Source organism: Euleptes europaea, chromosome 2 (genome assembly GCF_029931775.1).
Source record: "Euleptes europaea isolate rEulEur1 chromosome 2, rEulEur1.hap1, whole genome shotgun sequence".
NCBI lineage: Eukaryota > Metazoa > Chordata > Lepidosauria > Squamata > Sphaerodactylidae > Euleptes > Euleptes europaea.
Window position 1 is genome coordinate 102,878,876 of NC_079313.1, and position 72,089 is coordinate 102,950,964.

Genomic DNA, 72,089 nt, shown 5'->3' on the forward strand with positions numbered 1-72,089 from the left:
TGCACACAACTGCTTTTTATTTAGCACTTTTTCATCCCACCCTTTCTCCAAAGAACTGAGAGCAGCATACTGTTCTCTTTCTCATGAATCCTCACAACAACCCTGTCAAGTATGTTAGGCAGAGAGAGTGAGAGAAAGTGACCAGACCACAGACACCAAGCTAGCTTCATGGCAGAGCAGAGATTTAAACCTGGGTGTCCCAGATCTTACTCTAACAGTCTAGCCACTTCACACGCTGGCTTAAATAGACTTTTTAATTAACTGTTATTTGAAAGTGTGAATAAAAAGCAGCCCCTTTCTCCATTAAGAACATAAGAAAAGCCATGCTGGATCAGACCAAGGCCCATCAAGCCCAGCAGTCTGTTCACACAGTGGCCAACCATTCATTTATTTTGATGAAAAGATGGTATTGGATAACCATCCAGAGGAGAACCAGCAACACCCAATGCTCATTTACTTTGAAAGGAAGGGCAGATCATGTATTAAAACAAATGGAAAGTAAAAACCGCAAGCATGCTGTGCTCTCCCATATTTCATTGCCAAATAGAGCAGAGAGCTGTTAATTACATGGGTGCTGAATGCCAGACAAACTTTTTCAACGTGATGTGGACCCAGCAAATATACTAGAAACACTTTGGATGCATTTGCTGTCAGAACTTCAAGCAACTTCTAGACACACCCTGTAAACGTTTGTTTTGCTTTCTGAATCTAGGACTTTGCCTGCATGTTCTTGGGTTTTGTTTGGTTTGGGTTTTTGCATGTTTTCTCTCCCATTGCTGTTAAAAAGCTAAATGTTCAGGACTAAATTTGGTCATGAAGCTCTTCAAGATTCCCTGGAATGTCCTCAGGTTTCAAACTCCTCAGATAGGCAGCAGCTCCACCTCCCACCACGTCTGATTGGTCTAGCTGAGAAAGGATTTGCAGCTGTGTCTTTCATTGGCCAGCTGTTCCCCTTCTGTATAACTATTATATTCCAGGCTGTAGGGAAGCTGCAGTTGCTTACATTTAACATTTCAACACCTCCGAAGTGAAGCAAAGAAGAACCTGATTTCACTGGACTGTTTTCACAGAAATCTTGTTGAACTGCTACTTTTATTTTACTTTTTTTTCCCCTATACACATAACACACAGTCCCATCTGAGTTGTACTTCACCAGCAAATTGCCAAGATGTCCAAGGTAGCCAAATACAGAAGGCAAGTCAGTGAAGATCCAGACATTGACAACTTATTGTCGACTCTGTCTCCGGAGGAGATGGAAGAGCTAGAAAAAGAGCTGGATGCATCTGACACGGACGGAAGCCTTCCTTTGGGGCTCGGGCAGAAAGACCAAACTGACAAGCAAACGAGTGGGAAGTACAACCGGGAAAAAGAGCCCAAGAAGTCTTTTCAGAAGGAAAAGACAGCAGATGTAAGTTATTTCTATTGCCACGGGAAAAGGGATGGGGTATTTGTGCAGCAGAAAAACAGGGTCACATCCTTGATCAGCTACAAAGCCCAAGGGACAGAAGTGGGAAAGTCTATGTGAAAAGATGACAATTGTTCCTCCTAAACAGAGGCTCTTACCATGCTAAGGTGCAGCAGCACACTAAAATTCAGCATTAAATGCAACAGTGTGAAATGTAAACTCTTCGAAAATGATCAAAGCATTGGGTTGCAAGCATTAGACTGGTAACTTACTGCCTTGCATTGTCACAAATTCCTTCTTACATTCCTCGTAGCTATGAAATATAAAACACTAGCTGGTGTAGACACAATAGTACAATTTCCTAGCTTCGCCCACTTGGAGGTCTTACACTCGCTGCATCCTCCTGCCCAGCAGGGGGCGCTTCCCTCTCAGGACCGGCTGGAGCTCCAGGTTTGGGCATTCCCATGTACCACCCCCCTCCATTGTCTTGGCCTCCACCTTGACTCTGGAAATCCAGCCTCACTTCTTCAGCAGCTGCACTTGGGAGATGGCGTAGTTGCTGCAAGTCAGTGAGAGAGCCCATGATAAGATTGCCAACATTTTTTAGCTGGTCTTTTTTCTTTAACAGCAGCTCGACATGCATAAATTTAATGGTAAAGCTTTTTCCAGTATCAGTCTCCATGCGGAGAATAGTTTCTTGTGCAAAATGTATGTGTTAAACATTCAGAAACAGGGCCAGCCAAAAATAGCAGCCTTGCAAGCAGTGGTGGAAGGGATGCGGTATTCTTGCAGTTTCTTCATGGAAGAGGGGTCAGGCCATCAAGTGAGTCATTCAGTGGCAGGAGCAGTTGCCTGGGGCTGTATGATTTAAACATGATTCAGGCCACTAGGAAGGTCTGTGCAGCCTTTCAATATCCCAATATCTAATTTAAACTGGGCTCTCAGTGGCTCTGAGTGCCTTTGTATCATGCAGAGATTCATAGCCCAGGTGGGCATTGTGCTAACCCTGCATGCTAAGCAATAATCCATGCAGAGCAGTGCAGGTCAAATAAGATGTTAGGCATGTGCAAGATTATATGGGCAAGTTGTTCTTGCCTGCCAGAGTAATGTTTAAATCAGCCCTGAGAAGACTTGTGGGTCTAAACCTGCCCATTACTTCAGGCCTAGGACTCATCTGTACAGTTTCATGAACATTTGAGACACCTAGGTAGAGCCAAATCCTACCTCCAAATACTGGGGGGGGGGGGGCTTGTGTCTGTATCAGAGACTGAGCAAGATATGCTTTGTTCACTGAACACACAAGGCTTCCTTATACCGTCAGAATTTGGGTCTATTTCAACACAATATCATCTACCTGAACTGGCAGCAGGACTCCAGGGTCTCAGACAGAGAAAGGATTTCCCCAAGGCTTGCTCCCTGAGATCCTTTAACTCAAAACACTTAGGACTGAACCAGGACCTCCTGCATGCAAAGCTTATGCTCTGTCATTTGGCCATGCTCCTCATTGACCCACCGTGCTCTGATAGGGTTGCCAACCTCCAGGTACTAGCTAGAGATCTCCTGCTATTACAACTGATCTCCAGCCAATAGAGATCAGTTCACCTGGAGAAAATGGCTGCGTTGGCAATTGGACTCTATGGCATTGAAGTCCATCCCCTCCCCAAACCCTGCCCTGCTCAGGCTCCGCCCCCAAAACCTCCCGCCAGGGCGAAGAGGGACCTGGCAACCCTATGCCCCAACTGTTGGGGGCCTACAGTATGTGGGTCTTTCTCCTTCCTCCACCCATCAATACGAACAGCACATCTCAGGTTTAGAGAGCTATACAAGCTATTAAGTGGTATAAAATATATGTAATGCCTTAATCTTTCTTGGTGGGTATGATAAAACTAGAAGCATTTGCATATGTGGCAATAGAATTATCATCCTTTATTGGCAGCCTGACCGTAAACTTTGCCAGGCATCTCCTCCACATCCACCAATATCTAAATCAATCAATCCAGAGGCATTAACCAAGAGAACACCAGTGCTAGGAGGCAAAACCAGGAGAAGTCCTCAGCCTCTACGTTCTGTTTGCTGGCCCTGCAGGACAACTGGTTGGCCACTGTTTGACGCAGCTGCCGGTCTGATGCAGGAGGGCTCTTCTCACATGCCTCCAGCTTTGTTGCTGGAAAGAGTCCTGAGCAAGCGCAGCCATTGGCAGGGAGAGGGGAAACTTCATTACCTACCATAGTGGTCAGAGTGATGATAGCCTCTTCACACTTGTGCAACAGACCAATCGCCCTGATCTGGATGGCCCAGGCTAGCCTGATCTCATCAGATATTGGAAGTTAAGCAGGGTTGGCTCTGGTTAGTATCTGGATGAGAGACCACCAGGGTCATCACAGAGGCAGGCAATGGCAAACCACCTCTGCACGCATGTTGCCTTGAAAACCCAACGGGTTCACCATAAGTTAGTAGCGACCTGATGGCACTTTCTTCCACCACCACCACCAACAGAGCAATAAGGTGGCTTGGAGGGGTGTTGCCATCTTCTCGCTGCACTTATGTCTTTAACGTGACAGGGAGGGAGGACTCACAGATAGAGCAATTTCCATCACTGAGGCTGCAGACCTAAGCCCTCTCATTAAGGAGTAAGCCCCACTGAACTCAGTGTGGCTTTCTTCTGAGTAAACGTGCTTAAGATGCTGGGCAAAGGAGAGCTTCATAAATGTCTGCCTAACATGAAGCTGTTACCAATGCACAAAGCCCAACCAGAAAACAAATACGGCAACGTAAGTTTTTAGAACCACATGATGGTTAAGTAGGGTTACCAGGTCCCTCTTCACTACCGGCAGGAGGTTTTTGGGGTGGAGCCTGAGGAGGGCGGGGTTTGGGGAGGGGAGGGATTTCAATGCCATAGAGTCCAATTGCCAAAGTGGCCATTTTCTCCAGGTGAACTGATCTCTATCAGCTGGAGATCAGTTGTAATAGCAGGAGATCTCCAGCTAGTACCTGGAGGTTGGCAATCTTATGACTAAGATAGACAACGCCCTGCTTGCCTTGCAGAAGATGCAGCAGTTGCAGTGTAAGCCTCTTGAGTCACAGCCTCTGTAGTGGAGGAGAGAAATGGGCTCTTAGGCCTTTTATGCAGGGACATTTCCCTGCAGTCACCCCTGCCGACTGCTTCGGGGCTTCCTTCTGATTCCTTTTCCGACCGTCTTCCCATGTGTTTTGCCCCTGTTTTCCAGATGCTGTTTTAGCCAGAATCTGGAAAATGTGGGCAAAACACTCAGGGAGAGCAAGACGGAAAAGGCATGCATAATCAAAAGGAAGCCCTGTAGCGGTGTGGGGGTGACAGCAGGGAAACGTCCCTGCATAAACGGCCTGAGTGAACTGTAGAAGGGGTGGGGTGCACTGTTTTCTTCCTATAGATATGATAAATGGAACTGGTTAGAAAGAAAGATCAGTCTGTTTTGGACAGGAAGTATATTAGAATCTCAACCTGTATCAGAAGCAGCTGTTTCTCTCTCTCTCTCTCTCTCTCCGCCTCTAAAATCAAGCATAAGATGAGTATCTCTTTTGCAAAGCTCTCCCAATATCATTTTGATTTACTTTGCAGTGAGTGTTCTGGCTGAACATGCAAACTTGCTATGTTCTGAGTCAAACCACGGGTCCACCCAGACTAGTATTGTATACATGGACTGACAGACGCTCTCTGGTATCTCATGCAGAGGTCTTTCCCAGACCTGCTTCCTGACAGCGTTTTAGCTGGAGATGCAAGGAATCAAACCTGGGATCTTCTGCATGCAGATCAGGGGTAGATTGGGCATTCAGACCACTGGGGGAAATTCGGGAGGGGGGAGCCCCCTGCCTGGGGCTACTCTGACCCCAACCAAAGGGCAGCCTCCACAAGCTGGAGGCACTCGACTTGCATGGGGCAGGGAAGGACATGCCCAGCCAGCCTCACCCTGCCCAGAGCAGAGTAAGGTGCTCCTGACCAAGGCCCATGTAACTGGCTGGGCAGATTCTCTCTCGCGCGCGCTTGCTCCCTCCTGGTGCCGGGCACCCAGGGCCAGGACACAGCCTTTTTTTTCTCCCAGTCCACCCCTGATGGAGATCATAGGTTCCCCCACTGCACACTTCACTTGCCTTAGCCTTCCTTGGTAAAACAGACGCAAAAACCCTTCACTCTAGCTCCTTTCACTTTCTTAGATATGCAGACTGTTTTTAATGCAACCATTCTAAGCCCTGATCCTGGTAGCAAAGGGGTATCCATCTCATTCACATCTTCTTAGCAATCTTTGGAAATATGTATTAATTTCTGGCAGTTAAATATAAAGATATGTAGATGGAAGCTTGGATTGTTTCTGTGCATTCACTGTTCTCTTTGCATACATCATGTGGAACAAGCCCCTTAAATGATGACTTTTAAACTGTAGGTTCTTTATTTGTCTTCACTTAGCCTTCTAAGCCTGCCTCAGTCCATGGGTCCAGGGCACACACACACAAAAGTGTGTGATTCTGTCACAGGCTGCAGCTGAAAGAAGGCCAGGATGGAAAAGCACTGGGGTATTTCAAATGAAATGATCATTTTGTATAGCTCATTTTTCTGCCCCACTTCAGATAAACAGGAAGCATCCTAAACTTCAAAGGGGAGAAACTGGAAGGAAAGCAGACTGCAGATCAAGCCTTGAACAATATCTGTTCCACCAAGCTATCTACCAGCCATATATTATTGTCTGCTATGTGGTTAACTACCACTATGATCCTGCACTACGGTTGCCATTCTCTAGGAGGTAGCTGGAGATCTCCCAGAATCACAAATGGTCTCCAGGTTATAGATATCAGTTCACCTGGAGAAAATGGCTGCTTTGGACTCTATGGCATTATACCCCACTGAAGTCCCCCCTCCCCAAACCTCACCCTCTTCTGGCTGTTCCCCCCAAATCTCCTGGTCTTTCCCAACCCGGGGCTGGCAACCCTCGTGCAATCTCAGGTGAAAGCGAAAACAAAGTCTATTAACCCCATGGGAGCCACTGTTAACGTTTTGGTTGGTTTTAGTTCGAACTGGCCTGCCGTTAATGTTGCCAGCTGGCCAGGGAATAAACAGCTTGTCCTTTTAATAGTGGCTTAATATGCAGAAATGGGTAGTAGAAGCTTTTCAGGGCTGGGAGTCAAAATAACATCACCTGATAATTGCTGCAGATCAAACTGATATTAAAGGACAGCTGGACGGACCACTTTAAAAGCTGGCAGCTGTACCTGGCATAGACTTTGTAAGGCATGCATAGAATGCTTCTTTGTAGCTCTAATCCTGCAAATAATTATGCAGAGCTTCCTTCCCACCAGCTAGAGTTAAACATACTGGCTCTATGTGGAGCTGCCTATAAAGATCATCCAGATGCTTCGTGTGTGTGTGTGCGCGTGCATGCGCATGCGCCATCACGTCACAGCTGACTTGTGACCCCGTAAGGTTTTCAAGGCAAGAGATGTTCAGAGGTGGTTTGCCATTGCCTGCCTCTGTGTGGGCTGAAAGAGTTCTGAGAGAACTGTGACTGGCCCAAGGTCCCCCAGCAGCCTTCATGTGGAAGAGTGTGGAATCGAACCCGGTTCTCCAGATTAGAGTCCGCCACTCTTAACCTCTACACTATGCTGGTTCTCTCAGATGCTTCAACTGGTATAAAATGTACACATTTGTACCCAAAAAAATGGTAAAAATTGCAGCAGATACATTACCCCTTAGTACTTTACATAGAGAACAGATCTTGCCTATCTTGAGAGAACTGCCCTCATGATGCTGCTTGGCATTTTGTTTTTCTGTACATGATTGCTGCCCTGTTTTTATTGAGTTTTATTGTTCTAGGGCTTTTTATCTTTTTATGCTTTTGTTCAGCACAAGTATAATCAATGCTTTATGCTGCTATTGATGACATTTTCAGTGTTGTGGTGCTTTTAGAGAATTATGTTTTTATATTGTGGTTTTAAGTTTATAAGCTGCCTCTGCACTCTTGAATGAGAGGAGGTGTAAAATGATTTTTCCTCTCAAAAATAAGTCTTTGCAAACAGAGTCTCTGGATCTACAGAATAAATAACAATGTTGGCTATGTTTTTACTGGAATACAAGTATTTGTGGAATGATAAATAGCAACATAATGCAGAAGTAGCTCGTTTTAAGAAGAGGAACACAGAACAAACTTTTTCTCATGTGACTCAGGATGGTTTGAACGCTATGGAGGATTTATGTCTTCTCCAGAGAAAGCAGGAAAGTGGCCTCTTCAGCAGAAGTCTTCATAAATGTGGCCAAGCTCTGTGCACATTTCGGTCCCTGGGTTGGGTCAGCAGATGTGTTCTGGGAGTCTGTGCTTCCCAGGCATATACAGGTCCAATTCAGACTGGGACTGCTGTGCATGGAAGGAAGAGACTTCAGTCTCCTCCCTGCACTGTTTTCCTGACCTCAAGAAGAAGAAGACTTGGTTTTTATATGCTGACTTTCTCTATCATTTAAGGAAGACTCAAACCGGCTTACAATCACCTTCCCTTCCCCTCCCCACAACAGACACCCTGTGAGGTAGGTGAGGCTGAGAGAGCTCTGAGAGAGCTGTGACTAGCCCAAGGACACCCAGCTGGCTTCATGTGTAGGAGCGGGGAAACAAATCCAGTTCACCAGATTAGCGTCCACTGCTCATGTGGAGGAGCTGGGAATCAAACCCGGTTCTCCAGGTCAGAATCCACCACTCCAACCTACTGCTCTTAACCACTACACCATTGCTCAAATGTTGGGGGGATGCTATTTGCCTGTTGTTCCAGGGGAGGTTTGTTTTGTTTGTATGTGTGTGTGTGTGTGTGTGCGCGCACACACATGGATCCTCCTCTTCTGGCACTAGAAATCCTGAGCATAGTTTAATGATGTTCTGCTTCTGAGAAGATGCACCAGCTTATTAAGGACGACTATTATGGAAGAGATGGGCGACCACGTCAAAAGTAAAACTTCTCCTGCTCTTTATCTAAGTTATTATAGTAGTTTTGTGAGAATTCAGTTTCTTTGGATCAAGAGATCAACGTATTTAATGGTGAATGTGAACCTGTGCCTCTCAAAGGGTGAAGGAAACATGGGAAGATTTCCATGAAGGCATGAGCATTTTCCTTATACAACAAAGATGTGTCAAGTCAATGGATGAAGGCATGAGCAAGATCACACGGTCCAGACTTTGTTCCCCGTCTGCTCCAAGCACTGATCCAAAAAGGCTGAATCTAACATACTTTATGCTCACAGGCTGTTTTCGATGGGTGGAGGACAGGGACTATAGAAATTATAATTTTGCTGCCCCCCCCCCATACACACATACACATAATAGAGTCTACACACGTTTGTTATATGAACAGAGCTTCTTTCTTGCATGTAAGCTGTCCCCCCACCCCACCCCATCTCCCAGTTAGTATGACAGGATGATTATCCTCATATGGATTATCAATACTGGAGATTAGGGGATAACTTTTTTTTACTTTCAATAACGTTTTTGCTTTCTTGGGGCCTTCTCAAAAATATATAATGTGCTGTGGGGTCAAATAGCCTTTATATTCTTTATGAACAATATACCCCAGGTCAAAGTAAAGAAGGTAGCTTGTGCTAAGCACACTAATCGTCTGTGTTTGTTTTGCTGCTCGTAGGGAGACTTAAATGATTTCGAAAAGTTTGAGAACATTTGACTTCAGGTGCAGTCTGCAAGAGGCAGAATTTTTCAAATGATGCCTTAAAACATGCCAGTAGTGCAATGTCTTCCTGATTTTGCTTTAAATCAGTTTTGAAATTGGATCTGAAATAATGCACACTGCAGAATAACGTTATGTCGTTTCATTGATTTTGCCTTCAGGTTAGCAGCAAAGGTTAAAGTGTAGTTACGATGACAAAAGATGTACATCAGATGCATGAGTGTATTCTCAGTTGGCATATGGGCCCAGAGGAAAAATAGTAGTCAGCATTGGGGTCAGAAGCCAATGGATTGCAAGAGGTACAGGCTGTGACATTTCTATGCAAAGCTCAAAGCTCAGACTTGTGTGGTACTAAACTAGAGAAGACAAAGCACACTGGCTGGCCATCCAACTGTTTGGTAAATCTAGCTCTTTAGATCATATTGCAGTAACAAGATCTTGCAAGCTGACTCTTTTTTCTTTCTATCCCTGGGGAGGGTGGGGGGGGGGAATCCCATCCATTCCCTTCCTATTCCAAGAACTTGTTGGTAATGAGGAGATTAGCACTTTTGAAGCACCAGCTCTGAGCTGCAACAGGGGCCAAATTTGTTATAACATGCAACTTTCTCACACATGGGGAGAAAATTCACCTGTTGAGAAATATCTGGTGCCTCTTTCATTCTTCCCTGTCAGAGGGCTTACCATCAGGACTGGTTCCAGGTTGGGGGGGGCTGGGCAGAGAGTGCCCAAGGGCCCCCTCTCCTCCGCTGACCACCACCAGGACTCCCCCACTCATGCTTTCCTTCCAGCCCACCCACATTCCCACCTGCCTGTGTGTCCTTCCCGCCCACATCCATTTATGAGCCTTCCTACTGACTAGTTGTCCTTTCCCCAATAGTGCTCGGCAATGTGTGCAGATAGGAACCCCACCACTGTGCCCTCCAGAGGTGCCCCCACTGCACATCACTTGCAGGTCCTTCCCTAGCAGCATGTGGTCGGGGGGCTCTGTGACACTGGGCCCTGCCAGAAACCCTGGGCCCAGCCCTGTAGGATTGCCAGGTCCCTCTTCGCCATCGACGGGAGGTTTTTGGGGCAGAGCCTGAGGAGGGTGTGGTGAGGGGAGGGGAGGGACTTCAATGCCATAGAGTCCAATTGCCAAACCTGCCATTATTTCCTCCAGATGAACTGATCTCTATCGACTGAAGATCACTTGTAATAGCAGGAGGTCTCCAGGTAGTACCTGGAGGTTGGCAACCCTGCAGCCCTGGCAGCTGCCACACCCCATGGTATGCTTGATGCCGGCTCCATTTACCATAATCTTAAAGTTCTGTATTTTTAATTTGTACTTTCTTAGGAGTGAAATGACTTCTAGAGAATATGGCTTTGGCCACAGCTGAGGTCCTACCATTTTTGCACACTGCTTGCCCCCACCTCCTTCCAGTTACTTTTTGTGGGTTGTGCAGAGGGGTATGTGATTCAGCTGTTGTTAATGCTTTGGGAAATTAGGGTTTCTGCCATGATGAGATTGCAGTTAGAGTTTTATCCTGCTTCAAGGAAATGCACTACTGCAAGATCACACAGTTTGTAGTACTTTGCCTCATGGATTGTTCTTTGTGGCTGATAAAGTAAATTAATGCAGTGGTGAAATTGATTTTTAAGCCCAAGATGAAAGGGTGATATGAGAATTTGCCTGAGTAGTGGCAAGTAGCTTCTTTGGCTGCAGTTCGCAGAACCTTGCATCGAAGTGTGGGCCAGTGCATAAGGCTGCTCTTAGCTCGTGGTGGCTGTTTTGCTATCAAGGGCCATACCCTGCTTATGGCAAATATGTTGGTTCACTTGGCTTCATAATCAGAGAAAGGATATTTCTGTGTATCAGATGCTGGAGACAAACAGTGGATGTGAGGGCGATCTGGCTGCAACATCTGTCACCCCATTGATCACCAGGGTTGATTCGGCTGGTCTGGCTGGCTAGGCGGGTGTCCCCTACCTCCCTCACCGCTCCAGGTGCGTCCCTCCCAAAGCTGCACGCTCGGTGGAAGAGGACGACCATCCCAGATAGAAGGAGACAAACAGCAGGGATGACTAATTCCATAATGCTATTTGTGAGCTCCCTGTGACATGTGGTTGGTCACAGTTGTCCATAGAGGGCAGGATTTGCTGAATCTTTGGTCTGATCCAGCAAGGCGAGTCCTAAATTTTTAGCATAAGTCTGGCATGCCACCACTTAGCCCACATTGAATGGTTTGCAGTGGTGTTCAAAACGTCAGCTTCTGTTTCAGGTGAATGAATCAAATTGGTTCATTCCATGCAGAGAGCTGCTATAGGTGGAGGTTTAAGCAACTGCCATTAGTAATTATTGCTGGGGAGGGCGGGCTATAAGTCTAATAAAACACATCAATAAAGTCCAATTAAAATAAATAAATAAACAAACAAATAAGGGCAGCTATGTGCTTCATTGATATTAGTGGGACTTACAACCACATACACATGTCTAGATCTAGACCACTCTTCAGGTTGCGAAATTTTGTATAGCAGCAATGAAAATTCATCGCCTTAGAACAGTGCAATTGACAGATGTGTCCCAACTGAAATTCTTTTTTTTAATAAATTTTTTATTAAATTTTAAATAAAACATACAAAAAAGAAAAAAAACATAAAATACAAACAAAACAACCAAACAGAAATACAAAGAGCACTAATTATCTAATAATTAAAAGATACATTCTCTTAATATATATCTCCATAGTGCCCTGAGTCCCAACCTCCACCTCAGTGCCCATCACCATTGGACTTCCGTTGGGGTGTTATGACACTACATTAAAAAAAAAAAAAATCTCATCTTATAGTTAATTAAGAATCACATAATACTACAATTCGTTAAGTACAGTTTCAAAATCCGTTTTTGCCGATTTATCCCAATATGCGGCGGCCTTTGACCATATAGATTTAAAATCCTCCATATCTTTATCATGTAGAAAAGCTGTAAGTTTGGCCATCCGCATATACAACCATAGTTTTTCTCTCCACTTTTTAATTGAAGGTTTATTTATTTGCTTCCATTTTTTAGCAATTGTGATTCTTGCTGCAGCAAAACTATATTGACATATGACTCTGTCACCTAGATCTAAATCTTGTTTTGAAATACCCAATAAACAAAAAGCGGGATCTCTCTTAATTTTGGACTTAATCAAATTATTTGTTTCATTCAAAACTAATCTCCAAAACCTCCTAATTTTTTTACAAAACCACCAAACATGCATAAATGTACCTACCGTATATACTCGCGTATAAGCCGAGTTTTTCAGCCCAAAAAAAGGGCTGAAAAAAGCCAACTCGGCTTATACGTGGGTCAATACGGTAGGGGAGGGGAGGGGGGAGGAGGGAGGAGGGAGGAGGAAAACCTACCATTGCCGCCATCCTTCGCTGCCGGCCCGCTCGCGTTCCCGCGGCCTGGGAGCGGCCAGCGGGGCCTGCCTGCTCCCAGGCAGGCCTCGCCGCCGCCGCCGCCTCCCCGCTCGCCTTCCCGCGGCCTGGGAGCGGCCAGCGGGGCCTGCCTGGGAGCAGGCAGGCCTCGCCGCCGCCCCCGCCCCCCCCGCCGGCCCCCCCGCCGCCGGCCCGCTCGCCTGGGAGCGGCCAGCGGGGCCTGCCTGCTCCCAGGCAGGCCTCGCCGCCGCCCCCGCCGCCTCCCCGCTCGCCTTCCCGCGGCCTGGGAGCGGCCAGCGGGGCCTGCCTGGGAGCAGGCAGGCCTCGCCGCCGCCCCCCCCCCCCGCCGCCGGGCCCGCGAGGGTTCCTCCGGCCGGCAGGGGCCGGCAGGGGCCTCCTGCAGGGCCGGCAAGGCCGCGCCGCCGCCCCTGCCGGGCCCGCGAGGGTTCTTCCGGCCGGCAGCGGCCTCCTGCAGGGCCGGGAAGGCTGCGCCGCTGCTGCCGCCGCCGCCTCTCCTGGTGAGTAGGGGGTTCAGGGGCTCTCCCCCCTCCCCCCCTTGAATGGCACTGGGGTCGGGGTGGGTTGGGGTGGGTTGGGAGGTCCCGGGAGGCCGGTGGGAGGGCGACCTGGGGCAGGGGCAAGATCTTCCCTGCGCTCTAAAATGGCGGCCGCCATTTTAGAGCGCAGCTTTACCAGAAAAGGGAATTTCTTATTGACCCTCGGCTTATATGCGGGTCAATAAGAAATTCCCTTTTCTGGCCTCAAGTTTGGGGGGGTCGGCTTATACTCGGGTCGGCTTATACCCGAGTATATACGGTATATCCGTACCACACTTCCAACAAGAAGTCTTACCATCTTTTTTCATTTTGCTTAATAATACTGGAGTTATATACCATCTATAAAACATTTTATATAAATTTTCTCTTATTTCATTTGAGATGGTAAACTTAAACTCTTTTTTCCATAACTTTTCCCATATTTCCAGATCTATATTATGCCCCAAATATCGCATCCATTTCAACATCACTGGTTTAATCCTTTCCTGTTCTAAGTTTATTTCTATGTAATTTATAAACCCTACCTATCAATCCCTTGTTGCCCTTGGCTAATATAATCTCAAAGTTAGATTTAGTTTGATTATAACCCAACCTGTTGTCCTTATTAAAAACATCCTTTAATTTATAATACATAAACCAGTCTTTAATTTGAAGTTCTTCTCTCGATTTCAGTAACCACTTCCCATCTTTAAATTCTATCATTTCCCTATAAACCTTACCATCCAAATTTAAGTGTGCACCTCTTCTCAAAAATGCTTCTATAGGATTAATCCAACCAGGAGTTTTACTTTCAAAAGCTAATTTGTATTTATTCCATATTTTTAATAATTTTTTTCTAATAATATGAAAATTAAAATCTTTATTTACTTTCTCCTTCTCATACCATAAATAGGCGTGCCACCCGAATCGCAAATTGAATCCTTCTAATTCTAATAACTTCGGATTCTCTAAGAAGATCCAGTTTTTGATCCAGGTGAAACACGCCGCTTGGTAATACATTCTCAAATCTGGTAATCCCAATCCTCCTGTTTCCTTTAATTCTATTAAATTATTGTATGCAATCCTATGTCTCTCTTTACCCCACAAAAATCTAATACTATCTTTTTTCCAATCTTCAAATATCTGTACACCTTTCAATATTGGTAGGTTTTGAAACAGAAAAAGCATTTTGGGTAGTAACATCATTTTGATTACCGAAATTCTTCCCCACAATGATAATGGCAATTTTTCCCAATTTATCAAGTCTTTCTTTATCTTTTGCCATTGATTTACATAATTGTCTTGAAATAAATTGAGATTGTTATTCGATATCCATATACCTAAATATTTAATTTTGTTTTCAATATTAAACCCCGTCTTTTTGATTAATAATCGTTGTTGTGAGAGAGTCATATTTTTGGTTAAAATCTTTGTTTTAGTTTTATTAATTTTAAAACCTGAAAGCTTTCCATAAACCTCCAAAATTTCCTTCCATCTGTCAATTTGTTCAATTGGATCAGTCAAAAAACATACTAAATCATCTGCATATGCCTTAAGTTTATAATGATTACTACCTATTCGTATTCCAACTACATCCTCAACTTTTCTAAGATTATTCAATAATAATTCTAATACTAAAATGAACAATAAAGGGGAAAGAGGACACCCCTGTCTCGTTCCCCTTTGAATTTCAATCTTTGGTGATAATGATCCATTTATAATCAAATTAGCAGTTTGTTGTGTGTAAATTCCATTTATAGCAGTTTTAAACTTTTCGCCAAAATCCATATAATTCAATACCTTAATCAAAAACTGCCAATTAACATTATCAAAAGCTTTTTCAGCATCTAAAAATATCAAGGCATTGGTGTAGTATCTTGTTCTGCATACTCCAAAAGATCTATTACCACCCTTACATTCTGACTAATCAATCTTCCTGGTAAAAAGCCGGCCTGATCCTCATGTATTATTTGATTCAGTACCCTTTTTAATCTAGTAGCTAAAATTGCTACAAATAATTTATAATCAGTATTTAACAATGAAATAGGCCTATAGTTCTTGACTTCCAGTATATCAGAATTTGCCTTTGGTATCAATGCTATATTTGCCTGTTTCCAGGTTTGGGGGATAATACCTTTTGTCATTCCTAGGTTCATCACATCCAGTAGATAAGGGGTTAACTGTTCCTTGAAAATTTTATAATAATACGCATTAAAACCATCCGGTCCGGGAGATTTATTCACTTTACTCTTATTTATTACTTCTTCCAATTCCTCCTTAGTTATTGGGGAATCCAAAAAATCTTTATTCTCCTGTGTTATTTTCACCCAGTCCCATTTGGCAAAATATTTATCTATTTCTACCTCTGAGATTACGTTTTCCCTGTATAAGTTTGTATAAAATTCAACAAATGTTTCTAATATCTCCTCTTTAATTCTTGTTACCTTACCCTTCCTTTTAATTTGAAGTATTGGTACTCTTTTGTCTTTTTGCTTAAGTTGCCATGCTAGCATTTTACCCGGTTTATTTGCATGTTCAAAAAATCTTTGTTTGTTATACATAACTTTTCTTTCAATTTCTTCTGCAATTATGAATTCATATTGCTGTTGGCAATTTCTGATCTTATCCTGCTGTTCCTGTTTGACTGCTTTATCTTGTACTCCACTTAAACAACGTTCCCCTTGTTTTATTTCATCTAGTATATATTTTATCTTTTTCTCCCTTTCTCTATACCATCTTGTATTTTGTTGAATCAATAATCCTCTAATTACTGCTTTACCAGCATCCCAAACTATATCTTCACGAGTACCCTTATCTGCATTTTCTTTAAAGTAATTCTGAATCTGCAACTTCATTTTGGTAACTATTTTAGTATTTTTTAATGTAAAATCTGGAGGATTAATGATTTTCTATCCTCTATCTCCCAATTTAATTTTAACTAATATCGGATTGTGGTCTGACAAAACCCTTGGCAGGATCTCTGCAGCTTCTGATTTTTCTATTAAACCCTTCGATAACCATAACATATCTATCCTGGAATATGTAAGGTGTCTCTGTGAAAAAAAAGTATAACCCTTCTTATTACCATGTGCCAATCTCCAGACATCAAACATATCCCATTGATCTGTAAGAGCATTAAAAACCCTTGGCAATTTTCCTTCATTGGATGCTTTTTTCTTTTTCCCTGATCTGTCTAATTTAGGTGCCATAACACCATTAAAATCCCCCATCCATATCATTTTCTCTGTAGCATATTCAGCTAACAATGTTGACAATTTGTCAAAAAATATTTTTTGGTTTACATTAGGCGCATATAGACCCACACGCATTATCTTCTGGAAGCCACATATTATTTCCACCATTAAAATTCTTCCCTCAATATCTTGATAGATAACTTTCGGTTCTAACAAAGCAGGTACAAACATAGCTATTCCATTAGTTTTTCTGCTTTCATTACATGCTGTAAAAAGTGTACCCAACCTTGCTTGTTTCAATCTAAATATATCTTTTGGAAGTATGTGCGTTTCCTGTAAGCAAATAACATTAGCTTTAACCTTTTGTAGTTGGTGAAATATTTTGCTTCTTTTGTTAGGCGAATTCAATCCATTAACATTCCAAGATAAAACCTGTAACATATCAAAATTCAGTTAGATCCCATATTCTTCCATTAAACAAATTAAAAATCCCTATTTCCCACTGCCTCCCTTCCCCCCCTTGTTAATTAGTTCAGCCTTCAGGATCATCACTTAGAGAGTCCTCTGGTGGATCTATAGGTAATTCTCCACCTCCTGATGCTTCAGATGCCTTTTCTTCCTCTGTAAATTCTCTGGTTTGATCTTGTTTGGTTGGTTTAATAGGTTTAACCAATTCCGCATCATATCTGCGTAGAAACTGTGCAGCCTTATCCACATCTGTGAACTTGAACCTCTTTGATTTAAAGATGAAAGAGATTCCGTGCGGAAATTCCCATCTAAACTGGTTGCCACTAAGTCTCAAACGTTGAGCAATCTCCCTATAATCTTTCCTTTTCATCAGTAACCTTGCAGGTATTTCCTTCATCAATCTCAAAGGCTCTTCTCCAACTTTGAGCGGTGTCTTGAAGTGTTGATTAAGTATCAAATCTCGGCGACTTCTTGAAAACAGTTGAAGCAGGCAATCCCTTGGTACTTTGTTCCTGGTTGCATATGCAGAGTTTATCCTGTATGCTGTCACAATCATTCCTTCAATCACTTCTCCAGATTCTTGTAAAAAATCAGCCAAAAGAACTGTCAGATACCCACGTAGATCCCGGTCTTCCGCTTTTTCTCTCAAACCACGAATGCGTATCGAGGATTCTTTTATCTTAAGCTCCATCATCGCCATTTGGTCTAAATGTGTTTGTTCTCTGTCAGTTGAAGCTGCTATTGACATCTCAAGGGTATACACCTTCTTCTTAATTTCTTTGGTTTCCTGTGCATTTTTCTTAAGCTTGGTTTCAACCTTATCTTGCCTGACAGTCAGCGATGTGATTGTATCCTGCAAAGAAGCAATTGCAGCCGAATTTTGAGATGTAGTAATTGTGTTCTGGGATAACTCCTGCTTCATTTCTGTAACATCTTGATGAGTCTTAGTAAGCAATTCAAATACAGAGGTCAATGTCACTTCTGGTTTAGACTTTGGAAGCATCTTAGCAGTGACAGATGTTGATGCCACTGGAGAAGTTGTTTTAGTTGTAATTTGAGTTACAGAGGCCCTTCGAAGAGAAGACTGCACAACCAGCTTTGTATCTTTAAGAATGTCTTTTGCATGCTTCTCTTTGTCTCCCATCAGTAGGCTAAAAAAAGCTGAAAGCAAAACCTCCAGCAATTGTATTCCACAAGGGGGAAGTGGGGGGGGGCAGAAGGTTTCTTTTAAATCATTACGTTTCAGATGATTTCAATTTGGGGAATACAATCACTATGACATCTCATATATTTTGAGTCATGTCACTTAATTGATTCCCAAGTCTTTCATTTGTTTTGAAGATCTCACTCTTGCCAAAAACTTTTTAAAATGCGTCACACAACTGGCAAAAAGCCAAAAGTCAGAAAAATAAAACGTAACAGAATTGTAGATGGTTCAGAGTTTTTATTTAGAAACCAACAATGCCACACACCCCAATTTGTAACTTTAAAAATCCAAGTGAAGTTTTTCAAAAAAAATTATAAAGAAAATCGGCTCCCACCTCGCTTTCTCCTGCTGTCTCTTTAAGATGGCGCCGGCTCTTCAGCGGAGCCCCGTCAGAGCGACCGCCGCTGGTTTCTAGGCGGCTATCGCTCATATGACGGGTCCGCCACCGGCTCCCGACTCCGCATCCCCTCTTACTTACTTCTTTTTTTAAATGTTTTAAAAATGTTTTAAGACTCGGACTGTAATTCTTTGATTGTAAGAATCCATTAGTCCATGCTTTCCATTTTATCATGTTTTGACTGGCTAAGTGCCGCAAATAAATTATCTATCTATCTATCTAGATCTAGGATTTGAATTTGTGTATATCTATGGGATGTAAAAGCATATTGAGAATGTATTACATTGAGCATCTTTTCTGCAGCCAGATATGTCATTCCTTAACTCAGAGGAGGCAAAATGATCAGAAGGCATAATACTCTGAATGACCATAAAGCATTCTGGAGCTTTCTTAAATCCTTTCGGTTGTCCTTTCAGAACCAAACTATACAAGCAGGAAGCAATGCCCTACAAAGAAGGTACCACATTCGATGGTGTTTTTGTTGAGCATTAGGTAATGAGCTTTGTTTCATTTCAGACAGGCAAGGGTTAATATTGAGGTTAACCAGTTCAAAGGTATGATGTAACCTGTAATATGCTAATCTAGCATTTGGTCAGTGAAGAGCATCCGTTGGAGACATGCAGCTTGTCATGTACACAAGAAATCTGCATTTTACTGTACTTTTCTTATATCCTTTGTTTAGTAGAGAAAGCACAGTCCTAGTTATCTTTTGACCATCAACCTGGAAGGATGGAGGGGCGATTCTTATATCTAGAAATGCCTCGTGTTTAAGCTTAGTGCTTGCCAGAAGCATCTGGCAGTATAGGTAACTGTAGAGATGTAGAAAGAATTTATTTGTTTTACCTCCCGTGAACCTTTTCCCTGATTTAGTGAGTAAAGGTTGTTTGACTAAGACAAAAGGACTTTGTCTATTTTTGTGCATGTGTGTGACTTATTCTATTTTCATTAGGCCATAACCAAATGATCCAATCCCTCTGAATCGGTAGCAGATACTAAGAAGTAAGGCTCAATTCTAACAGTTTTGTATATCATTCCTCTATATGAACTGCACCAGGGTTCCCCAACGTGGCGCCAGTGGACACCAGGGCTTCCCCTGGTGCCCACTGGGCTTGTCAGAAAGTAGGCGGGGCCACTGTAATGCACAGCTTGTTATTGGCTACCCTCATTAAAACGAAAGGATTTTCCTCTGGAAGATCAGAGGACTGGTAAGTACATGGACTTTTTTCAGTCAGCGTGTTGTTCCATTCCTTCTATTCAGACTTCCCTTCTTTCGAGGAGATGTGAAGAGGGAGGTATTCTGTTTGGCTCTGCCTCCTGCAACAGTCATTTTGTGGTGTTTCTCACGACCCCCATTTAAAAATCCATAGAATCATAGAGTTGGAAGGGACCACCAGGGTCATCTAGTCCAACCTGCACAATGCAGGAAATTCACAACTACCTCCCCCCACACCCCCAGTGACCCATACTCCATGCCCAGAAGATGGGCAAGATGCCCTCCCTCTCATGAACTGCCTAAGGTCATAGAATCAGCATTGCTGACAGATGGCCATCTAGCCTCTGTTTAAAAACCTCCAGGGAAGGAGAGCTTACCACCTCCTGAGGAAGCATGTTCTACTAAGGAACCGCTCTGACTGTTAGAAAAATCTTCCTAATGTCTAGACGGAAAGGTGGCTTTAAAATGTTGGGGATCCCTGGATTACACAGTATGTCTTTACCCCACAATTCTATCATCTGTACAGATGTGTAGAATTGCCACATTGCAGCCTCCCCCCTCCACAGGCACCTATGCATCAGGTTTCCAGCTCCTTGTTGGGATATCAGACGGCTGGTTCTTTCCACATCATAGTTGTATGAATTGGAGGATCCATGAATGCCGTTGCAACATTTTCAAATCTCGTCTGGTTTCAGTTAACATTCCATTGACTTGAAAGCAGGTTGCTGACCTAACCTTCTTCACTGTAAACTCATTCAGCGGAGGTTTACTGGTATCTAAAATATGTACCTTCTAAAAGAGATACGGGCCAAGACAGACATCCCCAAGTAAATACTTGCCAGCTGTGCTGGAGGTTGCAAACCCTCTTTGTCCACGCTTTGCAGCCAGATTTGCTTCCTCTGCTTTGGAGTTGGCTGAGGCATAAGTGGTTTTGCATCTGTTGAATCCCTTGTATGGTAAATATTGATCAGTTTCCTGGAACAAATGGAGCCCAATCAGCCCTGGTGGTTAAAATTCACTTGGAATTCAATATGCAGTGAGAGAGAAGGGAGAGGGTCTTTATGATCTCGATTCCCTATTGACTCTCAAATGAGTGTGTTATATCTGGAAGTATTTTAACTATATAATGATACATCTTCTTTTTCTGTGGCAAGCAGGACAACCAAGGGTAACCAGGAAGCTGTTTATAAACAACTCAAAATAGAAACGAGTGTCTCTCTGATTTCTTCACGCTCAAGTAGCCAGGCTTGAGGGGCATCATTTAACCTTTATTTCCTATTGCTCGGGAAAGGACAGCTCACCTTTAGCGAAGTATAAAAGGATCATGACAAATCTCAGACTTGCAAAGAAAGTTCTGACTCAAGGGAAACCTGCAGGCTGAACTACAAGTTACATCGCAGTTCTGATAATAACTCTGGTAGCTGCTGCTTTCTGCAAAACAGCATTGGATAGGAGCAGTTTGCATCAGGGAAATGGGAGGATGGGGTGCTTAACCCATTTCCTGCCACCACCATTCCCAGCTCATCCCCAGTCATGTTTTCCTCGTTTGCATGATCAACTGTCTTGGCACAACTTAATCTTTTAGATAGGCTGTTCACATTCACTTTTTGTCCCACAAGATTTCTAGAAGTTTGTTCCAATGCTGTAACTTGAGAATGGATTCCTGTCTTATTCCGATACTCTTGTCCACTTCCTTCACATTTATTGCCCTTGAGGTGCAAAAGTACCACGTACGTGCACTTATAACATGTGCAGGTTAGCAAAGCTATGAGTTGGGAAATTCAACTTGCCCTCCCACCTTCCCCTGGGCCATCTGGGCTCACTACTTTCAGGCAAGCTCTTTGCAGCATCTGTGGTTAGAGCTGGGTTAGGGGCATCCCTTGATTTTGCAAGACTGCCAGCACACTCCTGTGGAATGCAACCCTCCGATTGTTTCCTTACCATGCACTCTCCCAGATGACCTTTATCTTCATGGATCAGACTAAAGTGGGAGCTAAGGTTCTGTAGCATTAGGGATTACGCTTTAGACTTTCTCATGGCTTAAGGACTTGGTTTCTCTTCTGAAGTGACTGTTTGCTCCTTGCAACTGTGCATCAGTAGCAACCAGAGATGCCTTTAACCATTGCACATTTTGACTCCTCTCACCAGTCCAGAGTGAAGGCTGTCCAAATATGAGACCCCATTTGGCTCATATGTTGCTGTGAATCTCATAAAAGGAAACATGCAAGGCAAGCTGTGGATTTTGGGGTGGCTACATGTTAGCTTTTCTTGCATTAAGTTAATTTGTATAGGACAATGTGCAGCTGATACAGCATACCCTTGTCTCCCTACATGGGGATTATGGCTGCTTCCACACAGAGTTTTTCCCTAAATTGGTATCCATGGGGTATTGGGTGTGGGGGGGGTGTAATCCTGCTCCATCCTCATCCTCACTGTGCTCTTTCCCACCCCTGCTTTGGAAAGACCACAGTCCAACTGCACATCTAGAGAGGAAGTGTGCATTTTCAGTGGTTCCACATTGGTGCCATTTTGCCCCAGTCAGCCCCCAATAGATGCCACTTCCTGCTTTTAAAAAAATCAGTAATTGCTATAGCATTATAACACTACAGCACGGTATCAATTTCCTTTTTTTAAAGCCCTGTTTTGGCATAGTAGGGAAGAATGCAGGAAAGTGGGAGTTGACAGCACACAAAACTTCCATGTGGAAGATCTGCTGTTAATGCAAATACTTCTGCATTCACAGCAGCAATGAATGCAAAACAGAGAATCCTCACCATGGGAAGCACCTTATCTTCAAAATTTAAAAAGTCATGTTTGCAGCAGGCTTTATGATAACTGTGTTGGTTTTGTGGCTTGTTCTTATATTGATAGCTCACAATTAAAATAATACATTATCTTGAGCAGGACTCTGGAAAGGGGGCTTAGAAATCTCCTAAATAAATCATATTCACAAACACTAACAAATGTGTCAGCTGCCAGCCGTCAGCTGCCAGTGACAGCAAGTGATTATGTCATGCTACATGCAGATCAGGATGGAATCCTGTGTTCCCACGGCAATCCCCTCCCTATAGACAGTTTGTTCCAATTTATGCATGGCCTTTGACTGCTTCTCGGCTGCCAAAATAACCTTGAGTTTGAAAGGCCCCAAGCACTTCTAGTGACTACAGCCAGTAGACGTTACCCCATTTGTTGTCCAAGCAAGTCTATATCTTTTTTTTCCCCTTTCAAACACAGTTTTAATTTATACATGTTTGGCTTGCTGGGGTCTCTGCACAGACTTGCTCTCCGTTCTTTTTAGTTTCTTTTTCAGGACATTCTTTTCCCAGACAACAAGGTACTTGGGCTGCAGTCAGCTGCTGTTGCTTTATTGCGTTAATTATGATTGTGATGCAATATATGGCTTCTTAGGCTCATCAGGTTATCAGTGAGAATGTTGATAATTGTATTGGGTCCTGTTAACTTCACACTCTCTGGCAATGTTAATCTAGTTGACCCTTGTTCTGGAGAACCTGATTGTACCACCATGGTAAGAAATATGGCAAGTATACCTAACAAGTGAGGTAGGTTAGACTGAAAGTATGTGACTAGTCCAAAAATCACCCAGTGAGCTTCCACAAGAAGATGGGGATTTGAAGCTGGGTCTCGCAGACCCTGCTCTGAAGCTCTAACCGCAACAGCACACTGGCTTTCATAGGATGGCTGCTGTTGAACAAGCAGGCAGGCCTAGTTGAGTCATGCAAGTTGGGTGGTGTCAAGTCAGTCCAGAGGCTGTGTCTAGGTTTAGGGTTGCTAATCTCCAGGAGGGATTACAGCTGAAATCCAGACAACAGAGATCTGTCCCCCTGGAAAAAAATGGCTGCTTTGGGGGGTAGAACCTATGGCATTATACCCTGCTGAGGCCTCTTCCCTCCCCAAACCTTGCCTTCCTCAGAGTTCACCACAAAATCTTCAGGAATTTCCCATCCTGGAGCTGAAAGACCTAGCCAGGCCTGGCCCCAGTGAGTCCTCCCTTAAAGGCCAAAATAGGCCTGGAAAGGGCCCTCCCCCTCCCCCTGCCTTTTACTTACAGAAACTGAAGCCTGGAATGTGGTGGTTGCCGAGCAACAGCCACTGAGGGAATCAGTTGCTTAAAGTTACAGGCACTCCTTTTATCCTTTTCAGGTTTTAAAAAAACTCAGTGTGTGTGTGTGTTTAAGATTTCACATTTTCTGCAAACCTGGGGCCCTTTCCAGGTTTGTAGCAAGATCTGTCTTGCCCATTCACAGCTCCAGTAACTTGATTTAAGTATCCTCTGATTTGTCTGGCTTGGCTATTAGTATATAGATACACTGATTTCTAAATCATAGGAGCAAGAAAGTACTCAGTAAGATTATGGCAAAGTGCTTTCTAGCCCCACATGGGCAATGTCATTTTTGGCCTTAGGATGGAGATCTGCTATAATGCCCTCTCCAAGGACTGGTGCCTTTAATGCATCCCCAAATATATGCTTTGATGAAAACAAGCATTGCTTAATAAGTGTTACATTCACATTTATTTTCTCTGCTAAGGGGCAATCCCACAGGTTGCACGACAGAGATGAAAGTCTGCAGCCTTACAGTGCCATCCTGGGAGTAAACACCACTGAATAACATGGGACTTACTTCTGAGTAGACCTGCTTAGGATTGCTCCCATAATAGGGATACCAGCAGCTGAGCAAAGCACATTTCTGCCTTTAGAAAAAACTTGCATGAAGATGCCAGTGTAAGCCTCAGTCTGTATGTATCATTTTAAGGAGTGGCCTTGTGAAGCAGACACAGAGAGAGAGAGAAACATGTAAAAGGCATTTTCTTGCTGAAGAATGCATTTCTAGTTTTTAAGCATTTAATCTACTGATGGAATCCTAGAGCACAGAATGACATGCAACCATTTCAACATGAGATTTTTTTAAAGGGTTCTAATAACCTCCTATCATCCTTCTCTTAAAAGTTCGATTATTGGATAGAATTAAGTCTAGAAAAGCCCAAACCTCTGCAGCAATCAAGAGGCTGCAGCATTTGAGCTTAGAGAGGACATGGGGGCCTCTAATTCTTTAATCTTGGCTAGAAGCAAAATAAAAAATCAAGAAGCGGTACCAGGACAGGCTGTTCCCGATATTCAGGACTTCTTATGGATAGATCCTGGAGAGGAGGAGGAGTACAGCCGATCAGCCTTGTTGGGATCTCTGGCTGTTGCTGGCAGCCAGTGTCAATTTGCCATTGCCAGCGTCGCATCATGTCTTGCCAGAAAGTCCAAAGATATGAGTCACCTGCTGCTTGGGAATTGCCTTGCTGGAACAGAGGCCTTAAAAGGCGACTTCCCAAATGAACAAACAAAGTTGGGGACAACTGAACAGCTAGCATGTATAGAGTCTGCAGCAGTGAACAGTAACTTCTCCAGTAGGTCCACCCCCCAAGGCTTCAAAATGTCCGGAAATCTTACCTCTGTATACCACCCTTGCATCGTCTCTGCCAGATTATTTTCACAAGCCTAGCAGGTAGGCAGTATTCCCAGTCCTCAGTCTGAAGTCAGGCTGTGGATCCGTTCTGGGAGATGTATTCAGTGGGTTGGATCCAGTGGAAGAGTTCACAGAAAGAGGTGAAGTAGCAGATCTTTCTCCACCTTCACTCATCAAAACTCCTCTCTGAGGATCAGGAGAACCTTGCAAGCAAAATGCACCACAGGATGGTGTGTGTGCCTATGCACTTGCAACAATAAGGGGGATTTGGATAAAAGTGCCTCTTTGGGGGTTTTTTCACGGAGGTTTGCTGCGGTTTCACTTTTGTTTTGGCCTGGTTCAAATTTTTGATTTCTCATGACTGATCCGAATTGAAGAATAAAAACCGCATCATGCCAGCGTTAAGTCAAACCTGTTTTGCTCCGTTCTTTGCTGTTGCTGCGCGGTTTTTGGTTCAGATCTCCATGAAAAAAAAATGCCTTTGTTCCTTGGTTCGGATCAATTGTCCCTGTCCATGCCGGCTAATTTCTCCTCCCCTAAGAACGGCGATTGGCTGGGGGAGTTTCACGCTCAGACAAGAATACTGCCCCTTTTGCTGCCTGCCTGCCTGCCTAGAGTCCTGGCACTTCTCTCCCTCCATCCCCGAGGCTGGCAGGCAGGCAGGCGGCATGGCTTCCCCGCCTCTCGCCTAGGATGGGCCTTTGAGCTGGGCCCACACCTCCAAGCCCAGGGGGACGCCGGACGGACAGCTCCAGGGGGAGACTGGCGGGGCCACGCCATGTGCACCTCGAGCGCTGGGGGTGGTGGTGGCGGCAGTTTGGTCTAGGGCAGCTGGACCCGCAGGGGGGATGTTTAAGGGAAGGGGCTGTTGGCCCCCCTACCCCAGTGGGGAGGGGGGATTTTTGAGAATTCGGATGGGAAAAAATGTGCATCCTGAGAGCGGAAAACCCAAGGCAAAACTCCTTCCCATCACTCTTCTGAAGAGGAGCGGCCAGTCTGCTCTGGGTCTCCCTCCTCTCTCTCGATGCACTAGGGCCGGATCAGGGCCGGCGCGCAAGCCAGGGGCCTTCTTTCCTCTCTCTCCCCCCCCCCGCCATGCACACTGGCTGGATCGGGACCGGCACGCTAGCCAGGAGCCCTTGTCTCTCTCACTATGCACTGGGGCTGGATCGGGGCCAGCGCGCAAGCCAGGATCCTTCTTTCCTCTCCCCCCCCCCACCATGCACACTGGCTGGATCACGACCAGCACCGCAGCCAGGAGCCCTCCTCTCTCTCACGATGCACTGGGGCCAGATCAGGGCCGGCGAGCAAGCCAGGGGCCTTCTGGGGGGGGGGGGACATACTCTGGGAAATTGCTTTAATGCAAGAGGTTTACAGTGGCCATTTATGCACGGGAGGTTTTTCCTTGGATTTGCCGCTCTCTAGATGCACCTTTTTCCCATCCAAATTCTCAAAACTCAACAATCAGCCCCCAAGAAGAGTTTTGAGAATTAGGATGGGGAAAATGTGCATCTAGAGAGTGGCAAATCCAAAGACACAGGTTGGAGCTGCTCCATTCCCACTTTCAGCTAAACACTTCTCTGGGCACATGGATGCAATTCCTGCCCCCCCCCCAATCCTGTCTGTCATTAAAGGGCAATGGGTTCCACACGTATAGAAAATAGAGGGAAGCTTTGAGGAAAGCGCTACCTTGCCCCCCCCCCCCACCCCCAATTTGGAATCTGACTGTTCCAAAAGCAGAACAGAGCGAGGGTGGAAGAAAAATGGAGGAGACCAGAGGGACTGGTGCTTGTTTTTTGCACTGGGGCTGTGCCCATAGAGGTGAACAGCACGAGGTAATCCGCTGGGCAGAGTTGGGGGCGGATATAAACAATGAGCTTGTTGGAAGGGGAGGCTGCCTGCAAAAGGGACAGACCAAACCGTTGTCAAATACAGCGTGCTTTGTTCCCATGAAAAACCAAAACTACATCAAGATTGACGGGGATAAATCGCGGCCATGAAAAAAACATTTAAATCGGGGGGGGGGGTTGGTTCGTGGCAAGAGAGCATCAAAATCTTCCGTGAAAAGTGGGCCTTTCTCTCTCCTCTTCCACTGGTTCAAACTGCAAAGGAGAAAGGTGCAATTTTACCTGATTCTCCCTCATCGCTGCAGCACCCGGTCCTGTGGCACATTTTGCTTGCAACACTCACAAATGTCAGAAACGTTTTGGGGAAAACAGCAGACTACAAAGGGAAGGTGAGGAAAGATTTGCTCCACAAACTCCTCTGGTTAACTCTTTCACTGGTTACAATCACATGATGCAAGTCTTCTATTATTGTGGTATTATAGGGTTGCCAACCTCCAGGTGGGACCTGGAGGTCTCCCGGAATTACAACGTCTCTCCAGATTACAGAGATCAGTTCCCCTGGAGAAAATGGCAGCTTCAGAGGGTGGAGTCTCTGGCATCGTACCCCACTGAGCTCTACCCCCAAATCTCCAGGAATTTCTCGACCCAGACTTGGCAATCCAATGTGGTAAATAGGGAAGTAATGCACAAATGTAGGTAAAGACGGAAAGTAAATGGAGGCAGAAACCACAGGAACCCAGGTATCCATGATGCAACCAGCCAGATTATAGCCAGGATATACTGGGAGCTGGCATCCCTCACGAGGATGCTGCTGCAGTCGTCTTGTTTGTGGGCTTCCTACAGGCACCCAGTTGGCCACTGTGTGAACAGATTGCTGGACTTGATGGGCCTTGGTCTGATCCAGCATGGCTTTTCTTATGTTCTTATGAGGTTTGTATGGGATAGATTGGCCACCCAGAGACATAGGTATAGGGAGTCAATGCTCGCAAGCTGGTATAGGACTATGGTAGAGTGAAGTTCTGCTTTACCTGGTTGCTCCCTGATTCCTAGAGCTAAGGCCTAATGCATGAAATGTGCTTCATCCCTTTCCTACTTGGTAGTTTCTGCCTCAGTTCTAGCCAGACAAAATGGTTGAGGAAGAGCTGAGGAAGAGGGGGTGCAATTTTATGGGCCCCCAAAGAATGTTCCCCATCCATCCTCTATTGTTTCCAATGGAGGGGAAATAGGGGTCCATACAATTGGACCCCAACCCAATCTTTACCAAACTTGGGGGTTCTTCTAAAGAGAGTCACTAGCAGCTACACTGAAAATTTGGTGCATCTACCTTGAAAAACAGCCTTTCCCCCCTCCCCCCACACACAAGAGCCCCAGAAAGATTCCCCATAGGCTACAATGGAGCTGTGCTATTTAAACTTTAAAGAGCTGCCACCAAACCTGCCACCAACATGAATTAGGATCTGGATTTCCAGCTGCAGGTTAAAGCTGCATTTTTTTTGGCCAAAAAAAAAAAAAAAAGACACAAAATACCAATAGGGTATTTTTTTGCTTTTTTCAGTTTGGCTTTGTCAAATGCACACCCCTATTGCAATGGTTTGTGATCCAGAGGGGTGGTTGCAGTTGCATGCACAATCTTTATCCCAGAGTGAGCAAGTTCTCTGGCAAGTGGTGAAAATCTGAGATCGAATAAAGGACAACAAAGATTCTTGGCTGATCCTGCCAAGCCTGAAATGCTGGACACCCCACCTGATCATCCTCAAGTTTGTTCTTAGATAGCAGTATTTCTACATTTTTTATCCAATCGAATTCCTTTTTCACACTGTCTGGATGGTTCACATCCAACTGTAATTGAATAGCAGTTGACATTTCAGGAACTGTTGACACCTTTGGGTTGAGAGGTGCAGTTGGCACTATTTAGTAAGCTAAATGATCTTTCTGTGGCTTGGCAATGACAGATACACTATGGAAGTGTATTGGATCTTGTCGCATAAAATAACAGTTTCTTGGACTGAGTCTCTGACTGCTGTGGGAGTATTTTTGTAGTCAATATTGCCCACAACCATAATTGTGAGAATACTTCTCCAGACACGTGTTCTAATTGGAGTTTTTAATCTGTGGCTTTTACAGGTTTTATAATTTTTGTTTTTTTATTGTTTTTCATAATGTTTATTTATATTGTAAGCCGCCTTGAATTCCGCAAGGGAGAAAGGCAGCTAAGAAATGTTCTAAATCAATAAAATTAATTGTAATGGTACTGTTCTACAGCTATCCAGCAATTCAGGGTTTTGTTTTTAAAGCCCTTTGATGACTGGGGAGAAATGGTGGCTCCAGGGGCCCAGGCAATAGCAATGGCAACAGTGTGGGAGGGATCTTCAATTCTTTACGATTTTCTGTCTATACAGTTTGCAAAGGCACTTTGACTGCAATCTTTCCAAAAAGATCATACCAAACCATGTTTTGGAATGAGCAAAGCAGGGAAGGAAAATGGAAGCAGGCAGAAAAGAGGGCATCATGTGGCTGCTCCTCAAAACAGCTTGTAAAAAAGCCAAAACACTCCTGTGGGAAGAGCTAGTGACCAGTCGTGGAACGTGGTGCGGACATGGAAAAACTTCCAGTCTGGAATCGTCCCAAGCAACTTGTAGCCTGACCCTCTGCTAGACTTGAAGAAAAGAGACATCATTTATTAAGCCCTGGCTGCTAACAATGCTTGAAACAAAGGGCGCCTGTCACTTCTCTTGTCCAACACCTGCTAAAGTGTGCGGTCAACTTTAAGTAAATCTGTAGGTCCCTGCCCAGTGACTGTTCCACACAATCACCCTTGGGCCCAGATCCAGCAGGCTAGCTGCACCCAAGACGGGACCAAGGAAGGATCATTAGTGCCTCAGTGCCCAGATTCCAAACAAGAAACTCCCAAGTCTCCTTTTCCTTTTAAGGAAACGTCTGAGTGGGACTGAGGACCGTTGTTGCCAGCAAGCAGCACCAATGCTCATTTCAGTCTGTTTAGAAGGAACTAGCGCCGTTTCAGTTTGTGCAAACATTTGTGATTAATCAGTGCAGGCACCAGGCTAGTTCTTTTTCAAGAAAGGTCAGGCCCAAGAGATGCAGAGTTCATGCTAATAGCTGCAAGGCAGGGTGGCTCCAGAGACATTCTGTACACAGGAGGAATGGTGCTGATAGTAGAATCGGGCATAGAGTCCAGACCCAAGAACGGGCTCCAGAATCATCAGAAGTTGCGTAGAGGGTGACCCAGTGCAAAGGAGGACAGAAGGACTCTTTGACTCTTTCACAGTTGTGTGCAAGAGGATGGACCCTCTTCTACATTTTCGGGGGCTACTATGTGTTCCAAAGACTGAGAAGGTCTGGAACAATCCAACCTCTTGATGCACAGCAAAGCTCTATAGGAAGGAAGGCATCACTTAGCAGTAGAGATTTCACAGTCTTGAAGCACACATGCGTGAATTGTACAAATGAGGAGCAAATGTGTTTCCCAGAAGAAGGGTTGTCTAGTTTTGAATAGCTCTGCCTTTAAAGAGAAGTTTAATCTGCTGAAATTAGCAGGTGATGTTTGTCTCTGTGCGGTGAAAGCCTTTGCACAAACTTTTGCAGATCATACTGCTATAAAAGGCTCAACCAAGAGCTGGCCAGGCTAGATATTTTTTTCTGGTTAGTCAGCAACCACACTTGAAAGATCCAGGACGTCTTTGATACAGCTGTACAACGAAATGCATATGAAATATACATGGAGTCTCATTGCTTCTTGTCAAGTGAAACTGTGAGCAAGATTATTTTACTAAAATTTAGCAAGAGAAGAGAAAGGTCTTTCGGGGGTCTGTCCTTTTGGCCAAGTCTGGCTTTCCTTGATGCAGAAGGAACTTCAGCGGGTATTATCCCTGAGTAAGAATCTGCTCCTGTCAAAATTCCCTCCTTCTACACAGTTCCTAAAGTTTCAGGAACCCCGTCATTGCTGCATTTGGATGTCCCAGCAAACCAACATTAAGGGTGAATGTACATGAAACCAGCTTGTGGGTGTGCTGGTGCATGTGCTTCCTTCCTCACATGGAGTGTGGTGAAGTAATCCTGCTTTTATATTAACAGTGATTACCTATGATGTGTAAGTGCAGGTGTGCGAGTTAACCAGAGTTATTTCCCCCTCACAAACCAGACTTCTAAACTGGGGTTTAATCCTGGTTTAGAATCCTGGGGTGAAAACGCATGGTCGCTTTAGCCTCCTTTATTCCCTGTTTCAGCCAGGATTCAGCCAAGATCGAACGCATGCGTTTCGCTGAACATGCGTTCGATCCTGGCTGAATCCTGGCTGAAACAGGGAATAAAGGAGGCTAAAGCAACCGCGCATTTTCGCCCCTGGTTTGTGGCAGAGACACTAATTCTGGTTAAGCTGCATGTCTGTATTCTTACATCATGAGTAAGTGGAATAAGTATCGCACCAAGGTTCCTTCAACATACTCCATGTATGGGTGCAGTGAGATGTGTGTGTGTGTGAGCATAGCAACAAACCGGGCCTGTACACATTGTGGCTTAATGTCGGTTTGATGTGACATCTGAATACATCTATGTGTCTGGTCACCCTACTTCCATAAAAGGAAACCTTTTCTTATTTTTTGGCCAGGTTGTGGCTTTTTCTATCATAGGGCTGGAACAAAAGCAGCAACAGCACCCGGCAAACTAGTGATATAATGGATGTTCCAAAATATTTGCAGGATATTGCTGGAGCTGATAAATACTTGAAGGCATGACCATGACGGCTAGGCTTCGCTGAATGTACCTGGAAACAATTGTTGAACATGGGCAGCAGCTGGAAATCTGGTTCCATAAGCTTGAGCTTAAGAAATTGTTTGTGGGAAAGAACTTTGAGAGGAGCCACTTGGCTGAATAGGAAGATAGTTTGACTGACAGAGGTTCCCCTGTAAGAAATGAACCTTTCCATAAGGGCCACGTGACATTTCCTAATTAGGGTCGCCAAGAGGCCTATAGAGAAATATCCTGTTGCTTTACTTAAGGCTAAATGGGAAATTAAGAGCCAGTGTGGTGGTGTGGTTAAGAGCAGTGGTTTGGAGCGGTGGACGCTAATCTGGAGAACTGGGTTGGTTTCCCCACTCCTACACATGAAGCCAGCTGGGTGATCTCAGGCTAGTGACAGTTCTCTCAGAACTCTCTCCGCCCCACCTACCTCTTGGGTGTCTGTTGTGAGGAGGGGAAGGGAAGGTGATTGTAAGCTGGTTTGATTCTTCCTTAAATGGTAGAGAAAGTTGGCATATAAAAACCAACTCTTCTTCTTCTGTATACTTCCATGCCATTAAAAACTTCCAATGTGCACTTCCACACATTAAGCCTATGATAAAGAGACAGAACATTTTCTTCCAGGCCCGTTGGCAACCCTACTTCTTGCATGAGAGAGGTGGGAAAAAACGAGGTTCATTCCACCACTGCAGAGAGAGAGGCTGTTTCTGTTTTTTGTTTTTGTCACCCGCCCATTTTCCACCTGCACATTATAGGAACTGAAGATCAGTGTCCGAATGCTCAGAATCCAGCAGGCTCATAGAGCAGCATTTCACCCTCTCCACCCAGATCTCCTCTGCTAGCCTGTGGCTCACAGTAAGGCTTGTGCTACTCAGCTCCACGGCGGGGGAGAGAAATGGCTGGGGAAGACACAAACAGATAGGTTAGGACACTGTTTTTCCCTCTCTGCGTCTACCTCTGCTATAATTTGACTCAATCAGGGCTCCAGCTCTCACTGCTCTGCTTGGGAGCCTAGTAGGGTTGCCAGCTGTGGGTTGGAAAATTCCTGGAGGTTTGGGGTGGAGCCTGGCGAGGCTGGGGTTTGGGGAGGGGAAGGACTTCAGTGGGGGATAATGCTGTGGAGTCCACCCTCGAAAGCAGCCATTTTCTCCAGGGATACTGATCTCTGTAGTATGGAGACCAGTTGTAATTCTGCATACATGTTAAAATAATTAAAGGGAGGGTGTTCTTGCATTTCTGCATTTGGTATGAGACTTAACGCTGCCTTTCCGATCCAGCAGCAAGCATAGTCCTAGATCAGTTTGATGTTTTGTGGGCCTGTTTGCATTCCAGGCCAAGAAGACCAAGTCTTGATGTTTAGAACTCCAGTGAGCCTAGTAATCTCTTCACTAAATACAGAGATCCTTGATTTCCCAAAATGGAGTCTGTTTATTTAAATACGTCAACAATATCTAATGGCAAACCCCTTCTTAATAGAGTGTATTCAGTTTTCGTGAAATCATGTAAAAGACTCCCTTTTCTGCAAATGTCCTTTAGAAGGAGCACACAAGCTGGAAATAGAGATCCACATAGACCAAAGGGATTCTGATCTAATATTTTGATCCAGCTGTTACTGGTTGTAGAAATCCTTAGTCAAATCTAAAGGGCAAATTTGCTAGTTTGCTTCCAACTGACTATGGCTGCAGTGTGGTTAGAGTGTTAGACTAGGATCTGGGAGACCCAGGTTTGAATTCCTACATGAGCATGGAAGGTTGCTGAGTGACCTTGGGCAAGTCATACTATCTGCCTACCTTATATGGTTGTTGTGAAGATAAAATGAATGAAACTAAGTAAGCCACTTTGGGTCCACGCTGGTGAGAAAGAGCGGGTATAAAGGAAGTAAATAAACAATGGTCAACTATTTGAAAACTGAACTGTTTGGTTTTCAGCTGGGATATCAGAGCAGAGTTAAGGTTCAGTTCCCTCAACTAATATTTTTATTTAGGGTTAGGGTTATTAATGTTTATTATATTTGTCTTCTTCTACTGGAGACTTACTATATCTTTTGAGAGAACAGAAATTATTCTGGTTTCCTCCCCATTTCTATGAATATGATTTCCTACTCTAGAAGTCACACATCACACAGGAACATGGCAGCTAAGACAATAGTCCTAAGCAGGTCTACTCAGAATCCTACTCAGGTTTATTTAATAAGGCTTACTCCCAGGAAAGCATTTTTTAGGACTGTACTGTAAGTAATACCTCAAGGAAAGATGTTAGCAAGATCTAATCAAATGTTTTATAGGGTTGCCAGTCTCCAGGTAGTACCTGGAGATCTCCCAGAATTGCAACTGGTCTCCAGGCAACAGAGATCTTGTAGAAATGGCTACTTTAGAAGGTGGACATTATGGCCCCTCCCCAAACCCCACCCTCCCCAGGCTCCACCCCCCAAATCTCCAAGGATTTCCCAACCCAGTACTGGCAACCCTACAAATCTAAGCATTGTTGATCTCAGTGTGACATAGTTATTGATGAACTTAACTCTCCCATCGAAATCAATGGGACTTGAAATGATTTCATTTTAGACCATGGCTGATACACAAGCTAAATTATAAACTACTTATGATAGTAGAATGGCTGGGCTCTGTGCCAGGAGAAAAAGCAAAACCAGGCCACTTATAAACAAGGAACGGAATTGTGAATACTTGGATGGCTATGCATGTTTACTTGGAAGTAGCACTTACTATTTTCAGAGGAGCTTTTCCCAGGAAAGTGCATCGGACTGCAGTCTTTAAGAAACAATAGATGTCACAGAGAGAAAGGAGGATGGTAGGGTTGCCAGCTCCAGGCTGGGAAATTCCTCAACATTTCGAGGTGGACCCTAGGGAGGGTGGGGTTTGGGGAAGGGAGGGGCCTCAGCAGGGTGTAATGCCACAGACTCCATCCTTCAAAGCAGCCAGTTTCTCCAGGGGAATTGATCTCTGTTGTCTGGAGAGCTGTTATAATTCTGGGAAATCTCCAGGCTGCACCTGGAAGTTGGCAACCCTAAAGGAGGCACAAGAACCCAAGTGGGATCTGCTTCCCTCAAGGGTCCAGCTACACATTACAAAGTCTTGTTTTCTGGGGAACAACATGAGGACTTTACATAACCAATGCAAGGAGAGTCTTGTGCCTCACAGACACACCAGCTCTTTTCTGTTTGCGACCACAGCAGGAAGGTAGAAGGGGCACTTAACTCCCACCTTACTGTTTTTTGCATCCTCAAACAGCCCCAGGGAGCCACCATTAGCTCCCTTGTGAAACTTAGTAAGTAAAGTGATTTTTGCAATGCAGCAAAGAGCAGCTCAATGCATTCTAGCCAGGCAGTCATATACTTGCAGTTAGGTTACATTTTGGAAAATTCCATACCCTAACCATACCTCTGGTGTTCATTAACCACTGTCATTTTATTTAATAAAGATGACAAACATAGCCCTATCCCAGATCAAGCAGGGATCTGGTGCATTCACATTGCACCTTTATCTTATGGATACTTCTTTCCTTCTCTTTTCACTAGGAAGAGAAGCCAGTGGAGAAGAAGAAAGAAGGAAAGATTCTTGAAGAAAAACATAAGGATATTCAGGGCAAAGACGTGAGAAGAAACAAAACTTCTGACCTAGCAAAAGAATGTAAAAAAGAAGAAAACATCCAAAAGGCAAATAAAAAAGCAAAGGATGAACCCGACAGTACTAAGAAAACTGGACAGATCAAAGAAGAGAAGTCCTCCAAGGAGGAAAAGAAGGTCTCAAAGGAGAAAAACAAATCAGAGGACAAAAATTCAACTGCCAAAGTGAGAGGGGAAGAAAAGAATAAAGCGCCAAAAAACAAACTAGCTGACGACAAAGGGAAAGAGGAGAAGACTTCCGATTTAAAGAGAGGCACTGAGAAGAGAGAAGATAAAAAAGAAACAGAGAGAATAGGAGATAAAAGTTCAACTTGCAAGCAAGGTTCGAAGACAGGAAGTGAAGAGAAATCACCCAAAGACAGCAAAGGAGCCTCAGAGGGGAAAAGCTCTAAACCAAGCGAGGAGAAATTACCGAGAGATGGCAAAGGCACCTTAGATGAGAAGAGCTCTAAACAAGAGCAAGAGACAGTAAAGGAGGCGACTCCTGACAGCAGCTCCCCTAAATCCGTAGACACTTCTTCCAACCAGAACAAGGAAGAGGAAGCCACCAGTATCTTTGATGAGCCACTGGAAAAGGTGAAGAACAACGATCCAGAGCTGACAGAGGTCAATGTCAATAACTCTGACTGTATCAACAATGAGATCCTGGTGCGCTTTGCCGAAGCCTTAGAATTCAACACTGTAGTCAAGGTGTTCGCATTGACCAACACCCGTGCTGATGATCACGTTGCCTTTGCCATAGCCATAATGCTGAAGTCAAACAAGACTCTGGTCAGCATAAATCTAGACTCTAATTACATAACAGGCAAAGGGATCCTTGCAATCTTCCGCGCCCTGCTGCAGAACAATACGCTGACAGAGCTGCGCTTTCACAACCAGAGGCACATTTGTGGGGGGAAAACTGAGATGGAGATCGCCAAGCTGCTGAAAGAAAACACCACCCTGCTGAAGCTGGGTTACCACTTTGAGCTAGCAGGACCCCGCATGACAGTCACCAACCTCCTGAGCAGGAACATGGACAAGCAACGACAGAAACGGATGCAGGAGCAGAAGCAGGCTCAAGAAAAGGGGGAGAAGAAGGATTTCCTGGAGGTGCCAAAGGTCGGAGGCCTGCCAGCTACCTCGCCTAAGGCTTCTCCAAAGCCATCCCCTAAAACGTCCCCCTGGTCTTCTCCCAAACCTTCTCCTAAAAAAGCGGGAGCCCCGGATGCACCTCCCCCACCTCCACCCCCTCTGGCCCCTCCTCTGGCCCCTCCCTTGATCAATGAAGACTTAAGGAAGTCTCTTTCCCCAGCAACTCAGAGGAAGATGGTAGAAAAAGCTCTTCCGCCACAAGAGAAGAACTCCCGGGATCAGCTTCTGGCTGCCATTCGCTCCAGCAACCTCAAAAAGCTGAAGAAGGCAAGTAAAGGGAGAAAGTGGGGTTGGTTCTTATTGGGGTGAAGACTTTGCAGAGTGCTGCTGGGGTCATTAAAGCCAAATTCTTGATAAGTCCTGTGATGCTGTCAATCAGGAGTATGTGCTGAGGGTCTTCTTAGGTAAATAAAGTATATCTTTATTTCAAGCAAATAGTACAAAGAAAATAAAAACAATAGAAGCCTACTACCAGGCTCCTTCATAGCAGTTTGCCATGATCCAGCTTATCTAGAGCCATTAGTAAAAGCTGGTCTGGAACTGCACCAGATTCTGATACCCTGGAACTATAAAATTATTTTTTTAAAAAACTATAAAATTACAAGGCTAACAAAGCTAGCCTGATCTCATCAGATCTCAGAAGCTAAGCAGGGTCAGCCCTGGTTAGTATTGGGATGGGAGACCACCAAGGAAGTCCAGGGTTGCTGTGCAGAGGAAGGCACTGGCAAACCACCTCTGTTAGTCTCTTGCCATGAAAACCCCAAAAGGGGTCACCATAAGTCAGCTGCGACTTGAAGGCACTTTACACACACACACACACAACAAAGCATTGGAACTTATACCTCCCCCTAACTGTGCTGTATTTTCCCATCAGTTGCCTACTGAAGAAATAGGGTTCAGGGATCTCGGCAAGGTCTGCCTGATGGGTTTCAGGTCCAGAGTGGCTCCTTTTGAAACCTAAATATCACTGAGGAGTGATACCCATTGTGAATTATCATCCATAGAAAAAAATGAGATCTGTTTGGTAATTAAAAGAATGATGGAGGGAAAGTGGGGAGAGTTAGAAACAAGCATGAGAGCCCCCAGAAGCTTTAACTGACCCCATCCCACTGAAAAATTGATATGACTGAGGGAAATTTAACACATGATGTCTTTCTGGCAATGAGGTAATCCTCACAAAATGTGATGCGACCATATGTGGAAAATGTGAGAACATCTGTCCTATGCTGACTTATTGAGAAGCCAGCACAGTGCTGATTTATTTCCAAACAATTTTTTTTGCCGTCACCTTAACCACTACACCATGCTGGATTGTGCTCTGTACATGTGGTCTTGGATCCTATACTTTTATTCAGTAGAGACTTCTCTCCAGGAACTGCAGAGGCAGTCCTCTGCTTCAGGACACATTCATCTCATGCTAGGCATTTTGGGGCTCCTTTAAAAACATTAGTCTAGCATATGTGGAAGCGCCCAGCACCAGAGGAAGCATGCTTTGTGGTAGAGGACGGCTTTCATAGTATGCTCAGAAGAAAGGCATAGGATCCAAGTCCTTGTTTCCTTCATGTGGATATGTGTAGGAAATAATGCACACAAAACATATATACTGAAAGGTAGAAAGGATGCACAAATAATTAATCAGTTGGCTTCCTGAAACATACAGCATATACCTTACAGGCCATGTGCTGCATGCTTTCCCCTGCACAAAGATCAATGTACGGAGACTATGTGTGCATTCCTGAAGGGGGGCCTGAAGCTCCTTAGGAACCAGCGTTGACCCCGTGCCAGCGTAGGTACCACCTTATCACGGAATAAAGTGGCACCTACACTGTCCCAGTGGCAAAAATGCCGGTGTCAAGGAACTGCGGAGCTGCGCCAGCCCGCGCAGCCACGCTGGCAGGGAATTCCTGGAAGTGAAAGCCCGTGCCAGTATGGGGAGGTGTTCACAGGGCGTTCCAAGGCATGGAGCTGACATTAGTCAGCTTCCAAACCCTTTTCGCCCCTGGAATGCCCCGTCGACCTGTAGCATTGCTACACTACCTTTTTTGGTGGTGTAGCCGCGCTAAACTCTATGGGGACATTTCCCCTATTTTCTTGCCAAAATACCTGTTATTTTCTTTGCAGCAGCTGGGAAGCCTCTGTGGAGGAGGCATGGCTGTGCTGCTCTCGGCCTCTGCCGAACTGCCACCTCCTTCAGAAATGTGCTACCCATGTACAAAACACCCACAATGTACAAAGTACATTACAACACATGAAGGATGAAGCAGTTTTAATTTTCAAAGCTGTTAATGCAAATAATTTTCAAGCAAGCCTACCCAGTGGTCCCCTTGATTTCAGATCTTGTACTAACAATCACCCTTTTTTAAAATCTTGGCAGGTGGAGGTTCCCAAATTACTGCAATAGGGGGATGGAATCTAGACTTCCTGGAAGGATGAGATTGCCAAAGCTGAATCACCATGTTTGTCTCTCAGGTGACTGTTTACATGAAAAAGCAGGAACAGAAGTCAGTACTTCACCAGCCCCAGAAGACCAGTATTCTCTGTGGGACTGAATTGGAGGGATGGACTAGACAAGCTGCCAAGGAGGCCTGGGTGTCAGGAAATACCAATATTTATTCTCAGAACTTTTAAAATCAGAAACTTTTGCTACAAGGAGGGGTCTGGAGAAGGTCATACATCTGGTCTGTCTATCCAGTTTTCCTTTAAGAGAATTTAGGAAGTAAAGTGGCAGATATGGTAAGTCTTGAGAGAATCTGTATTCAGAGCATCCCTGCTTGTCCTTCCAGTTACCAGGCAACAACGCTGCAATCATCTGCCGCTAGAAATACAAGAACAAAACTGCACTGGAGCAGCATCACTAAGAGAAAGCAATTGGACCCAACTTCAGCACAATATGACTCCAAAAGAAGTAGCACCAGGTTCTTGGCATCTGCTACTAGAGCCAACTAGCAGCGTTGTCATTCTATCTGAGGGAAAAATTACTGGGCCAAATCCAATTTTCTATTATTTCTGTGATCTCTAGTATTCTGATCCTCTGATAGTGCAAAAGATTTCTCTAGCCTCCACAGGAGGTGTAAGAAACCCTGTATGTCTATAAAGTGTGTTAAGGGCTTATTGTGGTATCAGGAACCTAACAGTAAGCACATGAATGGGCAATGGAACAGAACAGATTGTGGATCATGTTACTGGGAGTGAGGCTACATTGAGCCAGCACCTTGGAAATGAGCAGTATCTTCCAAACTAGTTTGGGAATCTATTAACCTGATGGGCCTGGTGGGATAGGAGAAACAAGTTAAGGTCGGTCATTTGTTGGCGGTGGTGGAAAAGGCCAGCAATGACTATTACTTATCTTGAACCACACTGAAAAAATTAATGTAGTATCGCAACACTCAGGGCAAACACTGTCAACATCTTATTGATATCCTTCAAGCACTTGGGCTCCAGAGATGTCCTGGAGGAGATGAAGTCAACATAAAATTACTGCTTCCTTCAGGCCAGAGCACTTATTTCCTGTACAGACAATGGCATTGTTGGGTCCAGAAAGTTCCTGTGCCTGTTTCTCTTTTTAAAATTGTTATGTATGTTGATTTAAAGGTAAAGAAATTCCCAAGTAAATGGTGTTCACAGCCTGTAGATCAACATCTCCTACCCTGTGATCCAGAAACCATGACGTGTAGTCTATGAAGATGTTGAGTTCTCCAACTAAACTGAGTGCCAACTCAACTTCCCTTGTATCTTCTTCCATTTTAAGCACATGAGGCTCAATTCGTACATTACGTTTTCAGCATGGTTGCCACAAAGTACTCTTTTGAGGTTGGCTCTCATGTTGCCTCGGTAACACATGGAAGTTCTGCATCAAATGGGTAGCCTTAACCACATTCCACACCAGCACCATCAGCCCTGTGGAGGGAAGTACCCTGGTGAGAGAAGCACCCAGATAATTCAAACTACCCCCGTGGTATGGAGCATCTATGTGCTATTGATTTAGCATTTCAGATCACTGCGGGGGAGTAGTTTTGCAGTGGCAAAGATGTCACAAGGGTGATATATAAAGTGGGTCTGAGAAAGGAAAAGTAGCAATTAACTTTGGATCAGCATCCTCTTTTTGCTGCTTGATGGATGGGAAATGCTCAGTTGCAGTTGTTTTTGTTTTTTCCTATCTCAAGGCCAAGAAGTTTGTCCTGTGGCTGAACAACATAGGTAGCATGAGCACTCTGCTTGACATGGGCATGAAGACCGCCCCCCCATATTTCATGTGAAGAAAATGTACAAAAGGAGGCCAGCTATAACTGTCCGGGATGTGTTATAATTATTAAGTAGCAGTTTCCTCGCAAGGGTGAATAAAGGGCAGTTTGATCACAAGCCACTTTAGCTGGAACTCTTGGATATTAACAGTTTCATTCTCTTGGGGGGTCAGTCCAAGCACTGTAGCTTAACTGGTTTGCGACTCAGGCTGTACATTTTAAAAAATCTATGCATTTGTATAAGAGTTTAATATATAGAAGGGTGGATAAATCTAATGTCACTTTCCCTGGAGCAGGATTGTATTTCTCCCACAAACTGCTAAATCATGTCCACACTGAGATAACACGAAGTAGTTCAGATACAAGCTAGTCTATTATTTATACGCCCCAATCAGGAACCCTCCACAGCATGATGGTGTCTGTGTCCCCCTTTCTGTGAAGGATGTGTGAAGCACCAATGAGAGAGCGCTTACGGAGACCCAGTTCGGCTTTCCTCCTTGCCAGATTACCGGGTTAACTTTAACAAGGGAGGAGTCTCGTTTCTAAAATGCTAAAGAGACAGTGGATTTACGTATTGTCTCAAAGAAGATCATGTTACTTCTGTTAAAAGCAGGATACAGAGAAAATCCCTGCTTGCAAAGCAATGCTGGTCTTATGTGTTTAGGACATTGGGGGCGGGGGAGTGGAAAGAAAATAAAAGAGGCAAATCACTTGAGCTCAAGCGCAGAGGCTGCTGCAGTTTTCAGCTCTGTAACCTGTGAACGCAAATCGTCTTTGCGATATGTACCAATTCACTCACACCTTCATTAATAAAGCTCACACAATGCTGCTGATGGTGACTAGTGGAACATTCTGAGGCTGAGGGTGGTGAATATATTTAGATGCTGCCAATTCATAACAGAAATGAAGCATTATTTGTCTGCAGTGACCGGATGGGGGCTGCCTGGATCTATGTCAATGAGAGGCTGCATTTATGCACCTGGCATCCCTCATCACAGCCTGGGGTTGCCAACCTCCAAGTGATGACTGGAGAGCTCCCGGTATTACAACTCATCTCCAGATGACTGAGATCAGTTCCCCTGGGGGAAATGGATGCTTTGGAGGGTGGACTGTATGGCACTACACCCCACTGAGATCCCTCACCTTCCCAAATCTTGCTGTCCACAGACTCCATCCTCAGATCTCCAGGTATTTTCCAAGCAGCTATTGTATTTTCCAAGCAGCCCTATGTACTAATTTACAGCTATTGGCATTTTATAGGTGGGCAACTGAGGTTAAGAAATAATGACTTGCCCATGGCATTGGTTAAGCCTGGCACGGACTCCAGGTTTCCTTCCTTCAGATCTCCCATCTATTGGCTGACCCTGGCTCTGACAGCTGAGAAACAAAATGGAAATTTGACTCCTCTTGATAGGGTATGGCAGAAACGTAAGATTCACAGTTGGGATAGGGTGTTTCTGTTTGTGTACAAACACAAGCCCACCATGCAGTCTCGAGTATGCTGGGAGTGGGGCCAGCTGAGAGGATCTTCCCCTTTCTGCCGCTGCCAGCACAGTGAGTTGCGTGCCAACTCTGTGAGAAGTCCATCATTGCCGAAGGTCTGGCTGACTCTGAACCACTGCTTCTCAGAGTCCAAAGAAATGTCTATATTTGGGCATTTTGCATAGACCAGCTCAAGCAAACCTCATTCCTTTGCTCTTCCTAAGAGTGGGAAACCTTCCAGCTGCCCAGAACAGCAGAGAAGAGAAAACAAAGCCCAGATCATCACAGCTTCTCCCTAGGCCTTTCCCGAAGCTGGTGCAGTTTCCTTCCGTGGGTCTGCTGTCCATACCATGAAATGCTCTTTTGCACCTCCAGCTCCACAGCCATCCTCTGCCCTAATAACTGCCCTTAATATTCCTTGTGCTGCTTTGACCTGTGCCTTGCATGTGGCAGATGAGAACAGAAAAGGGGGGCAAAGGGCTCACGGTGTGTAAGCCAGTGTGGTGTAGTGGTTAAGTGCGGTGGTTTGGAGCGGTGGACTCTAATCTGGAGAACCAGGTTTGATTCCCCATTCCTCCACATGAGCGGCGGACACTAATCTGGTGAACTGGATTTGCTTCCCTACTCCTACACATGAAGCCAGCTGGGTGACCTTGGGCTAGTCACAGTTCTCTTAGCGCTCCCTCAGCCCCACCTACCTCACAAGGTGTCTGTTGTGGGGAGGGGGAGGGAAGGTGGTTGTAAGCCGGTTTGATTCTTCCTTAAGTGGTAGAGAAAGTCAGCATAGTCACCAACTCTTTTTCTAAGCAAGGAAAGAGATTATTCACCACATCGGTTGCACGACCCTCTGAATGGGTGATGAAGTTCAAAGGCTTCATTTTCTAACAATAAAGAACAATTTTTGTTTGCAGGTTCTCAGATCAGAAATGTGTATGATCACTGTGTCACACAAAACTTATCCTTCCCTACTACAGTTTCTAAAACATCAAGGCACACTGGCAAAAGCTGTGATATTCAGTCCCTCAACAAGAAAATTCAGTCCACACACACACACACACACTCCCCCAGTGAACACTGTTCTATGCCCAGAGGAAGGCAACAACACTCCAGGGTCCCTGGGCCATTCTAGCCTGGAGGAAAATTCCTTCCTGACCCCAAAGTGGCCATTGATATTACCATGTTCTATTGAGGAACAGCTCTGTCAGGAAGTTATTTCTAATTTTTAGCCAAAAACTCTAATTACAGCCCACTGGTTCTGATCCGACCTTCTGGGGCAACAGAAAATAACTCACTGGAGAAAGAATGGAACATTTCTCCCCAAAGAATTGCACAAGTATTTCATAGAAGGTTGTGGCATAGTTGACTTTTTATCACAGTAATCTGGCTATCCAGAATCCTTGTTGTATTTCTGCATTACAACCATGTCCAAGCTTCTCTGTTACTGTGAAACTACTTAATTCGTTACTACTCGAAAGGTAGGAAATAGCTAGCAAGGGATCCAGTGGCATAACTAATTGTTTCTATGACCAGGGAAAGTGCATAAATCTACCCCCCTCCCAGGAGCCAGCCCCAGGACATTAAAAATGACTGTTGATCTGTAAGGGGACTGCTGCTGAAATAGACTGCTTCTGCTCAAAAGCTGTTGTACAAAAATCCTGCTGGTAGGTACCACTTGGTGAAAAGTTTTCTCTTTTCTCATAAGCAGGATTCAGTGCCTGAATGTGTTTCATTTTGTTGGGCTGTAAGTACAGAGCCAAAGAGCAACTGTGCAAGGGTAGCAATCTTCCCTGTCTTTTACCCTCACTCGGCCTCTGACCTTGCTGGTATTTCCTTTACAGCTTGAGCAATGCTTAATAATTCCACAATGAAAAGAAATGACACTATTTGAATAATCTCTACGTGGTAAACGAGCCCCCATTTTTTATTTGGCCTTCTTGCCTACAGTTTACCTGGGACAGATGCCCCAGTATCTCACTCTGGTTATACCCCTGAACTGAACAATGGCAGCAGTTTTTGGGATCACGGCCCTATTTCTTCTTACTGCAAAGATCTTTCCCCTCTACAATCATATATTCCTTTCTCTGTGTGCATGCATATGGAAAACTCAACTACATAACTCATATGCACCAACTGTCCATACAACCCTCTTTTGCTACTACTCTGTTTAAAGCAATCCATAATTTGAGTTCTTCTTAGGTAATGCAGCTATGCCCTCATGTGGTGGAATTCTTTCCACACATATCTTTAATCCAATTTTCTCATACAAAGTGTTAAGTCCGCGTGGGAAGGATTCACGAGGTCGGAGACGGAGTTCAAACAACAACCGCGTTTATTGATTACAGGAACAGAACTGGTTAACACAATGAGCAACCCCTGTTTATATGCCCCCTTGGCTGCCTGCGGCCACTCCCCCCTTGATCCGTGATAGGGGGACATAACCTCCTGGTGACCAATGGTATATATTGGCTTAGAGCCAATGGGGTCCGTTTGCTTGACCAATAGGGTGAGCAGGGTTTAGGATCCTTCGTGCAGAACTCAAGCTCCTAAGTCTCCCTTGCTTACTCCCCAACTATATACATACACAACACAAAGAGCAGTCCCTTATGTGGCTGAGGAAGTGGGCTTTCATGTAAGGAAGAACTGATGTGCAGAGGTGTTGTGTGCACCAGTTTTCACAGCATGATCTAGCCACTGCTGCTGATTTTAATAAGAGAGGTTTCAAGTCATAGACTGCAGCTGCCCATCCCTGGCTATTGTTCTGCAGCAGTCATATGTAACTGGATTTTGTCCACACACACACACACACACAACTCCAGTTCTGAAAGACAGCTATAGTGCAATGATAGCACAAGATCCAGTGGTGTATAGATGCAGCCATGCTTCACTCTCTGTTTGAAATCAAAGAGAGTTTAAAGCTACACAACTCTTGCGTTATTTTCCCAAGCAAATTATGAGCTAATGAAAACTGAATATGTAGGGAAATGTCAACATCTACTTCCATGAAAATACAAATATAAAACAATAATCCAGGCAGGGGTATGATTTCTCACACAGCCTCATTCTATGTATATTGTTTGTATGTGTATTCTAGCTCTAGTTTTAATTGTTTCAATTATGTGTTATTTGTTGGTTTTAACAGTTATTAAGACATGCTTTTATTATTCATGTTTTTTATTTCGTTAGCCACTGTGGTGGCCCTTATGAGGGCAGAAAGGCAGGGTATGAATTTTATAAAATAAAATAAAACGATTTAGAAATAATATTACTTACTCATAAATAAGTGTGCATAGAACCACAGGCTAAAGCCCAGAATCAGATTGTGGTTTCCACACCTGAGTAGGACAAATCTTTGATGAAGTTCTGTGTGTATGTGTGTGTGTTAAGTGCCGCCAAGTCACTTACAGCTCATGGAGACCCTATGAATCAATGTCCTACCTTTGACAGCCTTACTCAGGTCTTGCAAACTGAGGGCCGTGGCTTCCTTTATTGAGTCCGTCCATCTCTTGTTGGGTCTTCCTCTTCTCCTGCTGCCCTCAACTTTTCCTAGTTCTAGACCAGCTCTCAGCAGCTCCCACCTTCCTGATCCACCGCTTTACCACCAAGACCAAGCCGAGCACTTCTGCCAGGGGGCGAGAGTGGCATTGGGAGCCGAGTCGTGCGCGCTGGGGCTTTGTCTGCTGCATCCCTGCCTACCCTGCCTGCTCGTGCTGGAACTGCCGCCCGGTAGGCTGCAGCGGGGAGTGATGAGCCTCGGCTGAATGGTGCTTGCCCGGCGCGTGCCCTTTGGAGGTGGCGGCCCCCCCAGGGTGAGTGCTTAGCCCAGGAACTTCACAGACTCATAGAGTTGGAAGGGACCACCAGGGTCATCTAGTCCAACCCCCTGCACAGCGCAGGAACTTCACAACTACCTCCCCCCCCCACACACCCTCAGTGACCCCTACTCCCTGGCCAGAAGGTGGCCCAGAAGAGAGAAACTATGGATGTATATGAGGATGGCCAAATTAACGGAATTCCTATATGGAAAAGATATGGAAGAATTTAAAAACACTTGGGCAAAGGCCGTCACATATTGGGATAAACTGGCAAAAATGGATTTTACTATTTTAATTAGTGAGTTATAGAAACTAGTTTTAATATTTTTATATTTTACTGTTAATAGATATCTTTAAAACTGTTTAGACATTTCTTCGGAAGTCGGGTGATGGGTCACTTTTGAAGGTGGGTGGAGGGTTGAAGGGGTATCTTTTTGAACTTTATAACTTTGTAACCAAGAATGTATTAATAAGTATATATACTCTTTTGTATTTTCTTTTTAATTTATTTTATTTTATTATTATTGTATTTGTTTGTTTTGTTTTATGTTATAAAAATTAATGAAAATTTTTATTTTTTTAAAAAAGAAGGTGGCCGAGATGCCCTCCCTCTCATGAACTGCCTAAGGTCATAGAATCAGCATTGCTGACAGATGGCCATCTAGCCTCTGCTGAGCGCCAAGCAATAGCAAGGCCGGTATTTGGGGGCTGGAGGAGGGTTCTATTCCTCCAGCAGCCCTGTTTCACAGAGGCAATGTGAGATTGAGGAAAAGGGCTTTTAGGGCAAGGCTTTGAAAATGCATCATTATGCAGCCCGGGCACACGGCCCCTTTCCTTTCCATCTGTCCCAGGGAAGCCCAGAGCATCACTCAATGTAGGCTAGTAGGAAGGTTTCGGTAGGGTGAAGGTGGATGGGATCCAACTGCTCTGTCTGAATGTATGCTATTTGCAAGAGATCTCCTGCTCCCAGATTGCGTTCTGGAGGCATCCTAGGATGGGTTTTTGTTGACACTGATGGATATTACATTACAAGTTATTAGGAATCCAGGCAGAGATATACAGACAATTTAACAACTACAAGAAGAAGCATTTTAGCAGTGCTTTTTGTGTTCAGAGTGCTTTACGCACATGATCTTGTAATAATCTTTACAATAGACTTGTGAGGTAGGCCAGTATTATTATCTCCATATCCGCGATGAGAAGCCCAGTCTGAGAGTCTTGCCTAAGGTCTCCTAATAAATTGGGCAGAAGCAACATTTGAACCAGAGACTTCCTGAATCAGAGCTCATTTTCACAGCTGTTAAGCTTATGAGAGCTGAAAATTGTTTGAAAAAGAGCCATCATTTCCATGGTTTGTACACAGTTTATTTTAGCCCACTATCACCTCTGGTCAAACAGAATTTTTAGGGAAACAGCGCATGGAAAACAATGGAAAACCTCGCAAGATCTAAGAAATGAAAATTGTTTCTTATTTCAAACTGACTCTCTGAAAAAGAAAATTGCATTTGTCTCCAGCCTTACTTGATAAAACATCATTGTTGAATGTTTTATTCTACCACTTCCTTTCCCCATTACCGTGCAGAGACTTTTCTGTTAGAAAACAGAGCCTTAGCAAACTTAAAGATGGCTGATATAAAAAACCTAAGCATTTGAACTGGAATGAAGGGCTCCTTGTTTTTGAACTGGGCTCTGGCTGGCTGCTGCTTGGAGTTAACCTGATCTGTCCTCTCTGCTCTGGGCAGGTGTGAAGCAGGAGCCAGTGAAGGAAAAGCCAGTAGTTGTGAAGGCAGAGCCAGCCTACCCCCTTCCCATTGAGGCAACCCAGCAGCATGTGAGCCGGAGGACTGAGAGGCGGCTGCTGCTCAGGAGCTCTGGCCAAATCCCAGACGAACCCTGTGAGGACTGGAGCAGAAGCTCCCCCCCCCCCATTCCTCTCAGACTGAACTCTCGCTCAGTGAGCTTGGGGGATGGCAGGAGGCCCTGGGTTCGGATTATGCCAGCATCACATTTGACCAGGAGTCTCCACATGGTCGCCTGAATGATTGTCATATGGGAGATGCGGCACCTCCTCCGACAGTGCCAATTCAGGAAGGGCTGTCAGAAATCAGTCATCTTAGCCTAGCAGAGAGACGGATTGTCCAGGCTAATGAGCAGCTGGTATGGGAGCTGCGTGCCTTCCGGCAGGAGTATGCTGAAAGCCACGCAGAAACTGCCTCCATCTTGCACAGCATTGCTGAAGCCCTGAGTGGTGTTCTCTGCAGCCCTTCTGAGATCCGGGATCTCTACCTCCGCCAGCAGGTGGTGCCCAAGCAATGAGGGAGACACCGGCAGAAGATGCTGAGCACCTCTAGGTGTATGTGCCCTTTCATGGATAGGTTTCATCTACTCTAGAAGTGACTTGTATGGACAAGTAATTACTTCAGCAACTGAGATGGGTTTTGGTGATGGGTTGGGGTTGGAGGACAGATTTCACTTCAGATTTTCCTGATTTTTGACCTTCCATTCTCACCTCAATAAAACTCTGAAATGTAAATCTTTTCTGAGGAGTTTGTTAGGAGGCAGGGCTTGTTTTTAGTAGTTTTGTACAGAATTCATTCTTTGCTTTACCCTTCTCCCTTGAAGAGTCCAATTATCACTAGTACACCTGCTGCTTCCATGTTCTTTCCTTGGTCTCTGCTTCTGCTCGCCACTTGCACACTTCCAAACCGCTGCTCCCTCTTATGCCTTCCATGATTCATAGTCAGTCCTACACATGGATTAAAATTAGTTGTGGAGTTTGCATGGGGTTGCCCTTGGTCAGAAATATCAACAAGAGCTACCATTCTATCATTTATTGTGGAGGAGTGTTGTTGATCTAAATCAGTGATTCCCAAACCTTTCGGGCCACCGCCCCCTTGGTTCCACAAACTCAACCCCAGCGCCCCCTACCCTATCCAACAGCACAGTTGAAGGGGCCCACCTCTAAAGCCCCCTGCTGCCCCCTTGCCTCTTAGTGCCCCCCTAGGTAATCCCAGCGCCCCCAAGGGGGTGGTACTGCCCACTTTGGAAACCACTGATCTAAATGGTAGTACTCTAGAGTACATAATTTTAGGGTTATGGCATATGGCTGAAGTGACCATAGTATGCATAGACAGTCCTTGTTAGGCGACCTTGACTGGGCAAAGCTCCAAAGGGTATCCAAAGATGGATTTCTTAAGGCAAAATGACTCTCCTGTGAATCAAAGCAATGGGTATAAGATCCCTGATTTGCTAACACCCTCTTTACCTGTTTCTAATATATGCCTCAGTGGAGGACAAAAACCAGAATTTGTTTGCCTGGGATGCTCAAATCAACCCATTTGTGAAAGAAGTACATGGAACATTATAAAATATTCCTATGTAACATGGGAACCTTATGTGCCTGTTGTGGACTAGCCCAATGAGGACTGTTTTGTTTTCTGATGGATGATATTTCATGGGGAAGAAGACACAGAGAGGTGCCCTGAAAATGAAGGGCCTGCACAGGGGGTGGAGGGGTTTGAAGCTGTAGGAATAGCTTTGTAAGCCAAGAGAACTGATCCAACTTAGTCTTGTGTTGTCCCGGCAACCAGATTTTAGCTAGATGTTTAAGGTATGTGGGCTGGGCTAGATTGGCCTAGTTTCCCCCCTCGTTTCATCTGTTCTGTTAGGTACCTAGATTGAGAATTAACATTTCGGCTCTGAGAAGCTTACCTTTGCATCTGTTGAATGAACATTGTTCCTTTATTCTTCCAGTTCTTTGAACTGGACATTTTTACTGACATTTTTATTTTTCCTTGTCCCACTTTTTATTGTTTCTGAAATTGGAGGTTTTCCATTTCTCCTGTTAAGAACAGTTCTTCTCCAAAACCATCTCTTTCTGTAGGCCTCTGGTCAGCCATTTTCTTAGAGCACCACTGTAAGGGTGGATGGTAGTCTGAAGGCCAGTCTTTGTACCCCACCCCACTCTCAAAATGGCCTGCTAGCGAGGTCTTATTGGTACAAATGTCACATAATCCACACCCAGCTTGCTTTTAAATTGGCAGTTAGGGGGGAAGGCAGCAGCTTTTGGGGGCAGGTTTAGCTGAAAGGCTTCTAATGAAGTCCACTACGTTAGGGTATTGTATACTTTTGGAAACCATTGTGGTTAATTTTAAGTAGCAATCAGAAGTCTTAGGAGGCAAACCTCTGCTCTGTATTTTTCTGTTTTTCCTCTCGTGTTCAAGTTATATGTGAGGAAAAGTTACAGTGAGGGGGTGGATGGTTGGGGTGGGATTTGAAGCACTAACAGAAGGCAGTGGGATGATTAAGCGCCCCCATCCCATCAGTTCTCTAATCCCAACTGCACCTCCAGAAGCAGCTTCTGCTGTTGATAAAGGCCTGTTGGGATTGAGTAACATGTAATCTGCATGTCTGGTTTGACCATCAAACTAAAAACACACACAAACCAAAAAAACTTCAAAAGACGACCTTTCTGCATTTTTTACTTCCCTGAAGTACACTTCTTTGCATTGTAGACTGGGATCTCAACCCTTGTGTGGGGTGTTTCACTTAGATACTTTTTACCACCACCAGGCAGTACCCCATGCTGCCCAACCCCCAACTGATTGGCTGTCTGGAGCAGCATCTGTAACACATGAGGAGGTGCTGTTGAAAGGAAATATTGACCTCCCTCCTGCGTATAAATGAGCACTGTATTTTTGCAACCATCATTCAATGGTCATTTGTTGTCCAACCTCCTTAATAGAGATCTGAAGTTGGAAAGCCAGCAACCCCTACAAGATCAAGCATTCTTGAATCATCTATTTCTGATCTCAGTTTTTAAATACTATTTATTTATTTAAAACATTTTGTGCCCCCTTTCCACCCAATCAGAGTCCACAAGGTGGCAAACATAAAAACATTAACACATTTAAACAATGAAAAATACAGTTAAAATTATAAAATGCAATTAAAAGCGCATCAACATACAGCAATAGGAGGTATGCCAGATGAAACAAAAAAGTCTTCACCTGCTGGAAAAAGACACTGATAGAGGGAGACAGACTAATCTCCCTGGGGAAGGGGTTCCAAAGTTTTGGTGCAGGTGCCACAACAGAGAAGGCCCTGTCTGGGGTTAACTCCATCTCTGTGGAGACTTGGTACCCCTGTAAATCTAAACCCCGGCAAGTAGTGATGTGTCCATTACAAGGGGAACATCTTCAATCCCACCTTCAGATCATCTTCCTACTCAGAACAAAACAGATCAAGAGTGTGACCTGAACAATTTGTGGGGCCTGTTATTACCTGAAACACTACTGTTCAGTGTAGTGTTCTATAGAATTTATGTTCTGCATCTCCACCTGAATTAAATGGTCTAAGCAGGGTGTGGAATACCTTGTTTGTGCAATGAGAGTGTTTTGCCTCAGGATAGCAATCTCAAAATCCTTTCAGCAGGTGGCTCTTTGTCTGTTACTGGATTCTTAAGTCACATCATACTGCTTAACCCCAGCGGTAGTGTTTGGCCACAGACATCCAGCCTGACAGCAGAGCATAGATATTTCAAGTGTTCTTTGGGGTGTTCTTCATCACCCCAAGGATATTCTTCTGTAAAAGAGAAAAGCTAATAATGGCAGAGCTGAACAACCCCAGATTCATTTTCTCAACCTTTCCCTCCACTTGGATTGCTCTCGGAACAAGTGCCCTATGAGAAAAGGTGGCTGTATTTGTTTAGGCAATGCCTATATGCTGGGTTGGTATCCCAGTCTGCTGGCATGCTGAGCTCATCCCAAGAACAGCATAAGCGAGAACTGCAATATGATACATCTCTGAACCAGCCTGGACTAAAACCTTGCTCTTCCACCAGCAGAAGCATTTTGGTATTCACTGCTGCTGAAACAGTTTTGTTGCAAAAGTTAAAAAAAAAGCTTTGTGTTTCCTTAAAGGTGAACAGATGCATTATTTCATAAGGTTTTATGGAACAGAACTCACTTAAACAGATGCATGAAGTATTCTTCAATTGACTGATACATATATATGGCTACCACTCTTGAATTTGGAACCAAACAGTAGAGGGCAGTGATGTATGTGTGTGTGTGTGTGTTAAGTGCCGTCAAGTCGCTTCCAACTCATGGCGACTATGAATGAAAGTCCTCCAAAATGTCCTATCTTTGACAGCCTTGCTCAGATCTTGCAAATTGAAGGCTGTGGCTTTCTTTATTAAGAACATAAGAAAGGCCCTGCTGGATCAGACCAAGGCCCATCAAGTCCAGCAGTCTGTTCACACAGTGGCCAACCAGGTGCCTCTAGGAAGCCACAAACAAGATGACTGCAGCAGCACCATCCTGCCTGTGTTCCACCGCACCCAAAATAATAGGCATGCTCCTCCATGAATATGCCCACTCCCCTCTTAAAGCCCTCCAAGCTGGCGGCCATCACCACATCCTGGGGCAGGGAGTTCCACAATTTAACTATGCGTTGTGTGAAAAAATACTTCCTTTTATCTGTTTTGAATCTCTCACCCTCCAGCTTTAGCAGATGACCCCATGTTCTAGTATTATGGGAGAGGGAGAAAAACATCTCCCTGTCCACTCTCTCCATACCATCCATAATTTTATAGACCTCTATCATGTCTCCCCTCAGCCACCTTCTTTCCAAGCTAAACAGCCCTAAGCGTCTTAACCTCTCCCCATAGGACAGTTGCTCTAGTCCCCTAATCATTTTGGTTGCTCTTTTCTGCACCTTCTCAAGCTCTGTAATATCCTTTTTTAGGTGTGGTGACCAGGACTGTACACAGTATTCCAAGTGTGGTCTCACCATAGATTTGTACAAGGGCAGGATAATATCAGCAGTTTTATTCACTATTCCTCGTCTAATTATAGCCAGCATGGAATTTGCCTTTTTTACAGCAGCCGCACACTGGGTTGACATCTTCATTGAGCTATGCACTACCACCCCAAGATCCCCTTCTTGGTCTGTCGCTGCCAGCACAGATCCCATCAGTGTATATGTGAAGTTGGGATTTTTTGTCCCAATATGCATCACTTTACACTTACTCACATTGAATCTCATTTGCCATTTTAATGCCCATTCTTTCAGTATGCAGAGATCCTTCTGAAGCTCTTCACAGTCCTATTTTGTTTTAACCACCCTAAATAATTTGGTGTCATCTGCAAACTTGGCTACTTCACTGTTTAACCCCAACTCCAGGTTATTGATGAACAGATTGAAAAGCACCGGTCCCAACACAGATCCCTGAGGCACCCCACTGCTCACATCCCGCCATTGTGAGAACTGACCATTGATTCCTACTCTCTGCTTCCTATTTTTCAGCCAGCTCTCAATCCATATTGAGTCAGTCCATCTCTTGTTGGGTCTTCCTCTTTTCCTGCTGCCCTCAACTTTTCCTAGCATGACTGTCTTTTCCAGTAACTCTTGTCATCTCATGATGTGACCAAAATACGACAGCCTCAGTTTAGTCATTTTAGCTTCTAGGGTCAGTTCAGGCTTGATTTGATCTATAACCCACTGATTTGTTTTTTTTGGCAGTCCACAGTATCCGTAACACTCTCCTCCAACACCACATTTCAAAGGAATCTATTTTCTTCCTATCAGCTTTCTTCACTGTCCAGCTTTCAGACCCATACATATTAATAGGAAATATGATGGCATGAATTAATCTAGTCTTGGTGGCCAGTGACACATCCTTACCCTTCAAAATCTTTTCTAGCTCCTTCAGTGTTGTATACACATTGTTTTGTTCCCATGTTTTATAACCCCCAAAGACACTCAACTGTTCAGCTTACTATCTATTGAATGGCTGCTCAGCATTTTGCTTTACAACAGTTCTTCAAAACAGACTGGCAGGACATGTCATCTAGGAGGTGATCCCACTGTGGGTTTGAAATGGAAATATCTATATTTCAAACTATAGGTTTTTGCCTTCAGGGTCACCAAAAGAGCTGCTCTGAATTAGACACATAAAGAGCATAACTGACATGAGATACACTATGAAGGAAATTATATACGCACACACACACAAACACTCACAAAAGCAGAAATCTTATCTGTATTTACAAATTTAATCCACATTTTAGCAAACATTTGATGATGCAAATATGTCATTCCAACCACAACATGAGTTAGCAGTGGTAGCTTCCACTGCTGCCATAGATCAGGGCCATCACCACACAGTGGGAACAAGGTTTAGGCTGGGAGGGGGGGGAGCAGCTAAGGCTATTAATCCCTCCTGCTGTCAAAGTGGTGCTCCCTGCCTAGCAGCAGTAGGCAGACATCAAAGCGTAGAAAGAGAAGCAGGCCCAGAAGCATTTTCTAACAGTCAGATTCTCTAACAAATCCACAGACAGGGTCTGCAAAGGCATGCTCAGTTCACGAGAAGGGCCCGCAACAAACGTAAATATGAGGCGTGCATGGCTCCCCACCACAATGGCTCCACTGATCTGCAAAACTGCTACAAGCTCTGAGCTCATGGGGAACTATCACACAGCTTGGCTATTTTCTTATAAAGGAGACAGGCTGAACGCAGAAGCGTTTCACTGTTTTTGCACAATGACTGCCTTTGAGCCTTGGTGCCTTGTGCCTCTGTTGCACTAATGCCTTTCTCCTCGGGCCTTCATTCTGTCTCTTTACTCTGCTTCAGGGAATTTAAACATAGATTCAGTTTGTCATATGGCCCAATGCAAAGGCTACCATATTTGCACACGTGAGGTACAGTATGCTGAGCCTTATAACCCCCAACCTCTACAGATGAGACACTGCCAAAATTTGAGAGCACTATAGTTAGCGTAACTTTATATGCTCACCTCACACTGAGGTTAATGTCCCACATGTATTAATTCCATTTGGTTGTTTTTGAGGTTCAAATGTATTTTTGCTCTTTTCTTTCCCTGAGGATTGTATGATTCTGTTCCTGCCTTTTCTCCTGACAAAGGGAGCGTTGACTCTCGAAAGTTCCTACCCCAAAAATCTTGTTGGTCTCTAAGATGCTACTGGACTCACATCTAGGTCTTTGCTTCCAGATGGGGTATGAAAACACATCCCTGTCATGGTGGCAGCTCTGCTGCAGCTTCACTCCTCACTGTTGCACATGCACTGGCCCTCCCCACAGCAAATAACCCTCCCCTTTAAAGGGCTTTTTCTTGTCCCTAGCCACACTGTACTGTTGAAGCATGGTGAGATAAATCCAAAAAGCCCTTTAAAGAGCTTTTGGGGGAGTGTCCCCATGGACACGCCAGCTACAGCCACTCTGAAGTTTCCCCTTAAACCTGGATAAAATTAGGCTTATATTTTCTCCAGAACAAAGGGTGAAAAAAGCAGGAGCTAGACGAAGGAGCCCCGTGACGCAGAGTGGTAAAGCTGCAGTACTGCAGTCAAAAGCTCTGCTCACGACCTGAGTTCGATCCCAACGGAAGTTGGTTTCAGGTAGCCGGCTCAAGACTCAGCCTTCCATCCTTCCGAGGTCGGTCAAATGAGTGACGTCACCCCATGGGTCAGGAATGACCTGGTGTTTGCACAGGGGACCATTACCTTTTAGACAAATCATGCGTTGGTTGAGCACTATGATGTCTGGCCCTCCCCTTTACTGCAGGGCCTTCTTGCAGCCAATACAGGGAATAAACCCCATGTGGAAGCAGCCATTCCTACTTGTTTATTAAAATACATTGTAACCCTTTCCTCAATTCACACCTCCATTATCCACCCTGATGATTTACAGAGGCCTCAGCAATCTTAAAGAGAAAAGAACTAAGGGATGCAGTTTCTCTCTGCTTCAACAGAAACTCTAGTAGGTAAAGAATGCATAGTCTTAAAACCACGAGGATTTAATAGAGATCACGTTCCTGAGAAGTGCCCCAAGGCAGAAGCTGAGATTTGGGGATATTATGAGTACAGCTTAACTACATAGGTGACATCCTTTACATAAACACCCTGAACACATGAAAGTGAGCAAATCCACAGATTACTCTGAATGTATAAAGTATCTTTAAGCCTGTTGTAGCAGATTCATGAGTTGATCAGGCAAGAATCACATAGCAAGAATACAGGCAAAGCTACCCGAAGCACCAGGAAGAATACAGGCAAAGCTACAGGAAGCACCAGGCTACATTACAAAGAGATGGAAGCCACCTTTTAAGAATCACTAGAGAAACGGAAGGAAAAGGGTTTTTCTGCAAGATACACCATAAGGCTCCAACTGCACTATTCTTCGTAGATGGGAGTTTGAGCTAGTGGGGCAAGCATTTGAATGTTATGAAATACATATTTATATGTAGGAAGGATCTTATAATGGGATCTGGGGCATTTTCACACAAGACCAGACAAGCCTCTTCCTTCAGTCTCTTTCTCATGGGAGTGTAAAATAGACATGGGCCAGAATGCTCAGTTGTGTTACAAAGGACAGTCCTCCTCCATGTCTTCTGCTGCACTTACAAAAACCACATGCCAATTGTGTAAAAGAGACTCAAAAGTGATTCATGTCTCCTCTGTGCTCCCGTTCCAGCACAGCCAGTAGCTCAGACTGTCTCAAGAGGAATTCACATGGAAAGGAAAGGCAACAGTGCTTGGAACCAGGGACAGTTACAAATGGGGGGGGGGGACCAAACGTGTGTACATGCAGGCAGGGAAGGAGGTTTACCTCCACTGTACTCATTGACGTGGATTCAAAGTAGTGCCAGCAAGAGTAGAGATCAGCAAGAGAAATGGAACCTTTCCATCTCCCCAATTCCACTGCCACCCACAGTGCTGCTATCAGGGCTGGGAGACCCCAGTAACAATGCAGGGGGCAATGGCAGCCTCTGCAGTGGGAGGGAAAATAAGGAAAAATCTACCCCCTCTGCTGGTAGAAAAGGTTTGGATTCAAGCCATTATCACCAATGCTGACTGTTTCCCCGTATGTCTCATTAGGTCTATGATAAGCCCCTGCTCCCCTTCCCAAGAACCATATTTGATACATACAGTTAACTAATGGGATTTTCCCCCCTCTCTCTCAGTGGTGCAAGTTGTGGCCCAGCTTCTTTGCTCGGCCTCAATGTAATACTATGGAATAAACAGTTCCAATACATTAGAGTGAATTAGCACATGTAATGAGGAATGGTAGAAATGCTGGGTGTCCCTTATGTCAAGACACCACAGCTCTTACAGACTTTGATGAGTTATTTGTTATTTCCAACTGGCCAAGTTTCATACCATTCTATGGTACAGTGTTTGAAATCATGGTTCAGCAGGGCTTTTTATACATGTTCAGTTTGTAGTATAAATATGAAACTTATGTTGGTAGAATATATATTTGATTTAGGACTGGCTCCTTGTTAACAACATTCACATACTGTGCAGACAGAATGAGAGAGGATCAAAGGCACTTTTCAGTATCTCCTGGAAGAAGTCAAAGAAACCCAATGATGCCCAATCCAGAGCAACTATGTGTGTCATCCTTACTTTTCTCCACAGGCAATGCCCATAACAAATTCGACTTCTGGCTTGTGGATGCAGAAGGGGCCCCTGCTCCTCAAATTCTACAGTCAAATATTCCTGCCTGTGCTAAGAAGCTTGCATGCTCTCCTCAGACACTCATCCCATTTCTTGCATTAGGCTCTCATAGGCTGCTTTCCAGTTCCTTTCAATGTATCACACATAGTTTTCTTTGGGCAGCTCAGGACAACCTACATGGGCTCCACAGCTGTCTTCCCTCTGGGGACTGTCTAAGATGGCAACTACTTGGTTTAATAATGTATAATTGCACCATGCGCCCACAGGGTCTTTGTGCATTTGAGTTCCCTGACATTCACCTTTCCAAAGAGGCAGCGTAATCCTAAACAGGCCTACTTAGAAGCCTACTCAATTCTGGTCAAGGGGGCCTACTCCCAGGAAAGCATTCTTAGGATGGCACTGAGAGCTTCCTTAAGGCTCAAAGCTGATCCTGGGGGCTTGTCAGGGGACCAAAATCCCAGCGTGATAAAAGCTGCTCCACTTTGCTCTCCTGCGGCATCCAGAGGCCTTGAGCCTGCCTTCCAGCGCACAGAAGAACCTCCGTCACATGGCTGGGGATCAGTCAGCATGTACAATATGTTTATCAGCCCTGTCTTGCTATGTTTTCACCAGGCCTTTTTTGAGCTCAGATGGGAGATGACGAGAAGGACAAGAATCTTCCCTCAATGATACAGTCAGGAAAAAAGGGGCACGGGAGGACAGTAAAAAAATGCTTCATATCATGCAGAGCAAAAGACAACTAAGTAAGGGAAACGGCAAAGGGCAATTCGGAAGTTCCAGTGTGGCAGGAGACTCACACAAGCTGGGAGGATCTGGCAGGCCCCCAGGGGCAAAAGGCTTTTGCTGAACGGTCTCTGTTAAGTTGTTCTTCAAGTGTAGGGCTGGGAAGGCTGTGGTGGGAGGTAGGGTGGGGGAGCTGAGGAAGGAAGAGATTAGAAATCAGAACAAAGTGAAGGACTCCAGTGTATGGGTAACTTGCTGCTGCGCACTACAGAGGGTACAAGGCTGAGGGGGGCGGATTTTTCCCCCCTCTCTTGAACTTACTCCATCAGTCGTAGCTGCTGTCCTGGAGATGTTGGCCTAAAGCTCACTGAAGTAATCTAGTTAAAGTCAATCTCCTTGGCCATTATGTACTCCTGTTCCCTCTCTGTTATGAGGTTATGAAGCAGTCATATGGAGTCTGACCATCTGGTCCAACTAACTCAGTGTTGTCTACTCTGACCGGCAGTGGATTTCTCAGGCAGAGAAAGGCCTGGTTTAGACAGGGCCGGACCTACATTTTTCTTGAAGGGTGTCTAGACCTGTGGGAGCATGAAGTGGCAGAGAGCTGAGATGGTAAAATGGATCCTATCACTCCAGACTGCAAAGAAGGGACTACATTGCTCACTGTTCTCCTAGGTGCCCCATAAATGGAAAAGTAGTACAACATACAAAGGTCTAGATGAGAACCTTTCTCCCAGAAGTACTAATTTTTAATGTGTGGGAGTTTTTACATGGGAGAGCATCACAAATGTGGCCACCCCCCTACCCAATCTGAAGTGGAACAGCCCATTCTAATACCGTATTCTGCAATACATGAACAAATGAAGCTGCCTTATATGGAATCAGACCCTTAGTCCATCAAAGTCAGTATTGGCTACTTCGACCAGCAGTAGACAGGCTCTCCAGGATCTCAGGCAAAGGACTTTCACGTCACCTACTTGCCTAGTCCCTTTAACTGTATATGCAGACAAAGCCAAAGAGCTTTCCTACATCCTCCTAGCTGAGATCTTTTAACTGGAGATGCTGGGGACCAAATTTGGGACTACATGTATTCTACCACTGAGCCACTACCACTCTCCTGTTCAGATGATGGATGAGCTTTATCAACAGCCACATCCTCGGGGAGGTTCTGTGTCCAATGGGAGTGGCTTTATTTATTTATTTTTACTCTTATATCCCGACCCTTCTCCCAGCCGAAGCTGGGCTCAGGGTGGCTAACATCAGATAAGCCTGAGGCAAAGCTCCAAATCCCATTTCCCATTGCCCCCACATCCCTTCCTTACCTGTAGGATGGTAGTATGGTGGCCCAGGTGGGTATAAAGGGTACTGTGCAGTCAGACCTTCAGGAGGATAAGGAGCCACAGGGGCATAAGGCTGAAATTGTGCTGGCCCTGCTTTGGGATCCACCGGGTAAGGTCCTGGAGCCTGAGCAGGGTATCCAGACATGGGGATCTCATAATCTGAGGTACAGAGAATAAGCTGTGAGCATGTGCAGGGCTGACGCCTTTGCAATAGAACGACCCACTACAGGTGATCCCTCTGACTCCACTGAGAGTATCTTCACTGAGATGTTTTTTTCTCTAGTCTTTCAGATTTAAAATCTCCCTCTCCCCCACCCCATAGAATGTGCACTCATGTTATATATATCAAGGGGCCTTCCAGTGTTTACTCCTCTGGGGATACCATCTGCCACTTTATTGGGATACTTTTCTGTCATTGTGGGTAGGCAGTATTTGCATTGGAATCTGAAGGTCAAGGCTATTCACAGTGCCTCTAATTCTGACATAGTCTGTGAGAAGGAAGACAACAGCAGGATCTCCCCTACCTTGATAAGGTGTATGGCTATGATGCCGACGTTGGTACAGATAGCAGCAGGAGCACAGGAAGCAGCAGACAATGGTGGCCACAATGGCCACAAAGAGTATCACAGCTGAAGCGATACCAGCAATTGCTTTAGGGCTGCAGGGAGAGAGAAAAAGAGATTTAGTCATTTAAGTGCTACAGGACCCCTGCTTTATTTACGAATCTGTGCTAAGTGACCTTCAGCATGCAGCCTGATAGGATACACATGGAACTTTTGAGAGTACTTAAAAGAAGAAGAAGAAGAGTTCTTACAAACCTATTCTTGCATACCTATTCTCTCTAGTATCAGAGGACCATGCCTATTATATTAGGTGCTGTGGAACACAGAGAGGATGGTGCTGCTGCACTCGTCTTGTTAGTGGCTTCCTAGAGGCACCTGGTTGGCCACTGTGTGAACAGACTGCTGGACTTGATGGGCCTTGGTCTGATCCAGCAGGGCCTTTCTTATGTTCTTATGTTCTAAGAGTTGGTTTTTATATGCCGACTTTCTCTACCACTTAAGGGAGACTCAAACCAACTTACAATCACCTTCCCCTCCCCACAACAGACACCCTGTGAGGTAGGTGAGGCTGAGAGAGTGTGACTAGCCCAAGGTCACCCAGCTGGCTTCGTGTGTAGGAGTGGGGAAACCAACCCGGTTCACCAGATTAGTCTCCACTGCTCATGTGGAGGAGTGGGGAATCAAACCCAGTTCTCCAGATCAGAGTCCACCGCTCCAAACCACCGCTCTTAACCACTACACCACTTAAAACTGATGTAGCACAGGCTTTTGAAGACAAAGAGATCACAACCCACAAAGCTCTCAAAAAAGAGAAACAACATCAAGAGCAACAACTTCTTTTCCCCTCCAATCTATCCTATGAGCTCTGGGCTTTAGGGATGCCTGGAAGGAATAAAGCAGTGCGGTTGCAGTTGTTTCCCTGGGGTGTGTCTACGACTGGTGTGTTCTTACCTGAATGCCATGCAGTGCTTTTGCTGCCGCTCAGTGATGAGTTTGCTGGTGTCGTAGCAGCAGAAGCGATGGTAGCAGTTCCCACAGCAGAAGGAGAAGAAGGGACAGCTGAAGCCAGGGTGCCATGAGCCGTTCCTGTCCATGTACCACTTGCAGTCTTCATCAGCTGAGACTGTGGGAAGAAACCATTTGGGTGTTCAGACAACACATAAAAGGGCAGCGACAACAACAGTATATTGGGACTGGGGTTCTCATGGCGACGAGCTGCTGGCTATAGGAATTCTGTTCATTGCTGAGCCAAAAGTCCAAGCTATTTTTTAAAAAAACTTTTTTACAAAAGACAAAAATCTAAAATGCATAGCAGAACAATACAAATAATCCAGAAAAATACAGGCTTTGAGATGTCCCAAATCATCACCAAAAGATCCTGGGTGGAATACGATCAGGTTCTGCGCTTATGAAAGTGGGATCCCAGTTGACCACCACAAAGGCTACGCTAAAGACCATGGGAATGACCTGGACAAAAGGCATGTGGGGCAGGCACTACAGTAAGGAGGGGAAGTGGGCAAGATTGAGCGAATAAGCTCGATTTAGTGTCATCTGCCAACCTGACCTCCTTACCCTTAACTCCAGATCATTGGTGAACAATCTGAGGGACCTCACTGCTTATTTGCCTCCCTTGTAAGAACTGTCTGCTAACGCCTACCCTCTGCTTCCTGTCCCTTAATCAGTTACCAAAAATGCAATCCTAAGCAAGCCTTCTTAAAACCCTACTCAAGTCTATTTAATGGGGCCACAAGAGAACTTATTTAATCTTATCCCCTGACTGCTAAGCTTAATTGGGAGCTCTTGTTGCAGGATTCTGTCAAAATATTTTTGAAAGCACAAGTATTTAACAATACTAAAGAAGCATCCATGTGCTCATTCCAAAAAATCTAGATAAGCATTTCTGTATAAAATTTATCACAGTGGGGAGAAAAAAAATTCAGATCTTACTGCTTCAGACCTGACATTGAATTAGGACTCAGCAGGCAGAGAAAACTGTAACTTCTATAATCTCTAGAGCATGCATGATGGGCAGCTGTAGTAGCTTTCTATTGCCAGCATCACCCTAGAGTATCAACAGCTGAAGCTGATATTGGAAGTCTGAATCCCCTCCCCTTAAAATGTGACTTCCACATATGGAACATTACCAGGGGCCTTGGAATGCCTGGAGGTGCCGTTTGCTCCAGTCTGCTGCAACCTTGGTAGGTTTGCCAACCTCCAGGTGGGGGCTGGAGATCACCTGGAATTACAACTGATCTCCAGACTACATAGATAGTTAATTAATTAAAACATGTATTCCACTTCTCCTGGAGAAAATGGATGTTTTGGAAAGTGGACTATGGCACTATACCCTACTGAGATCTCTCCCTTCTCTAAAGCCCACCTTCCCAGGCTCCACCCTCAAATCTCCTGGTATTTCTGAACCCAGAGTTGGCAACCCAGACCCTTGGCTAGTGAAACCTGCCCCAGACAGCCAAACCCAACTTTATACTCAAGACTCCACCCAGTTCCATTTTATGTCTCCTCTGCCAGAAATGTCTTCAGATCACTTGGGAAGCTGTAAATAGTGCCGTGGGTAAGAAAATAACATTAATTGACTTTTTTTTTCCAGCAATAAGAGAACCGACCATAATGTTTTGTTAATGCTATGGGTTTGTGCCTGGTTCCTGTGAATGGTTTGGGCTAACGTGACTGGAACCAGCAGGTCTTAGGACAGAAGAATGTTAATATTTCGTCTTTTTGTATATTTCTATATAAAGCAAATATTACAAAAATGCCCTCCGTCTGTAGTGCTCTTTGCAACCAAGGGAACCAGGCCAGTCCTCACTACTCCTGTAACTTTGTGCTTCTTGGAGAAGTGGGGAGCGTATAACACTAGCAAGTTATTGAAATGACTTTATGAATCAGTGTTTAGGGTTGCAAAATACCTTAGAAGCCCGTATGAGGATGAAAAGATGGGATGTACTGTACATTTCTTTAATCGCACTCCATTTGGTGCAAAATGCTGCAGCTCAATTACCATCAGGAGATAGGCAAAATATGCAAAATACAACAGCTCTACAGTCACTCCATTGGCTACTTATGGGTACCAGGTTCAATTTAAGGTAATGGTTATCACTTAAAAGCCATTAATGGCCTTGGAACCACATATCTGCAGGGCATCCTCTCCTCTGTTCTTTTTACAGAACTAAATGGCTTGGCCTGCTGCTGCTACCCAGCACCCAGAAGTGCACTTAACCTCTGGCAATGCAAAATCAAAATTAGTTTCAAAAGTAAATGATCTGTGATTACTGAAGTAAATAATGTTTGTGCACTGTATCCTCTATTCACCGCCAGCGTGGCCATTCAATGCACCCTTCCAATCCATGCTTAGGGTTGTCCGCTCTGGGTTGCAAAATACCTGGATATTTTGGGAGTAGAGGCTGGGGAGAGCATGGTTTAGGGAGGGGAGGGACCTCAGCCAGGTACAGCCATAGATCCCACCCTCCAAAGCAGCCGTTTTCTCCAAGGGAACTGATCAGTTGTAAATACTGGAAAATCTCCAGGTTCCACCTGGAAGTTGGTATCCCTAATGTCTTCCAAATATCCCACCTACAGTGAGTCCTTTTGGAAGGAAAACAAATCAATTGAGTCAGGAGACCGCAAACAACACCTGCACTGCAGATTTTAAAGGTTAGGAAGTAGCGATAAAAAACACAGAATGATGAGGCTGACGGATGCCTAAAGTTAAGAGTTATCTGGTCTAGAAATGGACATGGACATAAATATATTGGGTCCTGTGGCAAGAAGAATTCATGCTCCTGGATTTGTCCTGCTCACTCACTGAACCAGGGCAAGGAGTCAGGATATCCAAACAACAAGATTCCTGTAGCAGGAACAGCTGATTTCTCTCTCTTTCTTCTGCTTACTGCATCCTGCAGCAGCACTCTTTACCCTGGCCCCTGAAGATCAGAAGAGGGAGGAGGAAAGGGAGTGCAGGAAAATCCCCATGGTGACAATAACATGGTCGCACAGCTTCTGCAGTAGTTGGGGATGGCAGCAGGAATACTGCCATGATCTCATGGGGAGAACAGAAGGGTAGAAAGGCAAGCCCATCTTTCTTCCTGGCACATAAGCTTTCTATATGGAGATTTTTTTATAGAAAGGACCATCAATAATAGTTGTTCCTGTGTAATTCAATCTGAAATCAATACCGAATACCTCCCTATCCATTTGAATTTGCTCTTAGAGGCACCCAGAAAACTGACTTGCTCTTGCCTGGATTATTGATTGCTGAGTTTAATCACTCTTTACTTTTTAATACTTATTGCCAAGGATGGACTAGGCTCTTTCCCAACTGAGTTTGCATAATGAAAGCTTCTAGTACGAACTCCTTCAGTGCGGTAAAATATTCGGAAAACAGACATCTGTTGCCAGTGGTCACCTCACCAACTGCTTCGGGGCTTCCTTTTGATTATGCATGCCTTTCCCACCTGTCAGAGCTCGTCTCGCTCTCCCTGCGCGTTTTGCCCGTGTTTTCCAGATGCTGTTTTAGCCAGAATCTGAAAAATGCAAGCAAAACGTGCGGGGAGAGCGAGGCGACCTCAGACAGGCAGAAGGCATACTTAATCAAAAGGAAGCCCGAAGCAGTCGGGGTGTGTGACCACAGGGAAATGTCCCTTCATAAAAGGCCTTAGTGCTATTCTTTGGGATGGGTGGGAAGCATCCAGATAATGTGTCAGGATAGGATTTGTCTCTGTGTAAAGGGTGTTGAAGACGTTTAGAGCTCAGACTTCTGAGGTAGGTTGTGTTGTGACCCAATTATCCGTAGAGTCCAATGAAGACAATAGGGAGGAAGTTGGGTTAAAGAACAGTTCTTTATTTGGCCAAGCAGAGAACCGGGTGGTCTGACCCAATTAACTCAGGGAAACTGCCACCCCGAACAAAGGAGAGATAGAACTTTTTATACCTCATACAGAAGAAGGCGGATACATAAGAATCCAGTGACTAGTGCAGAGTCAACACAGCATCTTAACGTTCTATGCAAGCGTATCTAAGTATCCTGCCATGGTGCTATTCAGAAGAGAGAGGCCTTTGTTATGCAGGGCCAGACAGTGTTAGTGTGCTAGTGACTGAAAGCGGGGGGGGGGGAGGTGGAGAGCTTAGCAGAGGATGCACATTCCGGTGATGTCTTGCCTGATGGCGCCGGTGTGTGTGTGTGTGTGTTTTCTAGGCACAACAGTTGTGATTATAAAAAGCAGATATTTATTTTATTTAAAACATTTTTATGCAGGCTTTCCACCCAATCAAGTGGCAGTGAACATAAAAACATTAAAGTATTTAAACAATTAAAATACAGTTAAAATTGACGACTTCCGCTAGAGACGCTGGACTGAGCGCCACGTTCTTCGGGGGGTCCCGAAGAACCCAAGAAACGTTCAAATCTGGGATGCATACTGCACCCCTACCCGGATCCTAAATAGTGGACCGGGAACCAGGAACTCTCCTGCAGCCTTGAAGAGCGGTTTGACCCCCATTTTTCTGAGAGAGGACGACTCTCGGGGAACTGGGTGAGGTCCCGTGGGCATTGAGGGGAAAATACAATGTCGCGAAAGTCTCTTTGGACTTAGGCTCAGTCCTCCTCTACCTATTACCACCTAAGCAACTATACGGAAGCAAGAATACCTACTCTTCTAAAATCTGAGTAAGTTATAAAAACCCTTTTGTTTTACCTGGATTTGGAGGATCTGAAGAATTGGCAAATACATCTATCAAATCCATGCCTCCCCACCTGATGTATAAATGACTCTTATAAAACAAAAAAAATCAGATAATCCGGCAGGAATCCTATCAATTTGATCAGTGGGTAGACATAACAAACAGGAGCTTTTGAAAGACGTTACAATTACCAATCAGATACTTCGACGTTGAAAGGGGAGGGAGGAAGAATCCCCCCTCCTTAGGTGTCGTCTTTCCGCCTTCGTTGTTTAATGCCATCGCGATACTGTGACAGACTGTGAGATCGTGAGACCGGAAGTTTGTCTCCCTTGTGTAACTGGCAAATCACTCCCAAGTTCCTGGAAGAGGAGGTAACAAAAGGTCCACGGTTCTCCATTTTTATGGGTATATCCTGTTCTTTGCCACAGTCTATACTTGAGTGTGTTCAACTTGATGGTATTTAACATCGAAATACTACCCACAATACAGGAATCCTGTTGAATCACCTACACATTTTTCTATTTTTTTGTTTATTTGCCCGGACTTTACCAACTAATTAATAAAAATTTTAAAAGTAGCAAGCATGGAACGTGTGATTAAACAGATGGATCAACTAATTGCCATGACAAACACCATATACCAATCTATCAACCAAAAACTGGATTCTATTTTGGATGTACTTAAAGACATAAAGGACCAAGCCAATACAACGAAGTCAGATGTGTTAGCAGTGGATTCTCCAAGTGAGAAGATGGCTCAAGATCAGGAAATTCCCACAAAGGAAAAGGAGAGCCAGGATAAACAAGATGGCGCATCCCTTCAACAGGAAACTGCAACAGACCAGCTGCTTACGAAGGATATGAAAGTGAGAGACCTTGACTTTTAGCTTTATAAATTGTCTGAAGAATTCTTTGATATTAGCTTGGAGGACTTGAAGGGTGGTAAGCTACCGGGATTTCTTTTTATGAACTTGGAATTGAAGAAACTACACTGCAGATGTAGTAAATTCTACCATTATTGCCAAAATCAAGCCTTTTAACCAGTCCCTTGTCTATTTCCAGAAAACAAAACTAGACTCTTTTAACCAGTCCCTTTGTCCGGAATTTCCAGCGTCTTCCACTTTTCTTCATTGACTCCAAACACCGGAGAGCATCCTTGGATGTGTTTGATAAAATTCCCTTTGCAAGCATAGAGTTCTCATAGTACAGGGGTCAGCAAACTCATTAGTCAAAAGAGCCAAATATCAACAGTACAATGATTGAGATTTCTTTTGAGAGCCAAATTTCTTAAACTTAAACTATATAGGTAGGTACACTGTTTATTAACTTAATAAACTTTAATTAAAGTTTTAAGTCTTAATTAAACTATAGGTACACTGAATAAAACTTGATATCATACTTAATAGTGATCTTATTTATTGATAAACATTAAATTGTAAGTCCCTGCCATTTCCCCCTCCCCGTCCGGAGTCCTCGTCTGGAGGCCTGGTCTACCACCATAAAAGCCTATTGGTAGACCTGGCCTCCGGCTGAGTCCCATTGGGAGGCCAGGTCTACCCATTGGCTTTCTTGGCAGTAGACCTGGCCTCCGGAGGCCCATAGAAGCCAATTGGTAGACCTGGCCTCTGAAGGGGGACTTTTTCCCCTCCTTGGAGTCCAGGTCTACCGACAAGAAAGCCAGTGGGTAGACATGGCCTCCCAATGGGACTCAGCCGGATGCCAGGTCTACCAAAGGAAGCCCGCCCCGCCCAACAGCTGATAGGCGGGCGAGGGGCAGGAACCGCAGAGCCGCCCGCCCAGCAATTGCACGACTAGAGGGGAGGGGAGGCTTTAGCCTCCCAACCATTGGGGGCAAGGGAAAGGGGGACCTGGCCATTCTCCATGGCGGGGGGGAGAGACAGCGCACCTGCTCACCCGCTCTCTCTCGCTGGCTCGCTCTCTCAGGTGCGCTGGCTCCGCAGCCCGGCTGCCGGCGCGAGTGGGGGCGAGAGCAGGGGCTCCAAACCAAGTTCGGAGAGCCGCACTCAACGGGCCAAAGAGCCGCATGCGGCTCGGGAGCCGCAGTTTGCAGACCCCTGGTGTAGGGAGACATGGTGGGTTTACGGAGGTATTGTTTTATGAAGATGATAATCTTTACTTATTGATCTAATCCATTTATTATTAGTGAGATTTATTAACCTTCCTTTTTTTGAGATATTAACCACCTTTTAATGATTACATTCAATATTATATTTTTAAAACTGTATGAGATTTAGTTCAATGAGTGTAATTAGAAATATTAGGATTAGAATTGTAGATGCCAAAGAGTATACAGATTTATTAATGGATGGAGGAAGATGTAGGGGAAGTCCTGTTATATTTTTTCTTTTCTTTCTCTTTATTTTTATATGTTAACCTGTTTCAGGAAAATAATAAAAATTATTTTAAAAAATACAGTTAAAATTATAGAAATTCAATTAAAAACACATACAACACACTAGAAGGAGGGCCAATAATTGTCTTCATCTGCTGGCAAAAGACACTGATAGTAATCTAATCTAATCTAGATGTTACCAGGGCACACATCACATCTTTTCTGCCCAGGAAGGCCCACAGCTGGCTCATCAGCTGAAGCTAGGACTGCCAACCTCCAGGTACAAGCTGGAGATCTCCTGCTACTACAACTGATCTCCAGCCGATAAGAGATCAGTTTCCCTGGAGAAAATGGCCGCTTTGGCAATTGGACTTTATGGCATTGAAGCCCCTTCCCTCCCCAAACCCTGCCTTCCTCAGGCTCTGCCCCCAAACCCTCCCACTGGTAGCGAAGAGGGACCTGGCAACCCTAGCTGAAGCTGGTGAAAGACACTCCTAGCTACCACTGTCACCTATTTATCCAACAGGAGGCCTGAGTCTGGGAGCACCCCCCAGCTATGAACCTGCTCCTTCGGGGGGGAGTGCAATCCCTTCTAGAACAGGGGATAACCCATTTCCCAGGTCAGACCTTCCCCCCACCAGTAGTATTATGTTTTTTTTGCCTGCCAAGGCACAAATACCCACACCCTAATTCTGGGAGAGGTTAATCTTAATCTGGCTCCCTTGGGGTAGTCTTAATGACACAGTGGTTTTGCATGTCAGACTAGGATCTGGGAGACCCAGGTTCGAATGTCCACTCTTATCATGGAAGATTGCTGGGTGACCTTGGGCTAGTCACACACTCTCAGCATAATCTACTTCACAGGGTTGTTGTTAGGATAAAATGGAGGAGAGGAGAACAGTGTAAACTGCTTTGGATTCCCATTGGGGAGAAAAGCAGGGCATAAATGAAAGGTGCATTAATGTTAGGAAGCACTGCTGTCAATAATGGTGTGTCTAGCTCTTGAAGAACCCTCTTCTCCCACAGGAACCTGCCCGTTCCTTAAAACTAAATCAACCAACAAAAGGGTTACACAGTAACGAATGTTAGGAACAAAGTATCAACAACTGTGTAATGGGCACAGAGAAGTAAATTGCCATACAGAGGATGATAAAATATGTTACTGTATCTTTAACAGTGTAAATACATCAAAGGTACATATCTTAACTCTTCAGGGCAAGTTACATAAATACCAGGTCTCCTACAAGAGAGAAACCTACACAAACATATGAGTTGTTATAACGTATCAAACTAAACTTTAGTCTGAGATGTTATAATAACAACTTGTATGTTTAGTTTGATACGTTATAACAACTTCTATGATATGTTACAACAACTTGTATGCTTAGTTTGATACATTACAACAACTCATATGTTTAGTTTGATACGTTATAACAACTCGTACATTTGTGTACATTTCTCTCTTGTGGGAGACCTGGTATTTATGTAACTCGCCCTGAAAATTTAAGATATGTATTTACACTGTTAAAGATACAATAACATATTTTATCATCCTCGGTTTGGCAATTTACTTCTCTGTTACACAGTTGTTGATACTTTATCCCTAACATTCCTTAAGACTGACAGCCCCATCTCCAGGAGTTCATGCTTTCAGAGATTAGGTAGATGGGAACTAGCAGCCTTCTCAGTGGTGGCACCAATTTATGGAATGGGACTCCTTAGAAGCACCTGAGCGACACCGACATGCAAGCAATGGCAAACCACCTCTGAATGTCTCTTGCCTTGAAAACCCTATGAGGTCACCATAAGTCAGCTGCAACTTGACAGCAGGAAGGAAGGAAGGAAGGAAGGAAGGAAGAAACGGCATGAGCACTCACATTTAGGGGAAGGGCCGAAGCACAGTGTCAGGTGGAAACAGACCGTCTTGTTTAAGATAATCGCGCAACCACTGCTAGTTGGAAGCCCTGGCTCCTCAACTGCCCTTTATCTCCAGATGGGCAGACTGTGACACAGCAGTTGACTCCATGATCAGAATCTCAAAATGTGAAGGAACTGGCAGTTAGTCATCATCACTGCCATTTCTTAAGGTTCCCGCTGTGCTCTATAGTTGTGTCTGAGATTCAGCCCAAGCTGTATGCCAACAATGCTCCAGCGGTCCTCCAGCCTTGTTCATATTGCTCAGCTCTATCACAGTAAACCACAATTCTGGATTCCTACTTGAAGGCAGAAGAGGGTTCTGGAAGGAACCCTTTCTATTACCCCTCTGAGCCTAGCATTCTAGCTCCGACCGAGGCTTTGGCAGAACTACCATTTGGACTCCCAAAATTCCTCAGAGCATCCTAGAAACTAAATGAATCCATGAGCCTCGAAGGACAGACCATTCTGATTGGTCCACTGCCTCTCTGTGTGTATTTAGGGGGGGCGCAATCATTTGCACCTTCAGCAGATAATGGTCCAACTGTGGCACTGGTTGTATAATCATCCCCAACTACCTGCATGCTCCATTTGTTCTAAAAACCAGATTACACCTCTTGCTTTATATGTGAGTGGGATAGACCCAGGTTTAAGCAAGGAATCTTCCTTCATTCATAACCTTAGTGACAGACCTGAACCTCACAGACTTTCTCACTACATAATTTAATAATTAAAAAAGGCTGGCTGTGTGTTTTTCAAGAACACTCCTGTTTAAATATGTTTTGAACAGCAGCAAAACTGTGTCACTGCAGCATAGGGTTGCTAGCTCCAGCTTGGGAAATACCTGGAGATTTTGGGGGTGGAGTCTGAGGAAGGCGGGATTTGGGGAGAGGCTTCATTGTCATAGAGTCCAATTACCAAAGTGGTCATTTTCTCCAGGTGAACTGATTTCTATTGCCTGGAGATCAATTGTAATAGCAGGAGATCTCCAGCCACCACCTGGAGGTTGGCAACCCTACTGCAGCAGTATCTACCCTCTACACACACTAAGGGATTGGATATTGTAGAAAGATAGGGACAATATTACTACTAAGGATAAAAAAGTGTGTTTTAAAAAACATGATCTGGAAAGACCTTTAAAGTCAAGTAAAGTTCGAAAGGTTGGAAAGAGACTATATACAGACCTTAGGCACAGTCACATGACTGGATTAGGTTACTCTCTGTCTGCAAGAGGCTACTGTTACAGAGAGAAACCGGCTGAGGCAAAACACACATACTCTCTTGAGACTGGAGGTAATCTGCCTGCCCAGGCTTTGGAGTGGGGCACCCTGAATAACGAAGGATTCTCTTCCTCCCACATCCTAAACACAGGAAAAAATAGAACTTCCACTTTCTCCAGTATGCTATGGAAGCCGTGGGCCAGAAGTTACAGTCTGTTAGCTATGGACAGTTTAATATCAGTTGGGAAGCTGTAGCCACGCATTACACTGACTGCAAGTACAGAACAGCAGGATAATTAATGGGAAAATAGTGTTTACTACATCCATAGTATTATCTTGTTTTCATTTATCACACACCAGGAGATAAAATGCACCTTTAAGGTTCTCTCACACTGTTTGTTCCACACATGGATGTGGTTAATGCAAAATAAAAAGCAGAAGAGAAATCAAAGGGGCTTCCCATGAGAATTAGATTTAAGGAAAAGTAGACACAGGAGTAAAATGTTTTAAGTGCACAGATACTAGCGCATTCCACTTTCACTTCATCCATGGCATATTCCCAATTTATCAGCTTTTCACATGTAGCAAATATGTTATCTGCCACCACATGCATTGTGAAGTGGTATGGTTCTGGGAGGACTGCCCCATATACTTTTTCTGAATATTCCAATGAGATCTCTAGGACTTATGTGAGCCAGCGTGGTGTAGTGGTTAAGAGCGGTGGTTTGGAGCGGTGGAGTCTGATCTGGAGAACCAGGTTTGATCCCCCACTCCACCGCATGAGCAGCGGAGGCTAATCTGGTGAACTAGATTTGTTTCCCCACTCCTGCGCACGAAGCCAGCTGGGTAACCTTGGGCTAGTCACAGCTCTCTCAGTCCCACCTACATCACAGGGTGTCTGTTGTG

The 72,089-nt window shown here is 44.6% G+C and overlaps 2 protein-coding genes across 2 annotated transcripts in view; one reads left to right on the forward strand and one right to left on the reverse strand.

The window, feature by feature from the left end:
* The first annotated feature begins 1,136 nt into the window (after positions 1-1,136).
* Positions 1,137-48,215, forward strand: LMOD1 (leiomodin 1). The gene is made up of 4 exons (XM_056844858.1): positions 1,137-1,408; positions 35,123-36,635; positions 47,642-47,730; positions 47,838-48,215. Exons 1-4 carry the CDS (start codon positions 1,169-1,171, stop codon positions 48,213-48,215), a joined length of 2,220 nt encoding a protein of 739 aa, XP_056700836.1. The 5' UTR covers positions 1,137-1,168.
* Positions 48,216-58,210: 9,995 nt separating this feature from the next.
* SHISA4 (shisa family member 4) overlaps positions 58,211-72,089 on the reverse strand; it is a 19,135-nt gene continuing 5,256 nt past the window's right edge. Inside the window, exons 2-5 of the mRNA XM_056845375.1 lie at positions 60,955-61,126; positions 59,965-60,098; positions 59,423-59,599; positions 58,211-58,293 (exon numbers count right to left, since the gene is read on the reverse strand). Of these exons, the coding sequence (XP_056701353.1) occupies positions 58,247-58,293; positions 59,423-59,599; positions 59,965-60,098; positions 60,955-61,126 (530 nt within the window). The 3' untranslated portion in view covers positions 58,211-58,246. The remainder of the gene's footprint in view (positions 58,294-59,422; positions 59,600-59,964; positions 60,099-60,954; positions 61,127-72,089) is intronic.

Coding starts and splice junctions, on each gene's coding strand:
- LMOD1 (XM_056844858.1), top strand. CDS start 1,169: ATGTCCAAGGTAGCCAAATACAGAAGGCAAGTCAGTGAAGATCCAGAC. Junction 1,409..35,122: donor AGAAGGAAAAGACAGCAGAT/GTAAGTTATTTC, acceptor TCTTTTCACTAG/GAAGAGAAGCCAGTGGAGAA. Junction 47,731..47,837: donor TTGAGGCAACCCAGCAGCAT/GTGAGCCGGAGG, acceptor CATTCCTCTCAG/ACTGAACTCTCGCTCAGTGA.